Source organism: Paramormyrops kingsleyae, chromosome 25 (genome assembly GCF_048594095.1).
Source record: "Paramormyrops kingsleyae isolate MSU_618 chromosome 25, PKINGS_0.4, whole genome shotgun sequence".
Classification (NCBI taxonomy): domain Eukaryota; kingdom Metazoa; phylum Chordata; class Actinopteri; order Osteoglossiformes; family Mormyridae; genus Paramormyrops; species Paramormyrops kingsleyae.
The window spans coordinates 15199527-15271452 of NC_132821.1; the positions used below are offsets into that span (position 1 = coordinate 15199527).

The 71926-nt window shown below is 43.1% G+C and overlaps 3 protein-coding genes, 2 long non-coding RNA genes and 1 pseudogene across 7 annotated transcripts; 4 read left to right on the plus strand and 2 right to left on the minus strand.

Moving 5' to 3' along the window:
* Positions 1 to 4293: 4293 nt before the first annotated feature.
* LOC140583092 (uncharacterized) lies at positions 4294 to 9490 on the plus strand. 2 transcript variants are annotated; one of them, XM_072707715.1, is made up of 7 exons: positions 4294 to 5494; positions 7425 to 7498; positions 8178 to 8399; positions 8499 to 8678; positions 8786 to 8933; positions 9027 to 9184; positions 9343 to 9490. In XM_072707715.1, the coding sequence occupies exons 2-7, from the start codon at positions 7485 to 7487 to the stop codon at positions 9488 to 9490; spliced, it is 870 nt and encodes a 289-aa protein (XP_072563816.1). In that variant the 5' UTR covers positions 4294 to 5494; positions 7425 to 7484. The 2 variants fall into 2 exon arrangements, with proteins under 2 accessions (XP_072563816.1, XP_072563815.1); XM_072707714.1 differs by having other exon boundaries at positions 4294 to 5422.
* A 25-nt stretch (positions 9491 to 9515) lies between these two features.
* LOC140583091 (uncharacterized) lies at positions 9516 to 11974 on the plus strand. The gene is made up of 7 exons (XM_072707713.1): positions 9516 to 9637; positions 9716 to 9932; positions 10016 to 10135; positions 10217 to 10377; positions 10469 to 10672; positions 10798 to 11045; positions 11141 to 11974. Exons 1-7 carry the CDS (start codon positions 9612 to 9614, stop codon positions 11737 to 11739), a joined length of 1575 nt encoding a protein of 524 aa, XP_072563814.1. The 5' UTR covers positions 9516 to 9611; the 3' UTR covers positions 11740 to 11974.
* A 12094-nt stretch (positions 11975 to 24068) lies between these two features.
* Positions 24069 to 24301, plus strand: LOC140583239 (U2 spliceosomal RNA; annotated as a pseudogene).
* A 6538-nt stretch (positions 24302 to 30839) lies between these two features.
* Positions 30840 to 32052, minus strand: LOC140583021 (uncharacterized). Its single transcript, XR_011985808.1, has 2 exons — positions 31043 to 32052; positions 30840 to 30975 (listed from the first exon to the last, which is right to left on the minus strand). It is a non-coding gene; the product is annotated as an uncharacterized lncRNA (long non-coding RNA).
* Positions 32053 to 48356: 16304 nt separating this feature from the next.
* Positions 48357 to 50142, plus strand: LOC140582797 (uncharacterized). Of its 2 annotated transcripts, XM_072707155.1 has the most exons (4): positions 48357 to 48511; positions 49090 to 49231; positions 49532 to 49651; positions 49847 to 50142. In XM_072707155.1, exons 2-4 carry the CDS (start codon positions 49091 to 49093, stop codon positions 50093 to 50095), a joined length of 510 nt encoding a protein of 169 aa, XP_072563256.1. In that variant the 5' UTR covers positions 48357 to 48511; position 49090; the 3' UTR covers positions 50096 to 50142. The 2 variants fall into 2 exon arrangements, with proteins under 2 accessions (XP_072563256.1, XP_072563255.1); XM_072707154.1 differs by having other exon boundaries at positions 49090 to 49651.
* An 8128-nt stretch (positions 50143 to 58270) lies between these two features.
* Positions 58271 to 61603, minus strand: LOC140582874 (uncharacterized). The gene is made up of 4 exons (XR_011985667.1): positions 61227 to 61603; positions 60528 to 61118; positions 59080 to 59162; positions 58271 to 58382 (listed from the first exon to the last, which is right to left on the minus strand). It is a non-coding gene; the product is annotated as an uncharacterized lncRNA (long non-coding RNA).
* Positions 61604 to 71926: the final 10323 nt, after the last annotated feature.

The following is a 71926-nucleotide window of genomic DNA, read 5'->3' on the forward strand; positions in this document are numbered from 1 at the left end:
GAAAGGTCTGTTTTCCCACCGCAACCTTCACCTGTGGATCGGTTGACAGTCCCTGGACTCCAGGAGGTCCTCCCCTGCCGCGTATACTGGCCGGGACAGGTGCTGGGCAATGTCTTGCCCAGTGTCCTTCTGCCCGGCACCTGAAACAGACACCTGACGGTGGTCCTCTTTGCGGTGAGCCCCTTCCCCAGCCCCGGCCCCTGTATCCCCGGCGCCAACCGCCTCGGCCCCTTCCCCATTGCTGGCCCCACCTCCCCTGTTGGTAGGTGGGTGGCCCATTCCAAGGGCTGGGCGGGTATATGGGTGGTCCCCCTGGGGACACCCCCGGCACCATCTGCTTTCCCTGCTCTTTCCTTTTAGCTTCATTAGCCTTTTGCCTCGCTTCGCCCACCTGCAGCTTCAGTAATTGTGTCTGTAGTTCCTTAAGGTTGCTCTTTTCCTTTTCTGCTTCCTCTTGTGCCCTCTGCAGATGGTGTACTACATGCCGGTCCCACACATGGGAGTCTGCTCCCGGGAATTCCGGGTTGCCCAGTATAGCTGACCTAACTGCCTCTGGGACCACCTCCATTACTGCCCGCCTAAACCACTCCTGCTGCACCCCTTCCTGCCCCGGGTGGCACCCGGTTCGACGGGTCCAATCCTCTTTACATTTATCCAAATATTCTCTAGGGTGAACCTTAGGATCCAACGTAAACTTTGGGACGGCTGCTCCACTAGGGGCGGGGAACATCTCCCGCATGGCGTCACCCAAGCGCATCACCACCATCGTCAGACACATATTGTCTGCATATGTAATAGTCCCTGCTCTGTCTTCTACGCCCTGTAGGGAATGTTTAGTCAAGCAGCGGGCTGCCACCGCCCGGAAATCTCCCAGTGCAAGCGTCATGCCCTGAGTGAGTTGGTCTAACTTCTCCATCCACTGGGGGGGGGGGGGGGGGGGGGGCATTTTATCTGCCAAGGCCTGCACATCTCCTGTAGAGAAAGGTTTATACCTTTCCCTTCCATTGCCTGCTCCCCTCAATAGGGGGAGCTGCTTGCCTCTGGAGCGCAGGCCGTATCTATTTCTAGACGGGCCTGGCAGTCCCTCTATGTACTCCTCGCTGAGTCCGTCTATCTGTAGGGCCACTTCTGTCTCCTCCTCCTCCAGTAACCCTAACAACTGGCCCAGCACCTCTACTTTCTTCTGCGTCCGGCCGCTGAGGCCTAGCTCTCTCCCTGGTGTGACGGGTTTAGCACATCCACCTCCCCCTAGGTTTTCTGCCTGTTCCCTCAATACTCTGTTGCTAAATGCTGGCTGCTCTTCTGCCCTTGTATTTTCACGGACATCTGACCTGTCTCTTTTCACTTGACTAGAGCACTCAGATCCTATGTCTGAGTCCCTGTCTGACTCCTCCTCTGCCTTCCCAGACCGGACACAGTCTGAGACTTCCTGAGTATCCTGTGTTCGAATGTGGAGGGTTCCTCCTGTAACATTGATCATGGGGCACATATGGGCCGGGGGCGCTGTTGAGAGCGCCACCCTACCCTTATACACTGAGGGACGATCCCCATGTTTTACTTGTTTTTCTTTTACGGGAGGGAGTGACTTACCCTCCCCTTTTTCCTCACTATGGAGGTGGTCTGTCCCTTGCCAAAATATGGCTAATCTCACCCACACTCTCCTTTCCTTCTCATGCCTCTCTTCCTCTTTTTTCCACTTCCCTTTCTGCACTATACTGGCTGTCGCCCTCTGCCTTGCTGCTTCGTCCCTTTGGCTAGCATGCTCTCTCTCCTTTTTCCACAGTAATTCTCCCAGTGAGCGCTTATCCTCTACTCGACACCCGGCGCTTCGAACCGCCCCACACATACGCTCCCCGGCATCAGCTACCTCCTTCTCTTTATCTCCTTCACCACTTGCCTCTTCTATAGCTTCCTTCACCACCTGGATCTGCTTTACTAGTGGCTTCCACACTGTATTTTCCGGGGGCGCCCATCCCCCATCAACACCACCAATACATAAATCAACAACTTCTAAAATAATAAGACTATATTCAGAGCAGCTCACTGTTGTGTCCCCCCTGAACAAGGCACGTCACACAAGCCCAATCCCAGTCAAACAGGCCCGCTCCCAGCCGAAACCCCCCCGATCCCCAGCAATGTCAACTTGGAAGGGGGTGTTCTGTACGCACAATTGAGACAACCCAGGTGGGAGTCAGCTTATCGGCCGCACTACCGGTGTTCTGACTCGACCAAGGCCAGCAAAATAGCCTTCAGGCGTCACCCACCCTCCCGAGAGTCCAAGCTAGGGGTGTTCTTAGAACTCACCCTAGGCGAGGTCCTGCTCGGCAGTTGTAATGAACGCCTGAGGTACCCGTCGGCCCTGCCCGTACTGAGTCAGCGGGTGTGGCCGGGCTGGCACGCTTTTGGGCATCCAATTGCTGAGAACTCCCCTTCGGTTCTGACAAACTGTAAGACCGCAAGCAGTGACAGCAGAGCCACGGGCAGCTCGACCAACAGAGAGCGAGCGGCGAGCACCCTGAACAGGAAGAACCCACAACCCTGCTCACCCACAACTCAGCACAACAACACACAAATAGCTTTGAGACTCCTCATCTCGAGACTCCAACCTGTTTTAGAGAGGGGGACCTTATTCCCTCTGGCCAATCTAGCATTCGGGGGTCTTGAATTCCTCGGGATTCTGACCCAGTTATTCTACCGCTCGTCAGCAAATAGTGGGGTTGCCACACCAAAGACAATGCGGGGGTCTCGTACCCTCCGCTCCCTAAGGTCCTATTTCCCTGCCTGCTCCTTAAAATTCTATTTCCCTGCGGGGGTCCCGTGCCCTCTGCTCCTTAAGGTTCTATTTCTCTGCGCACGATACCTGGACACAATGCATACACAATACATAGACATACCCAATATATTATATAAACACAGTGCGTGCAACCTCTCCTCCGTCTTAATTTACCGACGGGCCCCTGGACACTTCAAATTGCTCAATTTGACATATCCAATGTGCAGATTTTGATATAACAGGCTCTGCATACCTCTTCTAGTCGGCGCCTCGCAGTTCTCTGTGTCCAAGTAGGCCGCGTCACCCCTTAGCCGAATCCTGCGAATCTCCTGGGGATCCCGGACGAGCCCCCAAATTGTTGGAGCACGGCGTCTCCACCGACTTCGTGGATGAGAAGAGATTCACAGCTGACACGGGGAGAAGTTGCAAATCACCGGTTTATTGTCTTGACTGATTATGATCAGGGAGCGGCCGTCTGACATACATTCAGCATGTACAGGAGGAGGCTCTGCCATATGTATCAGCTGTATCCCTTTTAAAGCCCTTTGGGCATCCCCCCCCCCTTCTCGGTACCTTCCGTGTACGTGACAACCACATGTGTGATTCCAGCCGGCTCGTACTGTAGTTGTCCTTCTGGAAGGCTAAAAGATAAGTAGGGGCCGCTGATATTCTCTGTCGCCCTCCCTATCTGTTCCGAATAGGTAGCCTTGCCTTGCCGGCGCGCCAGTCAGTTCTCGTTTTGATTAATTACAGCATTATAGAATCATTCCCTTTATTTTATTAATTATTCCCTCAATATACAATTAGTATTAAGCTTGTCCTAACTTAAATTATAAAGTTATTAAACTTATATTAGACATATTATATATATGATGTTATTTATCAAAGACATTGAGCACTAAACAATGGAGATGACAATTGGAAATTCAACTAAAAGTAAGTGATAAGCAGAAGAAAACAAGGGACAGGGAACAGGCCACACAGGCAACTTAGCTGTAGTTGTGAGCAAATTACAATGATGCAAATATTTTTAATCCAACTATTTAGTTACAAATTCCTCAGCCTGGGAGTCATCAGCATTTGAATCAAGCAGGTCAGTTATTCAAGACGTTAACATCAGCTTCTGACATGAGGGGACAAATACCTGGATTGGGCTTGCCAGCCTAGGGCTATTGTTTCCTTGATTGCTGTTTTGCACTTCTCTGCGATGCACATGCAGGGCTACCCATCCCCCAACAATCTGCCAACGCAACAATTAGGCTGAGATCACGTAAACATCAGGTCACGTAAACAGAGTGACTCAAATAAATGTATTAAAGAACCAGTAATGCCGAGCAATATACCAAAATATTCGGAACATTATACATTGAGCCTATCCTGCTAATATTAGTAGTCACTGTATGTCATGTCTGTGTCACAACAGTACGGATTAGAACAATATGTGGTACCATCAGTAATGCGATCTGGGCCCTTTAAGGCTGGCTCGCTCCAATTAGTGAGCGAGTGCTTTCAGGCAGAAATTTCAGGGTCAAAACGGCGAAATCGAAATTGGATCATACTGGCAATATTGCTCAGAATCGCTGTAGCTGTCCGATGGGTATGCGGGGCGTTGCAGTTGCTTACCGCGACCGACAAATAAGAAAGCAAACATTCTTTATTATCATCCTATGTATTTTAAATTACGATCTTCCACATTAATCAAGGGAGTGTAAAACGTAAATTATTACAGCTCCAATAGCTTATATTAAAGTCACCCAAGAGTCACAACATGGTTATGAAATGGCAAAGACAGACAGAAATTAATTGTATATGAGCAAGCAACATAAGGGATCTGTTGTTTGGGTAAATTATATTGTAGTATACTATATATATGTGGTGTGGTGGCGAATTCGTGCAGAAATTTCAGGGTAAATACGGCGAAATCGAAATTGGATCATACTGCCAATATTGTGTAGCGGATATAAAGATCCGTAGTTTTTATTTTAAAGTTTCCCTGCTAGTCTCTGGGCTCGCTGGATCATGCGGTCATGCCTTAGCCTATCTAATGAGTAGCGTTGCTGGGCGGGTCTCTGGTGGTGAGGGGAGCGGTAAAATAAGGTCGGTTGGGCGAAGTGGAAGCACAGTCGCGTGAAGTTTTTTTTTTTTTTTTTTACTTTTTACAAGGAATCGCGGCTAGTATAGTTGGAGCCCGGCTTCGTTTTGGCAGGACGAAAGTCTGTTGTTTTTTTTGTTTGTGTTGGAGTTGGGGATTATTGGGGCTGCGCCACCCCAAGCGGAGAGCGTGGCGGGCAGCCTGGTGTGCATACGCCGGACGCCATCTCGGTCTGCAGCGGAAGACAGAGACGCGGAGGGGCTGTTTGAGTGGTGTCGACGACAGCGGGTATGACGAGTGGCATCTTCGGGAGTCTAAGTCGTGTCCTGGCATCCGGTGGAACTGAAGGAGCTGGGGAATATCGTGGAGGAGGGCACCCGGATTAGCGGTGCTGAAGTGGAGGCAGCGCGCGCCGGTTTTGAGATCCAGGGCCCCGGAGCTGTGTTACACGGGCGTATACGCGGGCGATTTCGACCTTGGATGCAGCGCGAGTGAGTGACCCTGCCATACAGAGGCCTCCCCCTACAACTCATCTCGACCCATTCCGTCGTTGACTGGTAAACCTGCTCCTTTTCTTCACTCTCCTCAATCGGGTGAAGGTCTCGGCAAAGTTGCAGATCTGGACAATTGTATGCATAAGTGTGTGTTGGATGTAATTAAGCGCAGTCGAAGTGTTTGTTTAATGTCATATACGCGCTGTATTTTGAATAGGTGAATGACGATTGGTATTGTGCTATGCTTTGCTGTGTAACCCTGAGATGTTTTCTTTCCTTTTTTCCCGTTTTGAGTTAAATCTGTCTTTTTCTGTTATTGATGACAACGGGACAAATTGGTGAATTGCTTAAAAAAAAAGGGGATGTTTGAATTATTCAATTTCCTCTGCGTCATCGGGGCCTAATGGTGCGTTCGTTTTTCTCTCGGAACTCGGAAATTCCGAGTTGAGTGACATCACGTCCGACAATCTCCCGTTCGAGCTACCCACATCTCGGAACAAACATGGCTGCCTCCATGAACACGTTGCTGTGTGTTGTTGCTTTATATTTTAGCAGATTTGGAGTTTTACAAATGAAGAAAATGGAGAAATTTAGATTTTTCCGAGAGACAAACAAGAAACACGAACTAGTCAAACCACATTAAAAGCTTTATAAAATATTTTAGTACATTCATAGCGATATTCTTTTTTCGAACAGTAAATAAACTACAAACAAACCAAGTCGCCATGTTGAAATTACGTCACAAGGGCAACTCGGGCAACAAAATCTTATGGTGCGTTCGTTTTTCTCTCGGAACTCGGAAATTCCGAGTTGAGTGACATCACGTCCGACAATCTCCCGTTCGAGCTACCCACATCTCGGAACAAACATGGCTGCCTCCATGAACACGTTGCTGTGTGTTGTTGCTTTATATTTTAGCAGATTTGGAGTTTTCCAAATGGAAAAAATGGAGAAATGGAGATTTTTCCGAGAGACAAACAAGAAACACGAACTAGTCAAACCACATTAAAAGCTTTATAAAATATTTTAGTACATTCATAGCGATATTCTTTTTTCGAACGGTAAAGAAACTACAAACAAACCAAGTCGCCATGTTGAAATTACGTCACAGGAGCAACTCGGACCACAAAATCTTCTCCGACTTTAACGTCATAAAAGGGGCGTGTTTCCGACGGGAAGTGATGTTTTTCGTGACGTATCGTGACGTTTTCATCCGAGTTCCGACTTGGAGAGAAATAATCGAACGCACCATTATCCGACTTCAACGTCATAAAAGGGGCGTGTTTCCGACGGGAAGTGATGTTTTTCGTGACGTTTCGTGACGTTTTCATCCGAGTTCCGACTTGGAGAGAAATAATCGAACGCACCATAATTCAGCTCTGTGGCCTGAAGTATTTTCTTTCATGCCGTCCGTTTTATAGCTTGCTGTTTAAGGTTGGAGGACAGCGGAAAGAGAAGCGACCTTTCCGTTTACAATAAATCACTCGTTTGTGTTTAGGGTGGTTTATGCGTTCAAACATTGTGTAACTACCCGGGGGTAGGGGCGTCGCACCCGACGTGCTAGGTTTTGGGAGTGCAGGGTTGTCGGCAGATTATATCGGTACCCGGCCGAAAACGTATATACTTCAGGGTGCCACCGTGTCCATTTTTGTCCCCTGAACCTGCCTTCCAACACCCTCCCGCAGCAGGACGGGTAAAACATATTTGCACACGCAAATACTGGGACTAAAAGAACTCGGGGTGAGGGACTCAGATCCTCTCATTACTTAGTCTCGCTGGGTAGAATAACCGCCAGTTTTCCCCTACCAAGGCGGGGCGAAATTTCTCCGCTACAATTGCTCAGAATCGCTGTAGCTTTCCGATGGTATCACTTTATTTAGAAATATAAATTCAGTTCTTATCCTTTTTAAAAGTTACATTTTTTTCAAATTGTCTTTCAAAGTGTCCCTCAGAATGACACTGGGGCTGGGGTGGGCGGGGCTACGAGGGGGGGAGGGGGACGCGGTCAGAATGGTATATTAAGAGGAGACCTCCGCATGTACAGTTACTCTACCTCTGCTTCCAGCGAGACAAGAGCTCCAGATTCTGCTCAAGGTTTCATCTTTTGTCGAACAACTCGTCAAGAATGGCTTCCAAGGCGTAAGTTGTGATAAATTTATTATTGCATTTGAATGTGTAGAAACTGTGGATAACTTGTTCATCCTTGTATGTAGTTTACTGACACTGTGCTTAAGTCTCTTAAACTGACTACTATTGTTAAAACTTAAATTGCATCCACTACAAAAGTAAAACAATATTTCGAAGCAACTTTTTTTAATTACTAAAAACTCGTCTTTTTCGAAAGACATTTTGTTAAGGTACTTTATCGATTCTCCTGTTTTATCTCTTTATTTTTTGCTCTGTAGCACTTTTGAGATTGCTGAAATATAAAGTGCAATACAAATAAAATGTATTTTATACTAATTATCTTTAAATTAGTAGTAAGGAGTATTAAAGTGTAGAATACCATTTTTTTTTATTTGCAGTGTTCACAAAGGGCTTATATTTCTTGATATAAATGTAACTAATTAGTAAACATGTTTCAGTAGTTGTGATCATGTAGTTTACTAATTACTTTTCTCAGTCTGGGACCCATCAGGATGACAATAGATATGCAAATGTTATTTATCCAAACCACTGAGGAATGAACAATGTTGATGATGATGACTGGAATGGGTCCTGAAAATCATGAATTAAATCTAATATTAAGTAACACTTCCTTGACTGTTACATAAAACTGTTAATTGTTTTTTTTTGTTGTTTTTTTTTACATCCGCAGTACTTCCAACAGGCATTTCCTGCTCTGCCCCGTGTGCAAGAAGACACAGGCAAGCCTCTCGGTGCATCTGACTAGGGTGTGCATGAAGAGATCTTCGAAAGAAGCCATCCAAGAAGTAGTGGAGAAGGCAAAGCAGGATGCGCTTGAAGTTCTGCAGTGGGGCAGGGTGTTCAGCTACAGGCACCTGCGAGACATTATGGATGATGCTAATCCTATGAGCAGGTTGGTGGGAAAACTCTTCAGTCTTTTTTACACATCTCGCTTCGTTTCTTCAGTATGACATTTACTAACAGTTTTTTTATTTACTTATTTATCTGAAAGGATGATCCAGGAGCTGGAGCGTCGCCACATGGTGGTGCCTGACACCCCCTCCCCAGCAGTAGCGGCGCAGACCAGCAGTGTTCCTGTGATGGCTGGTACAACCGTGCAGCGACCGGAGAGCTCGGCGACTGAGCAGTCGGAGGACGCGGTCAGTGTCAGCAACGGCGAGATCTTTCAAGTGTGAGTATGAGTGTCTCGGATTTGCAGCTTCATTGATACCTTTTGCTTTTGCTTGTGAGCCAATTGAAGGTGCAATTTTAAGACGAAATATGTTTTCCACATGGCAGTACCCGGGAGGTGCAGTGGCCACAGACCTCCAGGCACATGATGCAGGAGAAGGGACTGTACCGGAAACATTCTCTGGACCATCCCCTCCTGAAGGGCTTCGCCGCATACTTGGAGAAGGATCTCCTGAATGAGAATTTCAAGCAGACGGTGAGGTCTCCCATAAAAGTTCATTCTATTATTTTTTGGAGCTTTATATCTACGCAATATATTCATTAAGTAATGCCGATTTTTATTTTCCAGGTGGAAAACGTCAGCAGGTTCATGTTTTTTGTGAACCCTGAAGAGCCATCCCTTGAATTTCTGAGGGAGAGGGAGAAGACGAAGCTCTTCTTTCGGGAGCTGACTGAGGCTGGTCTCTCCAGGCAGACTCAGGTCAACTACATGAAGAGCCTGAAGAGGTTGGTAGCATGTAGATTTTTAACAGTATATTGTAGGTTTGTGTTGTATTGTCGTATCTGTTTTCTTCAAGGAAGTTCAGTCTTCCCACTATTGTCATGGTGGCATGTACAAGTTTATGTACATATGGATACTTACATACATGTCCTTCCTCTGACAGATTCCTCAAGTACCACACCGTGGCCACCGACCTCCGGCGTGACAACATTGCCTTGTGGAATGAGGCAATGTTCTTCGTGGAGTACCTGGGCTCACTCCAGCAGAGCTCTGCAAAGTTGGTGAGTAAGGAGATGACGCAAAGGAGGTAAGTTCAACTGTCAACACCCGTTAAATTCCATATTATGATTTGATTATACATCTCCTCTACTGTGTTTAACACACTCATAATGTTTTTTTTTTATCTCCCTCACTGCTCCTGGAGTGCACTGCATGGAGAAGCAGAGCCATTTTACATTGTGAGCACATTTTATTAAAATGTGTACTGTATTGATTAGGATTGACAGTAATTGAATTTTCTTCTCCCACCCACATAGTCATGTCATTCTCACGGGGATGAGCCCAGAGAAGAGTCCAGAGGACTGCTGGGCCGTGCTGAGGGCTGCCAAGAACGACTTCTTGGCAGTCCTTGGCAAGGTGTATCCGGAGGAGATGCCCCTGGAGTGTGCAGAGTGCTGCCTTGTCCTCTACTACCTGGAGGCCACGGTGATTCTGAATCATCTCCAGCCACCAGGCGTGGTGGAGCACATGACCGTAAGTGTTGTATTCTTTTTGTCTTCACTTTTCCTTTTTGCCGATACTCTTATTTATCAGTGGGACATCATTGTATTGTGTAGGTCCAGGAGTGGATGACCAGGAGCACGTCCGAGGCCGACCATACGGTGATTGTGGTGAAGGAACACAAGACGTCGGCGCAGCAAGCGGCCACGTTTGCATTGTCCTCTGAGGAGGAGACGGTAAGTATATCAAGTTTGATAAGATTTATTTCATGGTTTATTTCAAGAGCAGCGATTTAATCTGTTTTCCTCTGCCAACAGTGGTTCGACATCTACTTCACCCAGGTACGGCCACAGCTCCTGAGCTCCAAGAGGAGCCGGACGACACTGGATGACCTGGGAGGAGACAAACGGTTCTTCGTCTCCACCGCAGGCAGGCCGGCGTTCAACGCTTCGAATGACCTCAACCGGCTGCACCAAAAGTGAGCTGATCGTCATGATTAATTCCCCCTATAATATGTTCTACATACGTGTTGTGTGAGACGTATTAATAAATGTATTTTTGTATTTTAGATACAAGCTGGATCCAGTCACCTACCAGACGGCCCGGCGCATCTTTGAGACGGCCACCAAGGACTTGACGGACCAAGAGAAGTCCTTGGTGGCCGATTACCTCACTCATTCCACTGCGACGGCTGACGAGCACTACCGGATGAAGCAGTCGCGGAATGTGGTGCTGGCCAGTAAGCTGCTGAAGAAGCTGGCAGGTGACTCAAGGTAGGCATGTTTTCTGTTTGTCAACACACTTACCAACATCAAGACACACAACCAAAGCCCTCACCACTGAACACTAACCTTAAACGTTTGTGGGTTTTTTTTTTTTTTTTTAATTTTTATCTCAGCGCTGACTCTGCAGAGGAAGGACCCAGCTGTTCTGCCCGTGGTGCCGCACGGGATGCTGCCCTGGCATCCAACCAACAGATGGATGTCCAGGCAGCATTCGATCAGCTCCTTCGGACCCACCCCGTGACCCTGGATGGCGACATCCCAGACAAGACAGCACGCTCGCAGACGTCAGGCCGGTTTCAGCGGCAGCTCTATGATCGCTGGCTGAAGGCCCAGATGAGGATGCGCGTACGGCATGTCTTGTGTGAGTATTGTTTGTGGCACTGACATTTTTTACTGTGAAACGGTCCTATCTACATAGGCTTCTTAACTAACAACAATTTACTTTGTTCTTGACAGCACACTTTGGCAGACGGCAGCCCACCGAGTCCCGGGTCGACGCTTGGATCAGGAACCAAGGCTGGAAAAGTAACGTTCCCAGCGCGGCCAGCGTTCTGAAGGACTGGAGACCAGTGGGTTCGGTGGACACTGCCGTGGACTCTAGCCACATCCAGGAGCTCATCCACAACCAGAAGTGGAAGGGACTTGTGGTGATGGACATTGCGGGGAAGGGGAAGGGAGTCTGCGCCACCCGGCAGTTCCAGGCTGGTGAGGTGGTGTGTGACTACCACGGGCCGGTAGTCACAGCCACTGAGGGCCAGCGGATTCACTCATCGACGAAGGAAGAAGAATCTGGCTACATGTTCTTCTTCCGGAACAGCCATAAGTCTGAGTGTGCCTGTCACCCGGGCATACAGCCTTTTGGCCGGCTGATTAATCATTCCCATAAGAAGGCCAACCTCCGGCCAAGACTGTACAGCCCAGCCGTCGGGGGACAGGACGTTATTTTGCTTTTGGCCCTGAACAGGATTAATGTTGGGGAGGAACTGTTGTTCGATTATGGGGTGCAGAGGAAATCGTTCAGGGGAGAGGGACTGAGAACCATTGAGAACATGTAGTTAATTTTTGGCAAGATCATCATTTTGATTGTTGCTACTCTTCCCAAAAGTGATGTGGGTAGATTATTCCACCGTGCAAGGTTGGGCAGATTATTCATTCATCAAATTTAAAGCTCTTAATTTCTAATCAATTGGCCCAAGTACATCCTGATTGCACTGTACTATTTTCTTGTATGCACTTTTTATGTGAAATAACTCTTTAAATGTGAAATAAAGTCACACTTTTCTAGTATAATTATTTTGGGGGTTTTTTTGACAATGTATAAAGTTTAAGACCTTGTCGTTGCTGAGGGGTAACAGACTTCGGAAGGGCCTGACAGTCTGTACGGATGCCTGGAATGAGGTCTGTTTGAACCGCATCATAACAATTGGAGTTGCACTTCGAGTTAATTTGATTTGAACATTCAAAGCAGCTCAGATTTGCAGCTTCCCAGCGAGAGACAAGACGTGATCGAGATGTCTGCCCTGAACGCCAGTGTGCCTCTGGAGAATCGACTGGCTCCTGCCAAATGGGGCAGTCAGTGTCCGGATCGCTCCGGAAGACATCCCCGGTTCAGTTAGCCATGGTAAGGACGGCAAAGTGATGCCCAGAATAGCTCAGCACTCGAAGAATGAAAGTCAGAATAGGGTTGGCTGGTCTTGTTGAATCTTGCAGTCTGTGATAACTATCTTATTTTGGAACTACATGTCTTAGGATACTAGATAATAAAATGGTTGACTTTTAAGCAAACGGTGATTTGTTACCATGAAGCAGTAAAAATACGGGGCTCTTTTCGGCATGTCTGCTGTATTGTATAATGAAATCAGTAAAATCTGTCGCTGTGATGTGTGAATGGATAAAGTTTTAACTTCTTTTTTTTGACTGGCTATATTTACCATAATATAAGCTGCACAGAAATGGTCCTCATATTGTTTTAAAGGTATTGTCCAGCTCTATAGGTTGAACAAATAATATGCCATCCCCATACGAATAATTACCATGGGTTATTAAAGTATTAAAAATTCAATAACAAAACACCTGTATTTCAAAATTGATCAATTTTTTAAATAAATCTAGCAAATAATGTCATGAACATCTCCAGAAAATTTGGTCTTTGGTTTTTACGTTGTTGCTGAGACATCATTACTTAATTATGTGAAATGTCTATCAAAACCACAGTTCCTTACAATGCTGTTAGCAGTAGCAGAATAGCAGTTAGTGATCAAGGCATGGTACAGGGTTATTATTTTTCAAGACAACTTCAACTATTGCCAGAACTAGCTGTGGAAATATAATTTAAATTAAAACATTTCAAATTACTATCAAAATTGAATAAAAAGACAATATTGCCAAAGTAACTGGGAAAAAAGAGAATTAATGGCACAGTCAGAATAGTTTATTTTCCTCTTAAGTTTACACCTTTGACTAGACACTGGCCTACTAAAAAGGGCCTTCATTTGTCAAAAAGCCTGAACAAAACAAAAATAAATAAACTAGATTGGCTTTTATGCTACTAGGGCAAGGAAAGCATTTCAACATTGGTGTAATAATGCATAAGATACATCAGTTTCCAGTGTGGTTTTTCGCTGCTGTTCTGCATATCAGGAAATCTGTGCACTAACTGGTGTGTTAACAGTCAAGTTCCCCTGTTGAAACGCAGGCGGCCCGATTCAAGACCAGCGCATAAGTCTCCCAAGCTTGCGTTTCCTGTATCCAATAAGATGGCAGAATTTTTCTCAATGTGCAATACTGACTGCCAAGTGTGATTTCTGTGATGTGTGTGATGTAGTTTTGTTGTAGAGTGACATAAGGATTCACTTTAATTAAATGTGCTGTCCCCTGTCTTTTTAACCCCAAAGGACGAACCAGCACCAGTGGTGGAGGCCATCGGAGGAAATGCCGCACTGGGCCGCCGGCACCCAGCTCCATCACCGTGTCTGCCGCCACTTCGTCTACTCCCTCCCCGGTGGCAACCAGCAGGGGTCAGCAGGGCTCAGGACGCCGTAGAAATACGGCGGGAGGCCGGTCAGGACGTAGAAATTGGTGTAAAAAACAAAAGGGGCCATTTACAAAAAATGTACAGAATCTAGTACGCTTCAGTAACTGCAAATTGGGAAACCCGTTTGACTCAACCCAAGTGGGTGGGAAGATCCCGTGTGAGGATCTCACCCAGAGTGACAACGAGGTTGCAACCATCCTGTGTCGCACTCCATCTATGTCAGAGCCTGAGCCTTGCTCACCGGCCGCCTCCTCCACTTCATTCTTAGTTCTGTCACCCATCCCATCCTCTTTTGTCTCCTCTCCATCTCCATCTTTTTTTACAGACTCTCCTCCTCCGTCACCACACGTAGTCTCACATGTAAGCCCAGCCCCACATCCATCTTCAGCTCCGGCCATGGTTCATCCCACCCCTCCGTATCAGGTTCCAGCGCACCCCTCATCTCAGCTGGTTACGGGTCCGACACCCCCATTTATGTCCCCTTCTGTTGTTTTTGAAAAAATGGAAAGATTCAATAAGTTGCATAACTATTATCTTAGCAACTACCCTAAAATGACCTATGAGGCCAAGTGCTTAACTTACCATTGGTGTATTCAGTTTTGGAGTGAGTTTTTAAATGCAATTTCCATCTGCAAGCAGGGGAGGGACCAAAACCTAGAGGCTCACTACACGTATGTTGACAATTGGGTTGATGAAGCTGAGGTGATATTTCCTAATGATGCGCTGGACCAGCTGAGTGCCATCCCCGGGGTCCTGGAGTTGGCTGTGGAGATGGGCTATCTGTGTGATGTAAATAGTTTTTTATTGAACCTGTAAATAATTAGGTGAGAGATCTCACAAGTACTTAGGATAAGATAAGATTAAGATAGTTTAACCTTAACTTATCCTAAGTTTGTATGACATAAGATTAGAATAAGATCAGACTAATATAGTGTAAGTTAAGATAAGGTTAAGATAAGATTTTGTATAACATATGGTAACATAGAATAAGATAAGACTAATATAGTGTAAGTTAAGATAAGGTTAAGATAAGATTGTATAACGTAAGATAACATAGAATTAGATAAGACTAAGATAGGGTAAGATAAGGTTAAGATAAGATTGTATAACGTAAGGTAACATAGAATAATATAAGACTAAGATATAAATAAATGTGGATTATTTTGCATTTGGTTTGTGTCTGTGTGGTTATTTAAAACATTGTGAAGTTTGAAACAAAATTTGATTAGCTTAAATAATGATTGGTTAAACTCATGCACATGTAGAGAATTGTAGTGGACTTGCCATTGAATTAAAGGTTTCTTCAGTTCTCAAGTGCAATGCAAAAAACATAGAGGGGCAATTCATTAAATGATGCAAGCACAGGGACATGATTTTGGTGTTAAACCCAAATTGCATGACCATTCTGCCGCAAATACAGGCCTTTAAGGTTAAAGGTGCCATCCAACTCTACTTTGAAAACTTGTGAAACTGATAAAGTACATGTTTCTTTGTTTTCTGCACATGCGTCCACCAAACGGAAGGGGCCTGAGAGTGGCATTAAGAGTCTGCAGCTGTATATTATTATTATTATTATATATATAAAATTATATTTATATTATAATATTATATTATATAAGCTAATTTCCTAGATCCTTAAATTTGCAAGCATAGTGGTGACATAGTTTCATGGACAAAGAGCAAGTCCTAAATGACCAACAGCAAGCAGTTATGAAACAGGAAAAAGAGAGAAAGAGTCCGACGGAGTCACCACTACATCCAGTACCAGGGGGGTCAGCCACGTTTCCGTGAAACGTGATATATTGCAGTTTCTTGCATCACGCTGGAACCCCAACCTTGTTCTTAGGTCACCTAGTTCAGACTGGACATTTGCGAGCGGGACTCTGGGCAGGCGATGTGCTCGTTTCCTCAGTCTGTTTCGGACGCCGGCGTGTGTCCCACAGTGCTTCTTTGTTCGGCGCCGCGGGGTCATGCGGCCGTGTCCTTTGTTTGGTTTGTTTTACACAAACGTAAAAGCATGGACTATACCCCTAAAGGGAGGCCTTATTGAAATAATATGGATCATTTAAGGCCTGCATTCAAATATTACATTAAAATGACTAAATTAAAATTATTAAGTTTACCCATCTTTATCACTCTGCCTTAAACAAAGGAGACGCCTGAATCTCCTCGGTATACAGAGTACACTTTAGATGGGCAGTAAGTGCATTTCCCTGCCACTCCAAGGAAGCCGGTGTGGATGTGCAGGCTAGCTGTTTGGTCCCTGTTTCAGGTTCATGCGGCAGAATCTGCAAAGGCGCCCTGCTTGTCGTGAGTCTGGCCTTTTCCTCTTTTTCTCCATCTTCTTCTCCACCCGTTTCTTGGCAGCCTCCAGCTCCTTCTGGAAGAATTCTGTCTCTGCAAATTCATCTAAGGCCATTTTGGGGTTAGAGAGCCCCTCAGCAAAAAATGTTACGTTTGTAAACAAAAATCAGGTAACACTACTTAAGGCCATTGCTTTAGCAATTTATAAACACATTCATAACTAATAATAATGAATCCGTAAAGTATTAGAAACATGGCTATAATTATTTATCAAAAGGCAGAACACATTATACCCATGTGTATTATGCATTATGAATGATTTATGAAGCTCTCATCTGGAATGCACTATAGATACCCTCATAATGCATTATGATGGTCGGAATAATACAGCTTTCTACTGCATTACAAAGGTATCTATAGTGCATTATAGATGAGAGCTTCATAAGGCAGTCATAGTGCATAATAAACATGGCAATGTGTTATGCCCTTTTAGAAATATAGCCGTGTTTATAATGCTTCATGAATGCATTATAATGCATGGTCAATGTGTTTAAAAATGACTAAAACAAAAAAAGATGTTACCAAAAATCATTTATGGTTCTGCCTGTGATGCTATCAACACTCAAGCTTTTCTGGTCAGTGCAATTTATAATTGTTCAGACAGATAATAGTCTACCATGTGAGCGATGCTCAGGTCACTGATCAACACAAGTTTGTCAGAAACGGACTGACAAGATTTTTTAACGTTATGACAAAACTATACACACAAATATGTAAAACGATCATGTCCATTCATTATCCCATGTGCCATTTTACTACAAGCCATGGACACATAGGCTATGCGGCAAACCTAGCTTCAGCCTCTTACCAAGTGAGCGATGCTAGCTAATTGGTGACACAAAATTACTATCAGTACCGTGGCGACAAGATTTTATCATACAACAACATAAAAACCACACACATTATCAAATAACGGTCATGACAATTCATTATTTAGTGCATAATTACAGGGAACGTATGAGAGACAAAAGTCTGTCAGTTCTCTCTCGTCAAACAAGTGAAATGGATGCTAGTGATAATGTTACTATAAGCGAGCTGTTATGAAAACACCTGGCGGTATAACTGTAAATTTATCCTGTAGTTCTACATTTATCTCAAACATGTCATTCTGACACTGATATGTCTTCAAGCCATCATTAGTGGCTCCCTCATCTGGCCTCAGTAGTGGTTGCATCCCAGAGCCACCAGCAGCCTGCTGGTCTTGGTGGCACCCCAGTGTTTGCTTGTAGAGGAGATGCTCAGTGGCAGTGATGGTGGGAGTCCCAGATGAGACAAGATGAGCACAGAGCTGTCCAGCCCATTGTTGCCAATGGTCACATTCTACCAGAATGCCCTGACACTAACATCCAAACATCCCACGGACCCCAGCTATCCACTGTAGGGAAACTGAATAAGAAGCCTTTACCTTGGGCAGAAAATGCTTTGTTTGTGTAGTACGTCTTAGTGACAGAGTAGCAATTTCAGAGGCCATTAAGTTGAAAAATATGCAGTGAAATATCTAATGATATCTGAACATTCAAACACAGCATACAATTCAGTTTGAAATTAAACTGTTCTTTTAAATAGAATTGTTTAAATTTGCAGAGCCGACGGCCGTGTGACCATGAAATGAAATGAAATGCCGACAACATTCCTGGAGCCTTCAATTTAGCATACACAGTGCCCTCTACAGGATTCTGTCGAAACCGCATCCCCTTCAGCCTCGTTCACAAAACGTGCGAGTTGTTTTCAGCATACGTTTTTCTTTATAAATCCCAAAATCCTCTTAGATACGTACCTATGAATGTTTGGCATCTTTTTTGGTCACATGAAGCCTTTAGAAATGAATTCCCGATTAATGCCTCTACATGGCTAGTGGTGTAATTGTATCATTAGAAACACATGAAAACATCTTAATTGCGTTAAGGTATGTAACGGTATAGTCACATGACAAAAGATAACTTCGTGACTTAGCAAATTGCATGGTAGTTATATTACTTTAGTGTTGCTGCTGTGACAGTGCCAGACAATACAACTGTCTAATTGTACCTATCAGCGTACCTATAATATCACCCATTCATTGCGCCAGGGTAAGGTCGGATGGCGTTACATCATAAACAGGAAATTAGGGGAACATGCTGCCTTTATCCATTAATATTTTCACGCAAGACAAAGGTAACGAGTCCGTTGAAATTTCAGTACCTTGCGTTTTTTAATTTGAAATGGTAATTAGTTACATTACTCCTTGCAGACAAAAGTAGTGTAATTACAGTAACGCGTTACTACCAACATTGCTAGGTAGTTTGGGATTCAATAGATTTATAAAGAACACACAATGAATAGAGGAAAAGGAGAATATAGCTTAAAGCAGGGCATGATGAAAGGGGGGGGGGGGGGGGTTGATTCTAGAAAATGCAGTTAACTGAAACGAGAACTGACTGGCGCCGGCAGGGCAGGGGGACCTAATCGGAACAGATAGAGGAAGCGACAGAAAACGTCAGCGGCCCCTACTTATCGTTTAGCCTTCCAGAAGGACAAGTACTAACCGACTAACTAGAGCAAATGTCAAACATGTGGTTGTCACGTAGACGGAAGGTACCGAGAGAGGGGGGAGATGCCCAAAGGGCTTTAAAAGGGAAACAGCTGATACATATGGCAGAGCCTCCTCTTGTACATGCCGAATGTATGTCAGATGGTCGCTCCCGGATTGCAATCTGTCAGAGAATAAACTGGTGACCTGCAACTTCTCCACGTGTCAGCTGTGAATCTCTTGACCCGGTGGAGACGGTGTACTCCAACACTCCCCAGCCACTCTGAAGCACTGTGCAGATCAACAGTAACCTGTCTTCACAGATATTTTCAACCAGTCACTGGATCTTTGTGTCTTAAATCATCCACAATAACACCTATTCCAAAGAAACCCAGAGTCTCTTGCCTCAGTGACTACAGACTGGTGGCTCTCACATCGGTGGTAATGAAGGCTTTTGAGAGACTTGTGCTGTCATACCTTAAAACCGTCTGTGTGTTGTCCAACTGATGGAGACGTTTTCTTAATTTGTTGTGGGTTTTTTTTATGTTTGCATGTGTTTTCTGAAGTTGCAGCGCGTTGAGCTCTCTGGGCCACCGTAGAAGAGAGACGATTTACAGCACGCAATTCATGTAGCTGATAAGACTTTAAACCAGGGGTATTCAACTAAAATTTAAAGCGGTCCAGTTAGAGAAAATTTCTTGAAGCGAAGGTCCAGAAGATCATAATATCTAACTATTTAGTGTGATATATATTTAAGTAGCCTTAAAAAAAATAGGTTTAGATTTATTTTCATGCCCTGCTCGTGCCTATCCTCCTGTGTGCCACGCCCCCCTCGCTGCCTCATGTGGAATCCACGTGTCATCAGCTGTTTCTAGTTGTGTTTCATTAGTTCTGTGTATTTAAGTCCGTGTCTGTGTGCCTTTAGGAGTGTGGTCATTAACGTTATGTAGTGGTTGTATGTACCTGACCGTGGTTTCCTAATTACACCTTGTGTTCATTCGACTCCTGTTTCCCCGTTCCATGCCTCATGATATTTATAATGGAATAATATAGATTTGTTGCGTTAGTCTGAAAGCGTGAGTGTCATGCCAGCTGCTTGAGATTTGGCAGCCCTGAAAACATACAATTTTTGTTTCACCTGAGTTGATTTATATAACAAATAATATTACTTTCAGTTTATACAGTTGTTTAAAAAGCGGAAACTTCAACGAACATGAAGTCACCAATAAACTACGTCTATTTATCCAACATGTTATATAATAGGCCTATACACTGTGTTTGAAAACTTTTCAGCTTTACGATTTCAGGACCGATCAGCCACTCTGTTAGGAACATTACGCTTTTTAGTTGCAGGTGTTAGCTTTGCTGCTGCTATTAACACTAATGGCATATTAGCGCAAACAAAGGGCTGCATACGCAGAACTACGTCTTGCTTGGCGATCAAAGGCGTTTGACTTTCATTGGCGTGGGAAACGGCGGTTCTAGTACCAACTCACTACCGAAAAGACTACAAAAGCTGCGTCGGTTAAAATAGAAGCACCCCATCAGGTTCAAAATAATAACTTTCTGTTTTGGCTATCGGTCTGGGTCCGTATGGGACAGCTTCTGGGTCCGGACCCGGACCGCGGTCCGCCTGTTAGTGATCTCTGCTTTAAACTATCTAATAATAACAAATTTACATTTTTTGATTCTTTCCTGAGCCCAGTGTGGTGAGCATATTTTATTGTAGTTACAATTCGCTTGTGGTTTATGTTAAGGTTGATTGAGATCGCGGTGGATAATTAACGTCTTCTCGCCAAATGTGATGCAGTTGTTATTTAACTATGTTTATAGGCTTATTTGGTTTCTATTGAAAAGGCGAAAGTGTTCTAAAGATGTCTGATAGTGTGTTCGAGATATTGAAGCTAAAGCCTAATGTTTAAGAGTTAATATAGAAGGTGTGTGATTTCCCGAATTTATAACATGATACAGCTTTCTAAGTGAAATTTAAGTTGTCTATTTTGTTACAGTTTGACCACATATACAATACGCAGATACCAAATGCTCCTGCAGAGATGTAGAAAAGGTGACATTAGTACAAAGTCTGTAATTTGTGAGTTCTGCACAAAGGAATTAAAAGGAAAGAAACAACAACTATTCTAATGTTATCTTTGTCGGTAACAGTGTCCTTGCCTTTGGAAGCTAAGAGCGTCGTATTTTCAGGGAGAGCCCTGTAATATTTAGTTTAATAAATTGTTTTTATTGATAAACCTTCATACTGATAATCCTCTTATAGTGGTCCTGAAAGAAAACATGACTGAAGATATTATCCATTTTAGTACAGACACATTTCACGATTCAGTAACCTGACTTTTCCAATAGATGGCAGTGTAGTACTTCGACTAAGACGTGCTATGGAAACGGAAAGCTGGTTTTCCATTTTAAACGTTTGTCTGACTGAAATTACCACATGTTGTACATATGTAATCGTACTATACATCTAACCTTCAGCGTTGTATTACCTACCTTAATTATCTGCAGCAATAAAATATGTACGCGTAATTGGACAGCTGCAAGTTAAGCAATCTGTCTGATTTTACGTTAAAGTAGGCATGGACGGACGGTAAGATGAATGCAGGAGAGACCTGTGAATAAGCTGAAAGTATAAATAGAATATGATAAAATAATAAATATTTTTAAACATTTAACTGGATAACGACAGCTTCACAGTACTTATATAACCCTGCACAATTTCGAATATCATCACAGCTCCCTGAAAATTAACAGCTATCATTATAGTACAAATAAGCAGTTATCCAGACATCCCGAGTCTCCCGGAAGTTCCGGGAGTCTCCCACATATTGACCGCGACTCCCTGATACCCGCAAATTGAATAAAATATCCCGGAAAGAAGAGCAAGTAAACAAGAGCATGCATACCAGACAGTAGCGTGTGCATCGCGCACTTGAGACGCGCGCGTACGACGGAATGAGCGTGAGAGAGAGAAAGAGAGAACGTGCATATGTGTGGATCCCTGCGTGTGTGCCTGTAGCCCGTGCTAGACAGACAGCATCCTGATTGGTTTACTTAGCAAAATAAGCCAATCAGATTTCAATGCGGGCGGGCTTTTATTTAACTTCTCGAGGACCGAAGTTATCGGTTCAGTGGAGCATCATGACAGAGGGAGAGTGCCCCAAAAAACGGAAATATAAAACGTATTTCACTTCAGACTACACAAAAGTGTATCCTTGTTTAATAAGGATGAAAATAATGACAGTGTTGCGTGCTGTACTGTTAGCAACAGTGATTTCAGCATTGCTCATGACGGTTTAAACGACTGTAAAATGCATGTTGAGTTGAGTTTAACAAGTGTCATTTCATGTGCTGTATTATTCAGGTCTACACTAGTTAGACACTTGGTTAGTTGCCAATGCTGTCATGAAAGACTCCTTGAAGACTTTTGTAAAGTAGCAATGGAATATAATTAAGGAATTTGCATAAATGGTAAAATAATCTACTTATATTATTGTCAAAATAATACATAATATTGACCTTCGTAATTTAGTGCGCTGACTAGAGGAAATTAATGAAGAAATTAAACTGTGAAATCAAGTTTGTTGAAGTTACATCTCACTCCATGTCGGGCGGTTGGGGGCACCTCCATGAATTGAGTTTTTGCAGGTTGGGATGTCTGAATTATTCTACCTTAGGGAAGGGAGGGGGTCCTGGCTATGAAAGTTGGGGGGCGGCGGCAGACGATCTCAGAGGCAAGCTGCTGTCCACCCAAAAATGCAGGCCCCTCATGTAAGCTCACATCCACCCAAATGTTCCAACCCCAGAGGCAAGCTGCTTTCAACTCAAACCCCTGACCCCAGAGGTAAGCTCGCTCCCACCCAAACACCCTGATCACAGAAGTAAGCTGACATTCACCCAAACCCCCAGCCCCCAGAAGGAAGCACCCATCTACCTAAACGACCTACCCCCAGAGGTAAGTTGACATCCATCCAACTGCCTTGATCCTAGGCGAAAGCTGCCCCGGTTCGTCTAGGTGGTGACACTCCATCCTACAGGGTTGACGTGATGCACTTTCCTGAAGCACACAGAGGACACTTCGGGTTTTAGGTAAGTGTGCTTTGTTTTTCTGTGTGTGTGTTTTATTTGGTATGGATTTTATTTAATGGCACGTAAAGATTTTATTGAGCACTGTTTTGGTTGATCACTGTAGCACTTATTCATCAATATTAACATTATTAACATTTATTAGCATTTTATTTGATCTGTTGTGCTGTTTATTGTGCGATTGACCTATTTTATTCCCAAGCTTACTGATTTTATGTGTTTTGGGAAGGTGTAAATGCCGTTTTAGCCCAACCCTTGTGCAGAGCTTGGAAGTCTGTGGATGTGTTCTTTTTTAACCCTCTGGAGTCTAGGGGTAGGGGACACACTTTCACTAACTGGGGCAAGCTCACACATTTCATTCAATATCATAAACTTAATTCCTGGCAAATAAATTATTTCTTATATATTTGGTTTGGCAACAAACTCATCTTAATCTTAGTGTACTTTGTAAATATGTCAGATTTATGTGAAGTTTGTAATTTGACATTCAAAGTATAGACATTGCAAAATGCAGTTTGGAACACTTGCAGAAACATTATAAAAGTACATAGTAAGCAACGCTGGCAGTCTGTCTTGATCCCAGATATCTGATCACCAAAGTCTTGGCTACATGAAGATGACTAAATGGTGTAGTTGCAATATTCATTTGGATAAATGAATAAGAAAAACCTAACTCATGTAACTATTTCTGGCTCCTTTCATTGAATATTTAGCAACTTTCATGTGTATGAATGAGCCATTGTCACTTGGCCACGTCCCTACCCCCCTTTTATGGTGCTGATGGAGATGTATCTGGATCGCGTTTCACCGTTGTGCTGTTAATCAAATTACCATGCGAATGCGATCTGAATACACGCTAATGCGGCTATTTAGAATGTGAATAGCGATCTTCGGGTGACAGCGGTACTACATGCCCCCGAAGCAGGTAAAACAAAGTAAGGTGACATGGTTTAATTTTTTGCCGATTTAACCTAATTTTTAAAAGTTTAATACTTCCGACAATGGACGTTTTGAAAAGAAGACAGATTACGGATTTAGTCAGCATTTTTTTCATGTTTCTATAATAAGATTTCAGCGAGTTATGAACTGAAATACACGAGAAAGATACACGGCATTGCCGACGATGCCGTCGACTCCAGAGGGTTAAAGGTCTTAACTTTTTAATAGCATGCATATAAGGTGACATTTTAATTGTTTTATTGACCATATAATTGTAATTAGGTTTAAATGGTGTATAATTGTATTTGCTGGTCTTATTGCCCTTTTCCTGTTTTATGGGTAATAGTTCTGCAGGTAGTTCTATTTGTTTAATATTATCTTTGAAAGTCTGATTGTACTGTGTTGGCATGATTTGCATAGTGTGGGAATGTTTCAGCCTTATAGATTGTGATTATGTGTAAATGTTAGTAGTACAAGCATAATATTTATTATTCATGTATTTGAGCTGATTTACATTTTGTTTTGGTATGAAAAGGTTATTTTGATACGTCCCCCATGGAGGGCACCACATATTAAACGGATTTTTGGAACAGGGAGCCGGAAGTGGGGCTTGCCCCGTCTGCTCCAGGCATCGACCCGGTATTGCAGTGCTTCCGGGAACGGTGCACCTCTACTGCCCCCTGTTGTTGAAAGGCAGAACTGACTGACTGAATGGGTGACTAATAGACTGAGTGCCTCTGGATGGCCAACTAATTAGCCGCATGTGGTGTGAGGGAGGGGCCCTGTCCGTGCGCGGCCCCCATTTCCCGCCGTTTTTCTTTTTTCTTTTTTCTTTTTTTTTTAAAGTAAGGTGACACGCTGTCGCTTGTGCGGTGGGCAGCTGTGCTGAGGTAAGGCATGACGTCATCTTTGCCTTTTGAATTTTCCCTCATGTTTGTTTAAACGACTGCTGTTTTTTGAGAGGACAGGAGGACAGGGAGGACGCCGGTGGCTGTGACGTCCCTGGGCATTCTACTCCGAGCGGGGGCGTCACGGAGGCCCGGCTAACGGCAACCCGCTAAGCGGCGGCCCCATGTCGACTCCGGTCTCTCTTCGGTCTTCAGGACCAGTACACGTTTCTTCTCCTTTCCGGATTGGAAAAGACAAAGGGCAAAAGTGGAATAGTTGACGAAATGGCGTCGGATGGCGTAGCTTCTAGCGGTGGGGCGTAAAGACCTTGCATTCCAGAGCATCCCTGCGCATATGAGAGTCTGCTCCGTACATCTCCGTTCAGGTAAGTCAGGTTCCGGTGTGATCACTAGACTCCATTCTTGTGTTTGTCCCTAAAGAGAACAGCCAGGATAGGAAATGCTGGAAACCCATCCCGACCGGAGTCCATCCCTTCCCGGTGGCACAGTAGCCCGAAAGTGTTTGTGAGTGTGGTTTATGTCAGATTAGGAGAGCTGAAATGAACCTTTTGTTGGATGATAGTCGGCGACCAAAACAAGAGCTAGATCACAGAAAAGTGTTTCAAAAGCGACAGCGTCAAAGTGAAATGCAACACTGGATGGAAGTTTTCTAGTCCTGATGAAGGATGTAGAATCGGAATCCATATATGTTTCCATACAAGGAATTTGCCTTGGTGGTGCTTTTACATGACATTACAAAGAACATACATCATTTAGCAAAGACATATGCAGAAAGGTAATAGACAATAGACTGGCAATTGGGTAATATGATAATAATATGATAATTAAGTTTATTAATGGCAGTAATGATGGTATTATGATATTTATATATGTGTGTGTACATAGTAATCATTGTAGTATGAATATAAACTATATAAATGGTATAATAATTTAAAGGGCTCTTGAATAGTGTCGTTATTAAGTAGCAGCCAAGTCAACTATATGTGCAAGAGTGCAAAATATATAAAGAGTTCGCAGTATGTGTGCATAATGTGCAAGAGTGCAGAATATAATCATAGAGGAAGTTTATCAGTTGTTCACTGGTTATGCTGGTGGATATTTCACTGCAGCTGACGATTAATTGAACGTCCATTCAGAGACTGGTTTGGTTAATGAGAGAGACTGCCTGAGGGGAGAAGCTCTTGGCGTGTCTTGTGGTCTTGGTTCTGATTGCCATGAGTCTTCTCCTGGAGGGTAAGGCTTGAAAGATGTGGTGAGCAGGGTGAGATGGGTCCTCAAAGATTTTGTACGCCCGTTTCCTGGTTCTGGTGATGTACAGTGTCTGGAGGGTAGGCAGCTTACTGCCGATTATTCGCTCTGCTGAGTGGATGATGTGTTGCAGTCTGGCTTGGTCTCGTTCACTGACTCAATGATTGTAGCGTAAAACTGGGCCATCGTGGTTATAACATGTTATTTTGGATCAGGCACGGACAGTTGTGAGAGTTCAGTCCGCATTAGCTCCGATAGAATAGTATTAAATGCAAAGCTAAAGTCCACAAACAGAATCCTAACATATGTCTCAGGGCACTCCAAGTGTCGGAGCAAGAAATGGAGTCCAGTGTTAACTGCATTGTCCACAGGTCTGTTGGTTCTGTAGGCAGACTGTAGCCTGGGGTCAAGAGATGGGTCTGTGATGGTTTCATGTGACCGAAAAAGATGCCAAACATTCATAGGCACATTTGTAAGAGGATTTTGGGATTTATAAAGAAAAACGTATATGCTGAAAACAACTCGCACGTTTCGTGAACGAGGCTGAAGGGGATGCGGTTTCGACAGAATCCTGTAGAGGGCACTGTGTATGCTAAATTGAAGGCTCCAGGAATGTTGTCGGCATTTCATTTCATTTCATGGTCACACGGCCGTCGGCTCTGAAATGAAACTGTTCTTTTAAATAGAATTGTTTAAATTTGCAAACTGAATTGTATGCTGTGTTTGAATGTTCAGATATCATTAGATATTTCACTGCATATTTTTCAACTTAATGGCCTCTGAAATTGCTACTCTGTCACTAAGACGTACTACACAAACAAAGCATTTTCTGCCCAAGGTAAAGGCTTCTTATTCAGTTTCCCTACAGTGGATAGCTGGGGTCCGTGGGATGTTTGGATGTTAGTGTCAGGGCATTCTGGTAGAATGTGACCATTGGCAACAATGGGCTGGACAGCTCTGTGCTCATCTTGTCTCATCTGGGACTCCCACCATCACTGCCACTGAGCATCTCCTCTACAAGCAAACACTGGGGTGCCACCAAGACCAGCAGGCTGCTGGTGGCTCTGGGATGCAACCACTACTGAGGCCAGATGAGGGAGCCACTAATGATGGCTTGAAGACATATCAGTGTCAGAATGACATGTTTGAGATAAATGTAGAACTACAGGATAAATTTACAGTTATACCGCCAGGTGTTTTCATAACAGCTCACTTATAGTAACATTATCACTAGCATCCATTTCACTTGTTTGACGAGAGAGAACTGACAGACTTTAGTCTCTCATACGTTCCCTGTAATTATGCACTAAATAATGAATTGTCATGACCGTTATTTGATGATGTGTGTAGTTTTTATGTTGTTGTATGATAAAATCTTGTCGTCACGGTACTGACAGTAATTTTGTGTCACCAATTAGCTAGCATCGCTCACTTGGTAAGAGGCTGAAGCTAGGTTTGCCGCATAGCCTACAGTGGGTACGGAAAGTATTCAGACCCCCTTCAATTTTTCACTCTTTGTTATATTGCAGCCATTTTCTAAAATCATTTAAAATATTTTTTTCCCTCATTAATGTACTCACAGCACCCCATATTGACAGACAAAAAAAAGAATTTTTGAAATTGTTGCAGATTTATTAAAAAAGAAAAACTGAAATATCACATGGTCCAAAGTATTCAGACCCTTTGCTGTGACACTCATATATTTAACTCAGGTGCTTTCCATTTCTTCTGATCATCCTTCATTCATTCATTTGAGTCCAGCTGTGTTTGATTATACTGATTGGACTTGATTAGGAAAGCCACACACTCGTCTATATAAGACCTTACACCTGTCAGAGCAAATGAGAATCATGAGGTCAAAGGAACTGCCTGAAGAGCTCAGAGACAGAATTGTGGCAAGGCACAGATCTGGCCATGGTCACAAAAAAAATTCTGCTGTACTTATGGTTCCCAAGAGCACAGTGGCCTCCATAATCCTTAAATGGAAGACGTTTGGGACGACCAGAACCTTTCCTAGAGCTGGCCATCTGGTCAAGCTGAACTACCGGGGGAAAAGAGCCTTGGTGAGAGAGGTAAAGAAGAACCCAAAGATCACTTTGGCTGAGCTCCAGAGATGCAGTCAGGAGATGGGAGAAGGTTGCAGAAAGTCAACCATCACTGCAGCCCTCCACCAGTCAGGGCTTTATGGCAGAGTGGCCTGTCGGAAGCCTCTCCTCAGTGCAAGACACATGACGGCCCGCATGGAGTTTGCTGAAAGACACCTGGAGGACTCTGAGATTCTCTGGTCTGATGAGACCAAGATAGAACTTTTTGGCCTTAATTCTAAGCAGTATGTGTGGAGACAATCAGGCAGTGCTCATCACTTGTCCAATACAGTCCCCACAGTGAAGCATGGTGGTGGCAGCATCATGCTGTGGGGGTGTTTTTCAGCTGCAGGGACAGGACGACTGGTTGCAATCGAGGGAAAGATGAATGCGGCCAAGTACAGGTATATCCTGGACAAAAACCTTCTCCAGAGTGCTAAGGACCTCAGACTGGGCCGAAGGTTTACCTTCCAACAAGACAATGACCGTAAGCACACAGCTAAAATAACGAAGGAGTGGCTTCACAACAACTCTGACTGTTCTTGAATGGCCCAGCCAGAGCCCTGACTTAAACCCAATTGAGCATCTCTGGAAAGACCTAAAAATGGCTGTCCACCAACGTTTACCATGCAACCTGACAGAACTGGAGAGGATCTGCAAGGAGGAATGGCAGAGGATCCCCAAATCCAGGTGTGAAAAACTTGTTGCATCTTTCCCAAGAAGACTCATGGCTGTATTAGCTCAAAAGGGTGCTTCTTCTAAATACTGAGCAAAGGGTCTGAATACTTAGGACCATGTAATATTTCAGTTTTTCTTTTTTAATAAATCTGCAACAATTTCAAAATTCTTTTTTTTGTCTATCAATATGGGGTGCTGTGTGTACATTAATGAGGAAAAAAAAATATTTTAAATGATTTTAGCAAATGGCTGCAATATAACAAAGAGTGAAAAACTGAAGGGGGTCTGAATACTTTCCGTACCCACTGTATGTGTCCATGGCTTGTACTAAAATGACACACGGGATAATGAATAGACATGATCGTTTTTCATATTTGTGTGTATAGTTTTTTGTCATAACGTTAAAAAATCTTGTCAGTCTGTTTCTGACAAACTTGTGTTGATCAGTGACCTGAGCATCGCTCACATGGTAGACTATTATCTGTCTGAACAATTATAAATTGCACTGACCAGAAAAGCTTGAGTGTTGATAGCATCACAGGCAGAACCATAAATGATTTTTGGTAACATCTTTTTTTGTTTTAGTCATTTTTAAACACATTGACCATGCATTATAATGCATTCATGAAGCATTATAAACACGGCTATATTTCTAAAAGGGCATAACACATTGCCATGTTTATTATGCACTATGACTGCCTGATGAAGCTCTCATCTATAATGCACTATAGATACCTTTGTAATGCAGTAGAAAGCTGTATTATTCCGACCATCATAATGCATTATGAGGGTATCTATAGTGCATTCCAGATGAGAGCTTCATAAATCATTCATAATGCATAATACACATGGGTATAATGTGTTATGCCTTTTGATAAATAATTATAGCCATGTTTCTAATACTTTACGGATTCATTATTATTAGTTATGAATGTGTTTATAAATTGCTAAAGCAATGGCCTTAAGTAGTGTTACCTGATTTTTGTTTACAAACTTAACATTTTTTGCTGAGGGGCTCTCTAACCACAAAATGGCCTTAGATGAATTTGCAGAGACAGAATTCTTCCAGAAGCAGCTGGAGGCTGCCAAGAAACGGGTGGAGAAGAAGATGGAGAAAAGGAGGAAAAGGCCAGACTCACTACAAGCAGGGCGCCTTTGCAGATTCTGCCGCATGAACCTGAAACAGGGACCAAACAGCCAGTCTGCACATCCACACCGGCTTCCCTGGAGTGGCAGGGAAATGCACTTACTGCCCATCTAAAGTGTACTCTGTATACCGAGGAGATGGACCGGAATGAGTTTCAGGCGTCTCCTTTGTTTAAGGCAGAGTGATAAAGATGGGTAAACTTAATAATTTTAATTTAGTCATTTTAATGTAATATTTGAATGCAGGCCTTAAATGATCCATATTATTTCAATAAGGCCTCCCTTTAGGGGTATAGTCCATGCTTTTACGTTTGTGTAAAACAAACCAAACAAAGGACACGGCCGCATGACCCCGCGGCGCCGAACAAAGAAGCACTGTGGGACACACGCCGGCGTCCGAAACAGACTGAGGAAACGAGCACATCGCCTGCCCAGAGTCCCGCTCGCAAACGTCCAGTCTAAAGTAGGTGACCTAAGAGTGAGGTTGGGGTTCCAGCGTGATGCAAGAAACTGCAATATATCACGTTTCACGGAAACGTGGCTGACCCCCCTGGTACTGGATCTAGTGGTGACTCCGTCGGACTCTTTCTCTCTTTTTCCTCTTTCATAACTGCTTGCTGTTGGTCATTTAGGGCTTGCTCTTTGTCCATGAAACTATGTCACCACTATGCTTGCAAATTTAAGGATCTAGGAAATTAGCTTATATAATATAATATTATAATATAAATATAATTTTATATATATAATAATAATAATATACAGCTGCAGACTCTTAATGCCACTCTCAGGCCCCTTCCGTTTGGTGGACGCATGTGCAGAAAACAAAGAAACATGTACTTTATCAGTTTCACAAGTTTTCAAAGTAGAGTTGGATGGCACCTTTAACCTTAAAGGCCTGTATTTGCGGCAGAATGGTCATGCAATTTGGGTTTAACACCAAAATCATGTCCCTGTGCTTGCATCATTTAATGAATTGCCCCTCTATGTTTTTTGCATTGCACTTGAGAACTGAAGAAACCTTTAATTCAATGGCAAGTCCACTACAATTCTCTACATGTGCATGAGTTTAACCAATCATTATTTAAGCTAATCAAATTTTGTTTCAAACTTCACAATGTTTTAAATAACCACACAGACACAAACCAAATGCAAAATAATCCACATTTATTTATATCTTAGTCTTATATTATTCTATGTTACCTTACGTTATACAATCTTATCTTAACCTTATCTTACTCCTATCTTATTCTATGTTATCTTACGTTATACAATCTTATCTTAACCTCATCTTACCCTATCTTAGTCTTATCTAATTCTATGTTATCTTACGTTATACAATCTTATCTTAACCTTATCTTAACTTACACTATATTAGTCTTATCTTATTCTATGTTACCATATGTTATACAAAATCTTATCTTAACCTTATCTTAACTTACACTATATTAGTCTTATCTTATTCTATGTTACCTTATGTTATACAAAATCTTATCTTAACCTTATCTTAACTTACTCTATATTAGTCTTATCTTATTCTATGTTACCTTATGTTATACAAAATCTTATCTTAACCTATATTAGTCTGATCTTATTCTAATCTTATGTCATACAAACTTAGGATAAGTTAAGGTTAAACTATCTTAATCTTATCTTATCCTAAGTACTTGTGAGATCTCTCACCTAATTATTTACAGGTTCTATAAAAAACTATTTACATCACACAGATAGCCCATCTCCACAGCCAACTCCAGGACCCCGGGGATGGCACTCAGCTGGTCCAGCGCATCATTAGGAAATATCACCTCAGCTTCATCAACCCAATTGTCAACATACGTGTAGTGAGCCTCTAGGTTTTGGTCCCTCCCCTGCTTGCAGATGGAAATTGCATTTAAAAACTCACTCCAAAACTGAATACACCAATGGTAAGTTAAGCACTTGGCCTCATAGGTCATTTTAGGGTAGTTGCTAAGATAATAGTTATGCAACTTATTGAATCTTTCCATTTTTTCAAAAACAACAGAAGGGGACATAAATGGGGGTGTCGGACCCGTAACCAGCTGAGATGAGGGGTGCGCTGGAACCTGATACGGAGGGGTGGGATGAACCATGGCCGGAGTTGAAGATGGATGTGGGGCTGGGCTTACATGTGAGACTACGTGTGGTGACGGAGGAGGAGAGTCTGTAAAAAAAGATGGAGATGGAGAGGAGACAAAAGAGGATGGGATGGGTGACGGAACTAAGAATGAAGTGGAGGAGAAGGCCGGTGAGCAGGGCTCAGGCTCAGGCTCTGACATAGATGGAGTGCGACACAGGATGGTTGCAACCTCGTCGTCACTCTGGGTGAGATCCTCACACGGGATCTTCTCACCCACTTGGGCTGAGTCAAACGGGTTTCCCAATTTGCAGTTACTGAAGCGTACTAGATTCTGTAAATTTTTTGTAAATGGCCCCTTTTGTTTTTTACGCCAATTTCTACGTCCTGACCGGCCTCCCGCCGTATTTCTACGGCGTCCTGAGCCCTGCTGACCCCTGCTGGTTGCCACCGGGGAGGGAGTAGACGAAGTGGCGGCAGACACGGTGATGGAGCTGGGTGCCGGCGGCCCAGTGCGGCATTTCCTCCGATGGCCTCCACCACTGGTGCTGGTTCGTCCTTTGGGGTTAAAAAGACAGGGGACAGCACATTTAATTCAAGTGAATCCTTATGTCACTCTACAACAAAACTACATCACATACATCACAGATATCACACTTGGCAGTCAGTATTGCACATTGAGAAAAATTCTGCCATCTTATTGGATACAGGAAACGCAAGCTTGGGAGACTTATGCGCTGGTCTTGAATCGGGCCGCCTGCGTTTCAACAGGGGAACTTGACTTATAAAAACACACCAGTTAGTGCACAGATTCCCTGATATGCAGAACAACAGCGAAAAAACACACTGGAAACTGATGTATCTTATGCATTATTACACCAATGTTGAAATGCTTTCCTCGCCCTAGTAGCATAAAAGCCAATCTAGTTTATTTATTTTTGTTTTGTTCAGGCTTTTTGACAAATGAAGGCCCTTTTTAGTAGGCCAGTGTCTAGTCAAAGGTGTAAACCTAAGAGGAAAATAAACTATTCTGACTGTGTCATTAATTCTCTTTTTTCCCCAGTTACTTTGGCAATATTGTCTTTTTATTCAATTTTGATAGTAATTTGAAATGTTTTAATTTAAATTATATTTCCACAGCTAGTTCTGGCAATAGTTGAAGTTGTCATGAAAAATAATAACCCTGTACCATGCCTTGATCACTAACTGCTATTCTGCTACTGCTAACAGCATTGTAAGGAACTGTGGTTTTGATAGACATTTCACATAATTAAGTAATGATGTCTCAGCAACAACGTAAAAACCAAAGACCAAATTATCTGGAGATGTTCATGACATTATTTGCTAGATTTATTTAAAAAATTGATCAATTTTGAAATACAGGTGTTTTGTTATTGAATTTTTAATACTTTAATAACCCATGGTAATTATTCGTATGGGGATGGCATATTATTTGTTCAACCTATAGAGCTGGACAATAGCTTTAAAACAATATGAGGACCATTTCTGTGCAGCTTATATTATGGTAAATATAGCCAGTCAAAAAAAAAGAAGTTAAAACTTCATCCATCCACACATCACAGCGACAGATTTTACTGATTTCATTATACAATACAGCAGACATGCCGAAAAGAGCCCCGTATTTTTACTGCTTCATGGTAACAAATCACCGTTTGCCTAAAAGTCAACCATTTTATTATCTAGTATCCTAAGACATGTAGTTCCAAAATAAGATAGTTATCACAGACTGCAAGATTCAACAAGACCAGCCAACCCTATTCTGACTTTCATTCTTCGAGTGCTGAGCTATTCTGGGCATCACTTTGCCGTCCTTACCATGGCTAACTGAACCGGGGATGTCTTCCGGAGCAATCCGGACACTGACTGCCCCATTTGGCAGGAGCCAGTCGATTCTCCAGAGGCACACAGTGGCGTTCAGGGCAGACATCTCGATCACGTCTTGTCTCTCGCTGGGAAGCTGCAAATATGAGCTGCTTTGAATGTTCAAATCAAATTAACTCGAAGTGCAACTACAATTGTTATGATGCGGTTGCTATGGTACTGTGGCCAATTAGTGTCAGCGCGCTGCAAAGTCGTCAAACACTTTAACCAAATGACAACACACACGATGTACATTAACAAAAGCGCGGAAAAATAATAGAAGCACCGCAAATTTAGAAGACACGTTTAAAAAGAGAAAAGCGCTGCAGATCCGCTCACAACACAGTTGCTAAGTTTCCGGGTGACAAAGAAACCAATTGTGGCTGGGCTGTATATCGAATATGTTTACGCAATACAAATATATTATCAAAACAAGATGTAGAATGACACAATACAGGTCGTGTCTGTATAATAGATTTATATATATATATATCTAAATAAAATTTGATCGTTTGTTAAAATTATTAGGTCGCTATTACAGTATTTGAATACAATTTCTTCCTGGTAGCAAGTAACGCGAGAGCTGCGGTCGTGACCTTCCACAGACTCCCAGAATTCATAGCGACAATTAAGCGACCCATTCAGTTAGTGGAAGATTTGATGGAGGGGAATGAGCGGGAGACGTTCTTATCTTACTTGTGGTTTTGATTTACAACTGAATATTTAGCACAGTTGGAAATTTTGGTGTAGTGCTAATATTCCTAAGAATCTAGGGATATGTCGATACACTTATTGCGATGTTGTGTTTTTCGTACAGGTATCGGTTTTAATTAATAGTTTTCATGGAAAGGTTCCCGCGGTGGTTTATTTTCTGCTCTGTCTGACCCCCGGACAGTTAGGCAGCAGGGCTGTAATTAATCTTCAGCCATTTCACTCTTCCACTGTAGCAACGTCAACTGAAGAATTATGAACAATGATGGAGGCACATTCGCAGCTGTTCCGAGCTTTCCAATGTTTCTCTGACTATGTTTTACTGGTTTCTTTGCTTCCAGTACAAGGAATTTTATTCATCTTTGTTCTTCTTTACGGTTGGTGAATATTTCTTTTATTTCATATTGTATTTTACTTGTGGTTTTATCCTTAACATGCTTGCTCCAAAGACATCTTATTGTATTTGCACAGTGACAGTAAGGCTGTCTTATCTTGCGAGAGGAAGTAGCATAAGGCTGCACTGCTAACCTTAGCATTAGCAAACCTAGCTACCTAGCAATGTTGGTAGTAACGCGTTACTGTAATTCCACTACTTTTGTCTGTAAGGAGTAATGTAACTAATTACCATTTCAAATTAAAAAACGCAAGGTACTGAAATTTCAACGGACTCGTTACCTTTGTCTTGCGTGAAAATATTAATGGATAAAGGCAGCATGTTCCCCTAATTTCCTGTTTATGATGTAACGCCATCCGACCTTACCCTGGCGCAATGAATGGGTGATATTATAGGTACGCTGATAGGTACAATTAGACAGTTGTATTGTCTGGCACTGTCACAGCAGCAACACTAAAGTAATATAACTACCATGCAATTTGCTAAGTCACGAAGTTATCTTTTGTCATGTGACTATACCGTTACATACCTTAACGCAATTAAGATGTTTTCATGTGTTTCTAATGATACAATTACACCACTAGCCATGTACAGGCATTAATCGGGAATTCATTTCTAAAGGCTTCATGTGACCGAAAAAGATGCCAAACATTCATAGGTACGTATCTAAGAGGATTTTGGGATTTATAAAGAAAAACGTATGCTGAAAACAACTCGCACGTTTTGTGAACGAGGCTGAAGGGGATGCGGTTTCGACAGAATCCTGTAGAGGGCACTGTGTATGCTAAATTGAAGGCTCCAGGAATGTTGTCGGCATTTCATTTCATTTCATGGTCACACGGCCGTCGGCTCTAAAATTAAACTGTTCTTTTAAATAGAATTGTTTAAATTTGCAAACTGAATTGTATGCTGTGTTTGAATGTTCAGATATCATTAGATATTTCACTGCATATTTTTCAACTTAATGGCCTCTGAAATTGCTACTCTGTCACTAAGACGTACTACACAAACAAAGCATTTTCTGCCCAAGGTAAAGGCTTCTTATTCAGTTTCCCTACAGTGGATAGCTGGGGTCCGTGGGATGTTTGGATGTTAGTGTCAGGGCATTCTGGTAGAATGTGACCATTGGCAACAATGGGCTGGACAGCTCTGTGCTCATCTTGTCTTATCTGGGACTCCCACCATCACTGCCACTGAGCATCTCCTCTACAAGCAAACACTGGGGTGCCACCAAGACCAGCAGGCTGCTGGTGGTTCTGGGATGCAACCACTACTGAGGCCAGATGAGGGAGCCACTAATGATGGCTTGAAGACATATCAGTGTCAGAATGACATGTTTGAGATAAATGTAGAACTACAGGATAAATTTACAGTTATACCGCCAGGTGTTTTCATAACAGCTCGCTTATAGTAACATTATCACTCGCATCCATTTCACTTGTTTGACGAGAGAGAACTGACAGACTTTTGTCTCTCATACGTTCCCTGTAATTATGCACTAAATAATGAATTGTCATGACCGTTATTTGATAATGTGTGTGGTTTTTATGTTGTTGTATGATAAAATCTTGTCGCCACGGTACTGATAGTAATTTTGTGTCACCAATTAGCTAGCATCGCTCACTTGGTAAGAGGCTGAAGCTAGGTTTGCCGCATAGCCTATGTGTCCATGGCTTGTAGTAAAATGGCACATGGGATAATGAATGGACATGATCGTTTTACATATTTGTGTGTATAGTTTTTTGTCATAACGTTAAAAAATCTTGTCAGTCCGTTTCTGACAAACTTGTGTTGATCAGTGACCTGAGCATCGCTCACATGGTAGACTATTATCTGTCTGAACAATTATAAATTGCACTGACCAGAAAAGCTTGAGTGTTGATAGCATCACAGGCAGAACCATAAATGATTTTTGGTAACATCTTTTTTTGTTTTAGTCATTTTTAAACACATTGACCATGCATTATAATGCATTCATGAAGCATTATAAACACGGCTATATTTCTAAAAGGGCATAACACATTGCCATGTTTATTATGCACTATGACTGCCTGATGAAGCTCTCATCTATAATGCACTATAGATACCTTTGTAATGCAGTAGAAAGCTGTATTATTCCGACCATCATAATGCATTATGAGGGTATCTATAGTGCATTCCAGATGAGAGCTTCATAAATCATTCATAATGCATAATACACATGGGTATAATGTGTTATGCCTTTTGATAAATAATTATAGCCATGTTTCTAATACTTTACGGATTCATTATTATTAGTTATGAATGTGTTTATAAATTGCTAAAGCAATGGCCTTAAGTAGTGTTACCTGATTTTTGTTTACAAACGTAACATTTTTTGCTGAGGGGCTCTCTAACCCCAAAATGGCCTTAGATGAATTTGCAGAGACAGAATTCTTCCAGAAGGAGCTGGAGGCTGCCAAGAAAAGGGTGGAGAAGAAGATGGAGAAAAAGAGGAAAAGGCCAGACTCACGACAAGCAGGGCGCCTTTGCAGATTCTGCCGCATGAACCTGAAACAGGGACCAAACAGCTAGCCTGCACATCCACACCGGCTTCCCTGGAGTGGCAGGGAAATGCACTTACTGCCCATCTAAAGTGTACTCTGTATACCGAGGAGATTCAGGCGTCTCCTTTGTTTAAGGCAGAGTGATAAAGATGGGTAAACTTAATAATTTTAATTTAGTCATTTTAATGTAATATTTGAATGCAGGCCTTAAATGATCCATATTATTTCAATAAGGCCTCCCTTTAGGGGTATAGTCCATGCTTTTACGTTTGTGTAAAACAAACCAAACAAAGGACGCGGCCGCATGACCCCGCGGCGCCGAACAAAGAAGCACTGTGGGACACACGCCGGCGTCCGAAACAGACTGAGGAAACGAGCACATCGCCCGCCCCTGCCCAGAGTCCCGCTCGCAAACGTCCAGTCTAAAGTAGGTGACCTAAGAGCGAGGTTGGGGTTCCAGCGTGATGCAAGAAACTGCAATATATCACGTTTCACGGAAACGTGGCTGACCCCCCTGGTACTGGATCTAGTGGTGACTCCGTCGGACTCTTTCTCTCTTTTTCCTCTTTCATAACTGCTTGCTGTTGGTCATTTAGGACTTGCTCTTTGTCCATGAAACTATGTCACCACTAAGCTTGCAAATTTAAGGATCTAGGAAATTAGCTTATATAATATTATAATATAATTTTATATATATAATAATAATAATATACAGCTGCAGACTCTTAATGCCACTCTCAGGCCCCTTCCGTTTGGTGGACGCATGTGCAGAAAACAAAGAAACATGTACTTTATCAGTTTCACAAGTTTTCAAAGTAGAGTTGGATGGCACCTTTAACCTTAAAGGCCTGTATTTGCGGCAGAATGGTCATGCAATTTGGGTTTAACACCAAAATCATGTCCCTGTGCTTGCATCATTTAATGAATTGCCCCTCTATGTTTTTTGCATTGCACTTGAGAACTGAAGAAACCTTTAATTCAATGGCAAGTCCACTACAATTCTCTACATGTACATGAGTTTAACCAATCATTATTTAAGCTAATCAAATTTTGTTTCAAACTTCACAATGTTTTAAATAACCACACAGACACAAACCAAATGCAAAATAATCCACATTTATTTATATCTTAGTCTTATATTATTCTATGTTACCTTACGTTATACAATCTTATCTTAACCTTATCTTAACTTACACTATATTAGTCTTATCTTATTCTATGTTACCATATGTTATACAAAATCTTATCTTAACCTTATCTTAACTTACTCTATATTAGTCTTATCTTATTCTATGTTACCTTATGTTATACGAAATCTTATCTTAACGTATATTAGTCTGATCTTATTCTAATCTTATGTCATACTGTTAGAGTGGAAAATGTATTACTTTTATCATATTAAGTATGTGTGTTAGCATTATGTAATATATATGTATCAGCCCCTGCGTCTAGTGACAGGGCAGAACAAAGTGGTCCCTAGACGCCGAAGGATGAGAGAACAGGAACTATAACTCTGGGTGGGGAATAGGCTTGTCAACATGGCCAAGGAGGCCTACCCTGGGTTGTGTAGCGTTTCCTGATAAACCTTTGTCTGTAAAGGTACTAGCAGTATTAACAGTTTAAACTACGCCCCATGTAAGCCCCTCCCGCCAAGTATAAATAAAGAAGCCAAGGGACTGCCCGGTGTGACACTGAACTGAGGCGCAGATACTGTCTGTTGCATCTAAGTGAGTGGGCACCCTTGCGCAAGTAAAAGATAAGAAGTGTGCTGTCTCTTTAAGTCCTGAGTCCCAGAAGTGCATGTGTAGAGTGGCAAGCGACAGCGCTTCCTCCACATAGGTGAGGGTGAGAGGGGGTCAAAGCTACGGCGCTTTCCTCCAGCTCCCCAACATAAAACTTGGTCCTTCGAGCCGGATCCGAGAGGAGACCAGAGGACGCCGACCAGTCCGCCGACGAACAACACCGAAAACTGTCGACAGTCTCACTCACAGAGAGTGAGTGAAAGACCTGTGACGTGAATTCGTCTACAGGCCGGTGGTTAGGACCGTTCCCGACGGCTGGGGCGACGTCTGATGGGCCTCCGGACAAGAACTAGAAGCACTTCGCGAAAGGATCAGGTGAGAAGCACGACGCTGCAGCGTGAATGAGAACAGACGTGTATTAAGAGACTAGTAGAAGGTCTGCACGTCTGGCCTGGGTGCAACAACATACTGGTGACCAAGGGAGAAAGGACGGGTTTCACCCCTGAAAACTGATACCGCTGTCTCCATAGGAGACAGTAGAAGGCCGTGTCAGTGTCCTCCTGAGGTCTCATGCCAGGGACTTGCACCTAGGGGTTGTTGTTTTTTGTAGAAAAATGGGACAGAGTCAGAGCAAAGTAGAATTGGCGGGAGATGAGAAATTTATGGAAGCATACAAAGTAGGAGCAGGAGTTGTGAGTAATCGGAAATGGCAGAAAAGATATAAATTTCCTGGAAATCTGAATACAGGGGACATTCTAAAACTGCAGACCGAGTTAAAATTAGATATACTGGCCAGTTGCCGTTCAGAGAAAGATAAAGCACAGAAGAAGGGAGAATACATGCTGTCTGAAGCTTGGTTAGAGCAAAGCAAACTCCGAGATAAAGCGAGGAAGGAGAAACAGAAAAACAAAAAAGGGAAATTACAGGCAGCATTGGTTAAAATAGATGAGACATCGCCCACTGCTCCCCCGCATGTGCCTGTGGCTGCGCCACTAGGGCCACAGCCACCACCTTATCATAATCAAAAGGAGCCTGCACCTTTGCAAGCGGCTCAGGGAGTGGAGGGAGAGAGACCAAGGTTACATGAAACCAGGGCGACAGATCCACAACTGAAAAAACGCATAAACCCTGAAAGTCGGAGAGTTCAGTGGCATGCCATAGAATTAGATGAGGAAGATGAGTTCCTCGCCCCGATGGTGGAAGTGGCTAATCCAAGAATAGCCCTGGATGATGATGGCTTAGCCCCACCAGCCACCATATTAGTTTACCGCCCATGGACAGCAGAAGATAGAGCAGCCGCCCTGAAAGGCATCCCTGCCGTAGAGGACGGTGTGCCTGAGTTCTGGACAGCTATGACGGAACTACAGACCAGCTTTCACCTTAATGGGAGAGAATTATTCCGCTGTTTTAGACAAGTCCTAAGTCACAAATGGGGACGGGTAGCTGGTGATTTTACGGGTCAGGGAGCAAGAAACCAGCCCCTAGCACATGACTCCATGGAATTACAGCAGGCTCTAGACCAGTTGAGAGGAAGGTTAGAGGCCACATTCACAAGACGAGCTGATTATGGGAAAATAGCGCAGTGTAAGCAGAAAGAAGGAGAGGAGCCAGAGGACTTCCTGGACAGATTACGGCCTATGTTCAGGACGAACTCAGGAATTCCTCATGCGGAAGATGAGAACGGGGTATATCAGCAACAATTAAAAAGAGCCTTCCTAACTGGGTTGCGACCAGAATTGAAGCGATACATTGATAAACACTGGGTGCACCAGAATACAGGAACTGTGCAACAAGCAATAGAATATGCACAACACGCTCAAAAAGCCCAGAAGACAAAACCAGAAACTGTTTTCTTAGATCAAAGCGATCAGTTAGTGGCCTATACGCAGATCCAAGGAAGGGGTAGAGGAGGTTTCAGGGGTAGAAACAGAGGAAGAGGTAGAGGGGGATTGGGAAGAGGTCAACCAGGAGTAATAGACTGCTGGAATTGTGGGAAGATAGGACACATGGCAAGGGATTGCAGACTAAAGCAAAATAGGGGCCCCACAACCAATCCCGATAGAAGGTCCACCTCCGGTGAGCCACCCCAGTGACTCCCAGTCACGGGGGACTCTATTTCAAACACTGAAACAGAGGAATGTGCCCCCGTGACCCTAAGATGCTGTAAAGTTGAAACAGTGCGAATAGAGGGAGAAGAGGAAGTAGACCTGCTAGCAGTGCAACAACTGTTAGTGTCAAAACAATGGTGTGAATTACCAAGCAGACAATTGTCTATAAACGGGGAAACTTATGAGTGTTTGTGCGACACTGGAGCCTGCAGGACGGTGCTGACAGCAGCACCTCCTAAAACTACCTTTTCAACGGCTACAGTGAATATGAAAACAGCAGGAGGCCAAACAGATAGCCATAAACTTACCAACCCCCTGCTGATAACAGATGTCGAGACCAGAAAGGAGTGCGAAGCACAAGTACTCATAAGCCCTGCTTGCCCCGTAAATCTGGTAGGGAGAGATGTAATGCAAGCATTAGGAATAGGCGTGGTGCCAACCCCAAATGGAATGAAGGCCATAATAGAGGAGGATGTTTGTGTGCTACAAGGACATAACACCCCAACCTATTATTGGTCCTTAGACTTAGGAGACACGAACCAAACTAGAGAAATGTTGAGAAAAACAAGACAACAGCAGAAAGCATCACAAACGCAATATATGCTGAGTGATGCACTGCACGTTACAATGAGATACAAAACGGTACCAGGGCCAGACCCAGCATATGACGCCTTGTTCCATGCACAGACCGACAATTGCATTACGGTCCCGTATCTGTATGTGGACACAGTAAATGGGCTAGCGGCAGCATCCGTCACCCTAACGAATAGGCAATGGAGATTGTTTCTAGAAGACACACCACACATTTCTCTTTCAAAAGGGAAAAAGCATAGATGGAAAGATTTGGGACAGTTTGTGAGCTGCGCATCACACCCAAAACTTAGATATACGACGCAGCCAGGGACAGAGTGGAGCTATAACGAAACACAAAACATATGGAGATTCCCTTTGGGATGGCGAGTGCCTGTGACCCCTGTCACACACATGGAGGACCCAGCCTGATTGATAGCTACGGTTGAGAGCCCAGAGCTGTCAGTAATACCTAAAGGGCTGTGGTCTTCCTCCCCCACTGATGTAGGGCTAGTAAAAGACTTCCCACCATATAAGGTACAAATACGAACACAACAAGAACCGATAGTGAGACAATATCCATTGAAACCCGAAGCTGAAGCCGGAATAGCACCGGTGATACAGGACATGTTGAGGTCAGGAATCTTGAGAGAGGCACCTGAGGCTACTTGCAACACCCCCATATTCCCAGTGCAGAAAGGTCAAACGGGAAAGTGGAGGATGGTGCAAGATTTAAGGCCAATAAATAACATAGTTCAGCATGCAGCGCCAGATGTGCCCAATCCACATTTACTGCTTAACTCCCTCACGGGAGATAAGAAGTGGTTCTCAGTGATAGATTTGAGTAATGCCTTTTTCTCAGTGCCACTACATGAGGACTCGCAACATTTATTCGGGTTCACCTACAAAGGGAAGAAATATACTTACACTAGATTACCGCAAGGTTTTTCTGAAAGCCCACATGTGTACACAATGGCCCTCCGCTTCTCTATGCAAACGTGCCCAGTGCTGGAACACAGCCAAGTATTGTTGTACGTGGATGATATCCTAGTCGCAGCCGATACTAAGGAACATTGCCGGCAGACGACCTTGGCTGTGCTCCAACATTTGTACAAGACAGGACATAAGGCCTCGAAAGAAAAGCTACAATATTGCCAGAAGAAGGTCATATATTTAGGTCATTATCTTACGGGGGAAGGGAAGGCGCTCCTAGAAACTCGTAAGCAAGCGATTAGAGAGGCGCCTAAACCAAGGAAAAAACAGATGATGTCCTTCCTGGGACTGTGCAATTACTGTAGGGAATGGTTACCAGACTATGCAACCTTAGCACAGCCTTTGCAGGAGTTAATATATGGGAAGGAGATGACACTAAAAGACCAAATACAATGGACCGCCAAGGGAGAAGCAGCATTTGAGAAACTGAAACACATGCTGCAGACAGATGTAGTCTTGGCCTTACCAAATTATGAATTGCCTTTCATGCTATGCGTAGATGCACAAGAAGGGTATATGAAAGCTGTTTTAACACAACCGTTTGGAACCAAACACAGACCATTAGCGTTCTACTCTAAAAGACTAGACGCTGTGGCAGCAGGGTTTCCAGGCTGTCTGCAAGCATGTGCAGCAGCAGCGGAAGCAGTGAAAATATCAGCAGAGCTAGTGTTATGCCACCCCCTGACCCTGAAAGTACCACATGCCGTATCGCTGATATTGCTCCAGACACCACTACCCTTCTTAACGCACGCTAGACACCTGACCCTGGTCTCACTTCTGCTTTCACAGCCCAATATAACCTTGCAGAGGTGTGGACCATTAAACCCCAGCACCCTCCTGCCGTCTCAGGCAGAGGGAGACGCGCATTCATGTAAAACCATAATAGAAGAACAAACAAAACCCCGAGCAGACATCTCTCAAACGCCCATACCCCAGACTACAGTCCTGTTCGTGGACGGGTCTGCATCTAAAGATCAGTATGGCAAAAACAGAGTAGGGTATGCGGTAGTAACCCAAGACAAAGTAATAGAAGCAAAGGCATTGCCGCCGACCTGTTCAGCACAAGCTGCAGAACTGTATGCCGTCATCCGAGCCTGTGAAATACATGAGGGGAAAGAAATTACAATATACACAGACAGTCAGTACGTTTTCTCAGCAGTGCATCATCATGCCGCTGTGTGGAAAACGAGAGGATTCAAGACGTCCCAAGGGACCACATTAACTCATTCGGCATTACTACTAAGACTGTTAGAAGTCGTGCAGAAACCAAAACTACTAGCACTCTGCAAATGCAAAGCGCATCAGGCCAATGAAACTGAGGAAGCGAAAGGGAATGCTTTCGCTGATCAAACGGCTAAGGAAGCAGCCCAAAGCGCACCGCTCGAAGAGAGCGATGGGCTCTTCCTCATAGAAACTGATGTACTACGAGACGCGCAGCAGAATGCACCAAAGGCAGAAAAACAGAGATGGACTAACAGGGGGGCACAGGAAAAAGATAATGTGTATGAAGTGGACGGGAAGCCAGTCCTTCCACCGAGTCTGTATAAAACAGCAGCTTTAGTGAGCCATGGGAAAACCCATGTCTCAACAGGAGGGATGGTACATATAATACAACAACACTTTTACACAATAAATTTTTCTGATTTTGCAAAAAACTATTGCAGAGCGTGCATGATTTGTTGTAAACATAACGCACAAGGGAACATGAGACCCAAGCGAGGCCAGTTCCCCATGCCGGAGCAGCCGTTTCAAGCAATACACATGGATTTCATAGAATTGATGTGGTCACAAGGTGCAAAATACTGTTTGGTAATAATAGACACCTTTTCAAAGTGGGTAGAAATATACCCAGCAAAACACTGTGATGCAATCACAGTAGCTAAATGCTTAGTGGGACAATTCTTTCCGACATATGGAATCCCCGAAATAATACGATCAGACAACGGCTCACATTTTGTAAATAAAGTACTAGACTTATGCTCACAAGCACTAGGATTCACACTAAAAAATCATTGCGCATACCACCCCCAGAGTGCAGGTCTAGTGGAGCGAACTAATGGAACAATAAAAAATAGGCTAAAGAAAACCATGGAAGAAACAGGCAGACCATGGCCAGAATGTTTGTCACTAGTGAAACTATGGATGCGTATCACGCCTGCGGTCAGTGGACTGACCCCCTTTGAAATAGTATACGGGAGACCGTTTCCGTTGATAGGGGAAACCACTGACGTAGGGAAGGCGGGACATGAGCAAACGCTTGCGGATTGGATGAGCAGACTGCTCGCTAAACAAAGCGCTCAACATCCTAGTAATTTGCCAGAAGCATCTGTGTCTGTGTTGCAGGATTCTGTGAAACCTGGAGATTGGATACTGATAAAAGTCCTGCAACGAAAGGATTGGACTACGCCCCGGTGGGACGGACCATATCAAGTACTCCTGACAACACCCACTGCACTGAAGATTGCGGAAAGACCGTCGTGGATTCACAAAAGTCACTGTAAGCTCATAAAGCCCTTGCCAGACGCCTCACTCGCGGAGTAGCAGTGGAAGTCCGCTACAAAGGCACGAAATACAATAGGTTTTCGTTGTCTCAACCCGGTGAAGAAACCAACTGAACTGCACTCCTTTAGGATGGCTCTGACAGGGTGTTCTTGGTGGGCTAAAGGTCTGATTACAGGTCTTTTCGTTATACTAATTATACTGATATTACAATTTGGAGATGAGAATGTGGATGTAGGGAAAAGTGGACCCCGGATGGGATTCACCTCACCCGTATAAACGGAGATGCACAACATCCGTTCCTACAGAATTACTGGTACAGATATGTACATGACGCTGTGAAACAAAAGAATCTGTCTAACTGTTATGTTTGCTCTGTCATGCCACACCACAGTGAAGGCCCAACCTTAACCGGGAAACCTATGAACAGATCCCAGGCTAAATGTGCTTCCTCATTCGGAGGCGTCGGATACCAGCACATAGGTATTAAAATAAATGACACAAACCCATATGCCCCAGGGATCGACAATAACACTTGTGATCGACTATTTTGGATTGACTTTAAGGTCACCAAGTCCAATAGTTCATTCCCGTTCCCGGTCCTTATGAATAAAGACCCGAGAACATTCAACCATACTATGTGCTATGACCAAATGAATGGCACAAACCCCCTAGGTAACACCACAAACTGTGATCAAATTGCTGTTTCAGGTGAAGGAGCACCAGTCAACATGTCAGGCCCCAGCAATGGGTCCTATTGGGTGCAAGGCGTAGCCTGGTTGTGTGGTAGCCGTGCTTATTTTGTGTTACCACCCGGCTGGTACGGAGTTTGTGCACCCATTTATGTTTCAGATCACACCTATGTAATAAGTACCGAGGACACAACTAAACGACGTAAACGCAGCACGGAAGAAACCGTGAAACAACATGATAGCGTGTGGGGAACAGATGTCCCCGACGATCAAAAGCTGTGGTCCGAAGGGAAGAAAGTAATACTTGCCTTGTTTCCACAAGTAGGAGTAGGAAAACTACTGCTCCGCGTAGAAACTCTGACCTACAGATTAGGTTTGTTCATGAATGCTTCCATAATAATAGAGCAGCAACAAAATAAAGAATTGGATATAACCCGGCAGATGGTGATTCAGAATAGAATGGCACTAGATCTCCTCACTGCGGCGCAGGGAGGGGTGTGTGTACTACTGAATCAAACCTGCTGTACTTATATTCCTGATAATGTACATTCTTCCAACATGACGAATGCCTTGCAAAAGCTGAAAGATCTACGGACGGTGATGACCGAAGAAAAGAGCCAGCAAGGGTTCTCTTGGTTGTCCTGGATCACCACCGGAGCATGGTGGACCATTCTGATGAAAATATGTGCACCATTTCTGTTGTTTTTTTATACTATTTTTCTGCTGCTGTATCACTGTGATTCCATGTCTGAAAATGCTGATTAATTCTGCTCTACATTCCGCGTTTCGAGCTCAAGAAAATATGTTGTTGTCCCTTACCCAAAATATGGAGACGGACGAAGAGAAGGATGGAGAGCCCGGAGAGGTGTAACTCACAATGACGGACGGTCCAAAAACCTAAAGGGCGTGGACCACTCCTGAAGCTCGAGGAGACCCTCAGTGTGATTCTGCCTTCTTACAATTAACATGATAAACAGGAGGGACTGTTAGAGTGGAAAATGTATTACTTTTATCATATTAAGTATGTGTGTTAGCATTATGTAATATATATGTATCAGCCCCTGCGTCTAGAGACAGGGCAGAACGAAGTGGTCCCTAGACGCCGAAGGATGAGAGAACAGGAACTATAACTCTGGGTGGGGAATAGGCTTGTCAACGTGGCCAAGGAGGCCTACCCTGGGTTGTGTAGCGGTTCCTGATAAACCTTTGTCTGTAAGGGCACTAACAGCATTAACAGTTTAAACTACGCCCCATGTAAGCCCCTCCCGCCAAGTATAAATAAAGAAGCCAAGGGACTGCCCGGTGTGACACTGAACTGAGGCGCAGATACTGTCTGTTGCATCTAAGTGAGTGGGCACCCTTGCGCAAGTAAAAGATAAGAAGTGTGCTGTCTCTTTAAGTCCTGAGTCCGAGAAGTGCATGTGTGGAGTTGTAAGCGACAGCGCTTCCTCCACATAGGTGACGGTGAGAGGGGGTCAAAGCTACGGCGCTTTCCTCCAGCTCCCCAACATATAACGAACCGAATCAGGCTTAATCAAGATAGGTGATCTATCACTTTAACGATCCCCAAAATTAACCTCCTGGACCGGACAAATACAAATTAACGAATGATTAAACATTATATGCGTCTCTTTTTGTATGTTTTCTAAATAAGACCGCGTGCCCATACCCAACTGTAATAGCGATTAAAGCGATCTATTCTTTTAGTATTTATGTTAAAGCAAGACATTTATTTTATTACTGTTGTGGGATTAATCTTGGGAAACACTTAAATTTAATAAGCACAAAAACATATGACATAAACACGACTGTATTTTGTGTTTTACGGCTTTTTTGGAGGTCACCGACTCCGCTGTTTTGAGAATTACTGACTGTCTCGTTCGAATTCGTGATTCCCCCCGCTCCCTCGCGTACCCCCTACAGCCTCTTGCGTACCCCAGAGGGTACGCGTACCCTAGTTTGGGAACCGCTGCACTAGAGCTTTCATTGATCATTTCATTGTTTTTCATAAAATTAATATTTTAATATATATAAAATATTTCTCATATCTGGATTGCATACGATAATTAGGGTATATATACAAACGTATGACATGTGAAAGAAGCGCTAAAATCTCATAAATCGGTGAAGTTTACACATTAGTTGTAGTCAAACCATTAAGTCTTCGCAATGCTGCCATAATCACTGAGCGGAGTTTCGAATTGGTCCTGCCCATCCATGTACCCATATAAGGCTACTGCGTGACATCTCGCTCCGCCCACATCTCGCCCCGCCCCATCCCGCAGGCTGCAGCGAACACCTTCTCGAATCACTCAGCTGTCCCAGACACGTAATACGCATACGTTCTATGGGACGTCAAACGCCTCGCTGTATGATTGGCCGAAATCCTCGCCCCCCCGCACCCCCACCGGCTATATAAAGGTAAGCGCAGCGTGCACGGTGTAGATCCTCCGATAAAGAGTCGAGTCGCACTTGTTTATTTCTCTAGTTTCCGCCAAGAAACAGGGTTATTCTTTTATAAAACCAAGTGCAGACGTTTTTTTCAACCGAAGGTCACCTAATCTTCGCTGGTGTGATTTTCAGGCGACTGACTGAGATACGGAATCAAAAAGGTGAGCTTTATTTTAACACGGTAATTTAATTAGATAATTGTACTTACGATTTATTGTCTAATAGATATGTGAGTATTATAGGATAGTCCGACATAAGCTAGTCAACAAAAGTGCTGTCTGTTAAATAAAGGAGGCTGTTTTTCTTTAAATGTCTGCGGCGCTATTTAGAGACTAATACAATGTTAGTATTGTAATGTATTGGTTTTTCGTTTGCCAGTCATATATGATGCACTGAAACCGACTTTCGCCACTGGTGTGTGGATGGGTGAATGTGAGGCATGTATTGTAAAGCGCTTCGAGTACTCGTAGGAGTAGGAAAGCGCTATATAAATGCAGTCCATTTACTTTATGGGCGGCGTAATACTATGGAAGATCGTAATATTGCGAGATGTTCGATTTGCGACGGTTTTTAACAAATCCGTAGGTTCCTATATATGCGAAGTTTTTTTTTTTTTTGTACCAAATGTTCTTATGCTCAGTTTGGTTAAAATTTAATTACTGCAGCTTGGTCTAGTGGTGGAGTACTATTATCCTGTTTCGGACGTTTATTGGTTACCGTGGTTTTTTTTCTTCCCCAGAATGTGTGTGGATATCGTCAATATCAGTGAGTGGCCGACGCAGATGTCCCAGGCGATTAAGAAGGCCTTCCGCCGCCTAAGGGCGGCGCTGTCAAAAATCAAGCGTCGCTGTATAGCAGCCGTGAAGGCTCTGCGGCCTGAGGTGTGCCCCCTGCCGATCGTTACTCTGGGGAAAGATGAGAGTGCGAGTTCCCCAGATGAGCAGGATGTTGACCTGTCGGAGTGGCTGGAATGGGACTCCTCTGAAGTCTCTTCTCATGAGGCCGATGAAGCTGTTCCTGGGAAATCCAGTGTGTCCTCGGAGGGGCCAGGCTGTGACAGTGATTCGAGCTGGTCTGATGACGACGGTGATGACAACTCTGAGAATGCTCAGCTCTGGGAATCCTTCCGCAGTGATGACCCATACAATCCGCTGAGTTTCTCCTCTGTGGTGACATCTCAGGCCACTTGCCCACCAGAGGGCTGCACTGCAAAGGCTGGAGGGACGCAGGTGGAACATCTCTGTGATGAGGAACAGCGGCGCCCTCTGCAGGAGGAGATGCCCACTACAGGTCACAAAAAGGTATAATTTGGATGATATCACTGTGCCTCTGTGTTCCAGTCCCACAGGGAGACGCATTCTTTTTGGGTTTCACAACATCTTCAGTAATGCGTTAATACAAATGCAGTGAACAGCTAATGTATGTGGTTGGTTATGTGTTGCGCTCTTTGTGTAACACTCCAGGTTTCGTTTAACGCCTCCCCTTTGTTATTGCAGGTGACCTTCAGTGAGAAGGTGGAAGTGCGCCCTCTTGTGGCCTGGGCGTTTGCCAGCCGGGTTGCCCGTGATGGATCCTGCTGGTTGCAGATGGCCAGAGACAGAGACCGGTTCCGGAGGAGGGTGGAGGCAGCCAGTGATGTCATTGGGCCTGTCCTGCTCCCCCAGCACAGAGCAGCAGTTTGGGAGAGGCTTGGGAGGGGCTCCTCCACCTCCTCCAGACACCAATACCGGGAGGACTCTGAGTAGGAGAAGTACTTTTGTATACTGATTCTATAAACTTTTTTATATGACTATTTTCAAAAGAGTTGCTGATTTTGTAATACTGCTGCAGCATTCTCCACATGCTAATCACTGCCCCACATCGAATTGGCACTTTGCTCTGCCACATATCACTTTACTACCCCCTTTTGAATGTTGCATCGTAGTGCTGGGCGATAAAACGATCTCGATTTTATATCGATTAAAAAAAACGAGGACGATCATGATGATAAACGGACTATAAAACTCGATCAACCAAGTTTGCTCCATTTTAGAGAATGCGCCGAGACAGACAACTCGATGGCCTATCAAGCAGAGCGTTTACTGAACGCTAGCACAACAGCCAATCACCGACCCCATTGTAATTTTGCCCATCCTCCCTTAAAGAAGCAATGGGTGCGTTTGAGTTGTTGAGCCTTAGGTCTGTCTGCAGCTGACGTGACGTGGAGCACGATCTGCCGTCGGCTGCAGGGGTGGAGTATAAACCGACTGCAGCCAAGTCGGACAACTGCTACTCCTTGTGTGCGAGACCTGACTGCAATGGCAGCACTGCCAGAAGGGTGTAGATCTATACAAATATCACCTGCATGCACATTACTACTTTTACAATAACCAACTCCTGATACAAACTGTTAGCAGTGCATAAAACTATTGTGTACAGTGGCTCTGTGTAAAAAGAGCTGCCAGGAAAAAGATCAAATACACGTATTCCAAGGATTCAAATTTTTTATGTACAGAGTACAATGCAATTCTTACTTGAATGCCTTCACAGACTGGACGATTAAACAAATAAAGCAGTGCAACATTACAGTAACTAACAAATAAACCACTAACATGTACTGTTAGAGCATTTATGTAACTTATTTAAACTTTATTTTACCAGGTAAATGAACTGAAAACCAGTTCTCACTGCTTTACGTTCTTTTCGGGAGAAATAGCAGATAACGCATTGGAACTTCCTGGGATACAAACGTCATACGCGTGACTAAAATCTTTAGCCAATAAGGGCAAAGTTGTGTCGTCACGGAGGCGGTTCCAGTTTGTGCTGCACGTCTTGCTCTCGCAAGGATTTTGTACCATGTGACATGGTGACGAGTGCTGACGTTTTGCAGCGCTGGACAAAAAAAATCTAACCATGCTTTGGCATTTTTTTGAATAAGTGTTTTTGTTTGGTTTAGATACTTTTCTACCTCAGAATTTTAAAAGGTTAAGAGACCAAGAATAGAGGAAGATACTTGTTGCAGTCAGTTCTGTCCTGCTTTATTTTATGTTTGCCCTTTAACATATTTGCAATATTATACAGTTTTGCACATTGTTACATTATTATACGGTTTTGTTCATTTCAGCTATGTTCCTTTGAATACTTGAAAATGAATAACCTTTTATAATTTTAAGGGAATTTTGTATGTAAACAGTAAAATTTGTTGGAAAAATAAGTATTTGTTTACTAATATTGTTTCAATCTATTCATTCTATTTGTCAGAATAGGGTTAATTTTATTATTTTGATTATTACATTATTACATGGAACAGCATTGTGAAACTATAATATTGATAATTATCGATATCGGTCAATACAGGAATAAATATTGTGATAATTTTTTTTGCCATATCGCCCAGCTCTACACGGAGGTATTTTTGACTCACTATCAAACACGATGTAAATTTCCCTGTAGTAATTAATACATTAATAGACACAAAAAACCCAGAGGCACACCAACGAAAACACAACGCAATGCTAGTACCAACTAGCAAGAACTAGCTAACCAGCTAAAAATTCGCAATTAACTTCTAAATTATCGAAACTCAGTTACATCGATAAGTACATAAATTACCACGAAACATACACTCACCTAAAGGATTATTAGGAACACCATACTAATACGGTGTTTGACCCCCTTTCGCCTTCAGAACTGCCTTAATTCTACGTGGCATTGATTCAACAAGGTGCTGAAAGCATTCTTTAGAACTGTTGGCCCATATTGATAGGATAGCATCTTGCAGTTGATGGAGATTTGTGGGATGCACATCCAGGGCACGAAGCTCCCGTTCCACCACATCCCAAAGATGCTCTATTGGGTTGAGATCTGGTGACTGTGGGGGCCATTTTAGTACAGTGAACTCATTGTCATGTTCAAGAAGCCAATTTGAAATGATTCGAGTTTTGTGACATGGTGCATTATCCTGCTGGAAGTAGCCATCAGAGGATGGGTACATGGTGGTCATAAAGGGATGGACATGGTCAGAAACAATGCTCAGGTAGGCCGTGGCATTTAAATGATGCCCAACTGGCACTAAGGGGCCTAAAGTGTGCCAAGAAAACATCCCCCACACCATTACACCATCACCACCAGCCTGCACAGTGGTAACAAGGCATGATGGATCCATGTTCTCATTCTGTTTACGCCAAATTCTGACTCTACCATTTGAATGTCTCAACAGAAATTGAGACTCATCAGACCAGGCAACATTTTTCCAGTCTTCAACTGTCCAATTTTGGTGAGCTCGTGCAAATTGTAGCCTCTTTTTCCTATTTGTAGTGGAGATGAGTGGTACCCGGTGGGGTCTTCTGCTGTTGTAGCCCATCCGCCTCAAGGTTGTGCGTGTTGTGGCTTCACAAATGCTTTGCTGCATACCTCGGTTGTAACGAGTGGTTATTTCAGTCAAAGTTGCTCTTCTATCAGCTTGAATCAGTCGGCCCATTCTCCTCTGACCTCTAGCATCAACAAGACATTTTCGCCCACAGGACTGCCGCATACTGGATGTTTTTCCTTTTGCACACCGTTCTTTGTAAACCCTAGAAATGGTTGTGCGTGAAAATCCCATTAAATGAGTTGATTGTGAAATACTCAGACCGGCCCGTCTGGCACCAACAACCATGCCACGCTCAAAATTGCTTAAATCACCTTTCCCATTCTGACATTCAGTTTGGAGTTCAGGAGATTGTCTTGACCAGGACCACACCCCTAAATGCATTGAAGCAACTGCCATGTGATTGGTTGATTAGATAATTGCATTAATGAGAAATTGAACAGTTGTTCCTAATAATCCTTTAGGTGAGTGTAGTCTTATAAGAAATACTATACCGTTTTCATCAAGAAATATCTCTATCCAGCAAATTAAATACTGTCATGTATTATCTGTAAAAACAAAAAACACCGAAAAGGCATGTGATGTTTTAAAATATATGGCTTGTTTACCTCAAGAGCTTCGTAAAAAGACATGAAAACAACAGCGAAACCGTGTTCAAATCAGCGCGCGACAGGGGAAATATAGGAAAACTGAATTGCCCGGAACACCTGATCTTTTTTTCCATTACAAATTCTGTTTTATAATCTTTGATCGGTTTAGGACAAGTGATCAAATTCTGGGTGTGCAAAAATCAGCTTTAGGGTACTTTCATGGACTTCGAACAAACTCACATATTTGCATGAGTGAATGGGGCTTCAACAGTTGAAATTAAATAAAATTTTACAGAAACATGGCATTTGATTTCTCCCTTGTTTGTTATAAATTGGGGCCTAATTTGCACATGTGTACCAATTTTGGTATGGAAAAAAAAAACTTATGAAACGTATGAACAGCCCTTATCAGGTGCTAAATGCTAATGAGGAGACCGCTGCGAGTGGGTTGATCTGTATAATAGAGCAATGGTGCCATCTGGTGATCCAAAAAAGTTTTGCAGGTACGTTAGCAATGGCGTTTAAAAATGAAACCAAGACCTACCTCATTTATTAATCTTGTGATTAATTCAATTACAAGAATTTTAAAAACACGGGTCGGAAACGTCACATTGATTTTTTGGCAGATAAAACATGCCATTTTTCATTTTTAATTACAAACTTAGATCTCATCTGCACACCCGTGCACAATTTTGCTCATGAAAGAAGACAAATTAGGGTATGAACGGCGCTTTTCAAGTGTTAAAAATGCAGGTAAGCAGACAGCAATCTGTATAATGGAGCGATAGTGCCATCTGGTGACCAAAAAAACTTTGCAGGCATTCAAGCGATGGCATTTTAAAGTGAAATCAAGACCCCAGATCTTCTATTCATGCGCGATTTTATAAAACTTATTTAAAACACGGGTAGAAAATCGCCCGCCCGTTTACAAACGTTTGGATGAATAAATGCATTTTAAGTAGGCACACGCGACAACCGGATACCCAGCACAAGAAGTATGTACACTAACTAATACAAAGTAAACAGAGGCTACATCCAAGAGGTACACAGGGGTATATACACGCGCTCGCGAGATATGCCGAGACATGCAGATACCGCCGGTGTTCTGAATTTTTTTCCTACCAGCATAAATATTTGCTCCCCTTTAAAGGTGTGTCAGGGACCGAGATGGAAGGCACGAGGAACACAGGCGGATTAGGAAAAAATCCTTTTTTTTTAATTCACAAAAAGAAAGCAATTTAACAAAGAATAAACTTGGGCCCACAAAAAAAAGTCAACTAATCAATAACTAAATAACCTAAACCAAACATACTGACCTCCTATAGACAAGACACCATGAGGGCTATATATACACTGGTTGGCCAAACCACAAGACACAAAAGGGGTAAAACCAATAACAAATACCACAAATACACCCATACAAAAGTCAGATAATGTTTCAATCAAAACAAACAAAATCAAATCAAATTAAGTGAATCCGAAAAAATATACCTAAACAATAAAAAGAAACTAAATGCAAACTATTCCACTCCCACGGCAAACAGCCAGTTGGAGTTGTCCAACTTCCTGCATTTAGCCCAGCTTCCATGTTGGCCACCTCTTTTGCCTGGAGCAGCAAGGAATCCTCCCCTGCACTCCACACACGGTAAATCAAAAGAAACAAATTAAACTCAATAAATACTCAACACATTATTCCAGTTAACCAAATGTGTGCGCCTCATCTAGTAAACTGGTTAAATGTGCCAAATAAAGAAATACATAAATTAAATGTTAATTGCTAATATATTGCAACTTAAACTAAACAAACTCAAACATAGAATAACAAATGACCATAAATGATACTTCCCTTAAAATGGGGGCAGCCATCACAGGGTGGTACAGTAGGATATTATTATAGACATAAACACTCCATAAATATCTGCTCCCCTCTCTGTTAAGGGTGGTAGGACATTATTATAGACATAAACACTCCATAAATATCTGCTCCCCTCTCTGTTAAGGGTGGTAGGATATTATTATAGACGTAAACACTCCATAAATATCTGCTCCCCTCTCTGTTAAGGGTGGTAAGACATTATTATAGACATAAACACTCCATAAATATCTGCTCCCCTCTCTGTTAAGGGTGGTAGGATATTATTATAGACATAAACACTCCATAAATATCTGCTCCCCTCTCTGTTAAGGGTGGTAGGATATTATTATAGACGTAAACACTCCATAAATATCTGCTCCCCTCTCTGTTAAGGGTGGTAGGATATTATTATAGACATAAACACTCCATAAATATCTGCTCTCCTCTCTGTTAAGGGTGGTAGGACATTATTATAGACGTAAACACTCCATAAATATCTGCTCCCCTCTCTGTTAAGGGTGGTAAGACATTATTATAGACATAAACACTCCATAAATATCTGCTCCCCTCTCTGTTAAGGGTGGTAAGACATTATTATAGACATAAACACTCCATAAATATCTGCTCCCCTCTTTGTTAAGGGTGGTAGGACATTATTATAGACGTAAACACTCCATAAATATCTGCTCCCCTCTATGTTAAGGGTGGTAGGACATTATTAAAGATACAGAAATATAGATATAGTTATCTTTCATATTGTCATAGTTAATCTTTAAATGTCCACGTTCTTCCCTTTAGTGAATGTATCTCTGGGTATCCTAACCCATCCCAACCCATTTCATATTTAAAACATTTGGGAATATGAATATTTCATATAAGATGACCACAGTGTAGAGCCCTATTATTCAAATCACGGTCCTCGAGGTCCAAGCACTGTTGGTTCTCCAGCCTTCCTTTACCTGTGAGCCAGATGTGAAGCCTCTGACCAATCAGAATCAGTAATTATTAAACTACCTGGGAGAACTGAAAACAAGGCCTGGATTTGGAATCAAGGTCCAGATTTGAAGAGCCCTGGTGTAGAGTATAGATATTGATTTTTTTGTCCAATCACAATGTCCCCACTAGTTTCATTAGTTATACAGCACCTGAAAACAGAGGAAATTTTATAATGTTACACAAAGCTGACCCTGACACATACTTGTAAAAGAGAAAATATAAAACTCTTATAACCCATGACTCTTCAAAAAACTGATATTTTCAGAAATGGTAACAGAAAGGATAATATATTCATGCGTGTTCCAATATAATGTGTCTTGGGATAAAATGTAGTCTTTGCATAGAGAAGTCACGACATGACTTTCAGCACAAAAAAATTAAGTAAATTCTGTTTTTATTGATTCATACATTTTGTTTTCATTACGTTTCACAGGGCCCAAGTGCAGTATTAGATTGTTAATGCAAACATTATGCTCGGATCATTAGAAATACTGTTCACTTTTTCGTGAGTAAAAACGTGTACATGAAATCTTATTTATCTATTTTTAGTAACAGATAATAGGAATGCGATTTTATGTAACATGTTTCAGAATGAAAGATGAATAGTTACCACAGAGACTTAAATTGTTATGCAAACTATGGATACTGCAAGCCCTGAGTTAATTTCGCACACAGCCAAGTTTTAAAGCAGCGTGAAAATCACGCGGATGCTTTGCAGGCAAGAGTGTATTCAAACTGCACTCTGACACACATGCACATGGTAAGTCAAAAATGTATGACACTCAAACACGCACACACATATATATATATTTCTAAAATTGCGATAAAACTAACCTTGTTTCTTCTTCGAAAAGCAGAGACTCGAAAGCAGCAGATATTTATGGGTGTGTTAAGTAGCGAACGAGCATGTGCAGTTAACTCGGGTAGGACATTTTCATGGGTAGGAAAGAATTTCAGAACACCGGCGCCATTTCTGTTACCCTTTTCGTGAATCTGCCATCTTGGAGGCTGTGTACGGCAATCTTTTGTTTATTTTTTTTTTCCTATGTGATTTGGGTGCAGTGGAAGGAAATGGGGTATTGAATTTATTTAATTTTTTTTGTAATTGACAACTTTTGTACGGCACTGTACTACTATACAGGTTGGGGTTTTTTTCCGTTGGAAACCTTCGGCCTCAGCGCTGCAGAGCCTAACTGCGATGGCGAGCTCTACTTCAGACATTGAGCTAAGTTTTTCCTTCATCAGGTCACCAACGGTGACTCTGAAATTAATCAGTGTACCTCTATTACTTTTTTTTGTTTGTTTTTTTTGTTACTTGTCCAATTGACATTTGTACATCTGTCCCTGTATTTTTTTTGTTGTTGAAAATTGGTATCGTACGGAAGTCATTAGCTGTAATTATATGGTTTTGGGAATTTCTGTTTTATTTAAAGAAGAAATATAATTTAAAAGGGGAGTAAACTCATTGTGCCCGTTGGCAAAATACTGTTACTACAATTGTTTTTTTTTCTGTATATGCATTTAGGTGGGTATATTTATGTTTTTTTTCTCCCCTTTTCGCCTCAGTAAAAGTGAGGTGTAAATAATCTCTTAAATCTGTGGTCGGGTCTGCTCCTTTGTCACTGCTCCCACCGAACCTAGCACACTGGTCCCTGTACACCTACCACTCGCCATAGTGAGTGGAACTGGGGTTACATAGGGCAAGTTTTAGAAAAGACTAATTACCATACTGTATTAGCATCTTCCGCTTACCTGGTTTAATGTAACCCTAACCTTCCATCACCCTGCTGCGGCTAGAAATTCTGTCCATTAAGGTTATGAACCCTGGCAAAGTCCAACCCTCACCGGGAACAGGTCCGATTACTGCAAAAGCCCAGTCACCAGGCGCTCACCTACGGGCCCATTCCCCTGGCTTGGCTCCAGGGCAGGGCCCCAGTGACCTCCTGAGGTCTTCTGGACCACTCTTCGTCTGGCCCTTCACCTAGGACCAATTTGCCTCGGAAGACCCCTACCAGGGGCAAATTTTCCCCTGAAACATATGAGCACTCAAAGGTGGCAGCTCAAGAAGAAGAGTAGCTATAAATGTGAAACTCCTACCTGATGCCCTGAGATAATTGAAGAGAAGCTCCAAGTGATCCTGAATGAAGCTGTATGTGCAGACATAACGCTGAACTTGGAGGAGGCCAGGAATCATCATCAAAAATGTCTCAGTGTTGATGACAAAGCCGATGACTGACAGGTACCTTAAAAAAAAATGTTTTATTAATATGATAATGGAAAGACAAGACACCTTGAGAGCGTCTAGCATATTTTATTTATATGACTTTTCAACAAATATCCATGAGATGTGACAACACGTAATGACAGGGATGGTAACAGTAATACATCTTTTTCTCCAGTAATGTCCCTGACTGGCAAATGACTACAAAGCTACTGGTTGCAAAATTACTGGGTGCTTCTTCAGAATGTCAAGATTAAGGTCCTTGAAATCAATGATTTACCTCGAGGATGCTAAAGCAACTAGGAACAATATAGAAACTGAACTGGGAAAGTTTGACAAGAACATGCCATACAAACCAATTGACACCTGTATGAACGGAAGAACACTGAACACAAGAAAATTCCAACAGAAACAAAACTGCAGACATCAAAAGGCTTTGCACACAAAAGCATCATATGCACATACATACCATTTTTCACAGCATCATATGAAAATACCATTTTTCACAGCATCATATGCACATACATACAATTTTTGACATTTGTATGACCTGAAAAACATTGACAGAAGTCAACAGAAACAAAACTGCAGATAGCAAGAATATCAGAACAAGAGAACAGAGCATCTTATGAACTCGATGCACAACAAGATAATAGAGCATAATCTGAACTTGTGATTTCATGAACTTTTCATGGAAACCATTCACTATTTTAAAAGACCTTTTTGTTTGATGAAGGGGTGTGCCATCTTTCATCACCAAACTGCCTCTCAAGAAGAACTCTACCCAGGGGAGCTTTGAAACCTGTGGCACAGGGATTGCAACTGTTCAGGATGTCAAAGAGCCTGTCAATTATCTAAGAAAACAAATGACTATTAACCAAAACCATCTTAAATATCACCATAACAGGGTGTCTGTAGGTATGAAAGAGATCAAATTAATATCTAATTTCAATATATACAACGAATAAACATTTAAGTCCTAAGCTTTGCTTGGATTTCCACCTACAGGTAAGTATGAAAGGTAAGTATAAACAGAGTTGGGTTTCATGAAGAATATGCAATGTTATATAACAATGTTTTCATGTTGTATTACCTCAATGAATTCAACTGTTTCTTCACAGTGTTTATAGTGTGAATATCAAGGTCCCTCAATGTGTATAGAGCTACTGCTACAGAGTCCATCTTTTGTTTGGACATTTTTGAGATCAACAATGTATGACCAGTTGATTTCTCCAGTAGTGCTGCTTATTGGACTGTAAGCCTGCAACATGTTGCATGCCAGCTTCAGCATGTGACAAGCATCCACCAACACAAAAACCCTGTCACCAGTCACTGGATGTTCAAAGAAGGTTTGTAATGGCTCATGAGGGTTTCCTTTTAACTTGCCCCTTTGTGCTTGCACATGTTCATGTTGCAGGCATGCCCATCCATTGTCATGCAGACCACTCTTATGCTACATGCATGCAGGGACGGATTATGGGTTGTGTGGGCCCCTGGGCAAAACGTTTGCGAGGGCCCCCCCCCCCCACCACCAGCACCACCACCACCACCACCACAATTCAAGGGCCCTTGGCAGCCAAACGCCCTCCCTCCATGTTTCCATCAGAGGCCCTGTAGGGTCAGGGGCCCTTGTAGGCAGAGGATCAAAGAATGTAGGCCCTCTAAAATAGACAAACGAAAATACATTGTTGATAAGCGTTGCAAATTGTTTTGGGCTAGGGGCCCCACGGGCCTCCTGCACCCCAAGGGCCCCTGGGCAGCGGCCCCGCTGGCCCGGTCCGTAATCCGTCCCTGCGTGCATGCAGTTCCTCCAAAGCATGGACAACCAGGACCTTCTGTGTGTCTGGTGACAGCGACTTTGTGAGGTAGTAGGCAATTGGAGCTTTCCAATGACCCTGTAAGCCAGGGGTGTCCAATCTTATCCGCAAAGGGCCGGGGTGTATGCAGGTTTTTTGGATAACCTGTAGGTCAGCTGTTCAAACCCAGGTGTGAGGACTCTTCAGTCAATCAGTCCTCTAATTAGTAATCTAATTAGGGAGTTGCAGCGAAAACCCGCATACACACCGGCCCTTTGCGGATAAGATTGGACACCCCTGCTGTAAGCCAACCGCCATGAAAACAAGCATGTTTGTGGCTACATCAGTCTCATCCCTGCCATCCCCCATACCAACAAATCCAGACATTTTTCGCCTATGGGGGTTGTACTGAATCTGTTTTATGATGGCCATGGCATCCAACATGAGTGCCACACAACCATATTTAGGTGGGTCTTGTGTAAGTCATCTCTGCAACATGTCCAACATCATCGTATTGAGTCCAGGCTTGGCATCCACTGATTACATCCACATTTGCAAAAAGAAAACAAATAGCATATTTCAGCATTTTAACCCTGGCATCCCTATTTCAGGCACTTTTTCTATCTCTCATTTTTTTCTGAAATTGTTCGCATTTTCTAAGACTTTCAAAAGTAGTGAAAATAGCAGATCAACAAGCTCACAGCGTATACATCAGTTCGCTGTTTGTCGTACAACATAGTATGTAGGGCTGAAGTGGTTTAGTAGTTGGACCAGTATGTTTAAAAAACGTTTAATCACATAACATGAACAATACCTTTGCAAGGTATGTGGATGTGGGAGGGGAAGATGCAGAGACTCCCTCAGGCAGCTGTATGCTTTTGGACCATGGAGGTCGAGTGTAAGGGCAGACACTCTCTGGTCCTTTGTGTATTCATGGCCCCCAAAGAGGTCTATCTGAAGATCTGAAATTCAATTAATTGAAACAATACCTACAGTATATGAATTTTTAAAAAGAGTGTTAACATAACATATACATGAAGTTCCAAGTTGTACTCATCAATTTATTTTACCCGGGTAGAAATCAAGCCTCTCTTTCTACTTGTTGTTTATGAGGTTCTTTTTATTCAGATCTTCGCAAAGACTCTTCACCGTTATCTTTGCCCTCTATTCTCGGGCCTTACCATTCCGCTTCTCCCCCTCCAGACTTTCCACTCTAGCCAAAGCGTCACCGAGTCCAGCCTTTAGACGAGTGGGAGAATCGGCCAATGCATAGGAGTGGTCCTAGTAGAAAGGAGGATGGAAAGGGTGTGTGTGTGCATCAGGGATGAATTGTCAATAATGGGACGTTTCAAAGTGTGCACATCTGTAGATGTGAGTATGTTTAAAAAAGGGCCACGATGCTCACAGCTGTATGGAACATACCAAATACAAATACTTACAACACTGGGCTAAGGTTCACTTTCAGGGAAATGCTGAGAAAGGTCCACTGTTAAGCTCTCTTCAGCTTTCCTTGAAGCTTTAATGGTCCTGCTTGCTACTGGCTAAAATGGCAGAAACCTAATACTTAAAAACAACTTGGCTGTCGACTTTGGTCCAACATTTCTGACATTGTGGTGACAACGACTGGAGAGTTTACTATGTTATTTAATATTAAATTATAACATAGCTAGTTACTTAATTTTATGGATAATTTCGGAAACTGAATGACCCACGATTGGATACACGTTGTAGCTGTATAAACTAAATAACTTTCAAATTTAGAATAAACTAGAACATTTCCTAAAGTTCATTTGATCTTCTAGCTGGCCTGTGTGAATAGATTGGCTTGAAAAATGTCACAAAGCTGATATCGGGCTCAAACAAAGCTGATTTACACAGATAAAGTATATGAGACTGGAGTGTTTCCACAGTGTATTAGTATGTTTTACTTAAGTGTAATAATCTGAATAATGCTTTGATCATTTAAAATAACCCATTAGATGTTTTTGTTATTGTCCATCTTTTCCCTAACCAGATCAGACCCTTGTTCTGCAGGATTAAACTTAGCGTCCCAGTCCTGGACCGCTTCTTTAACCAGCAGGACTCCAGGCCTGATTTTCGGCTAATAAGGGAGTCTCTGGCAGTGCTGCTCAGAGTACCTCACTGGTTTGCACCAGAATACCTTAGTGATCTGCTGACCACATACAATCCCCCACACTTGCTTCGTTCTCAAGGTGCAGGATATCTGTTAGTACCCAGGGTAGAAAGAGCTACGGCAGGCTGCAGAGCTTTCTCCTATAGAGCTCCTCAGCTGTGGGACGGTCTTCCACCAGATGTGCGGGTTTCAGACTCACTCTCAATATTCAAGTCTAGAATAAAAACACACCTATTTAGTTTAGCTTTTAGGGACACTAGTTCTAGCTCTAGCTAACTTCTCACTCCAAGTTTAACCTATAGTGTGAGGTGTTGAGCTGGGTGGGGATCGGTGCCATTGGCTTTGGATAAACTGAATTGACAGTGCTGTCACGCTAGCTTCACAATCGCTTGTGGGATTGGAGTGCTGACATTTCAGGGACTCCCCATGCCTGCATTCCCACCTGCCTCTCCCTCCTACTTATGCTGCCATAGCCATATCTGCCGATCTACCTTTTAGCACTGCCTATAGTCTCCCCTACTTTGACTAATTGCATTTATTTCCCCTACTTCTCCTGGGGGGTGCTGCCTGGAGCCCTCAATCTATCAAGATGTCCAGCACACCCTGCTACATGTGACGTCGCCTCTAACAATGACGTCCGTGCATCCAGCTCGCCGTTCTGCCTGTGTCATCTTCCTTGTATGACCCGCTCCCTGCCTTCTGGCTGCCTGGCGATTGGAGGGAGCGTTGGCACCGGCTTGCCATCTCCCCCCTGCTCCCTGTTCGTGTCTCAGATTTAACTGTATTTGACTCTCCCTGCCGGCCCCTGGAGGATGGGCTCCCCCTTTGAGTCTGGTCCCTCCCAAGGTTTTTTCCTTCTAGGGAGTTTTTCCTTGCCACTGTCGCCTATGGCTTACTCACTGGGGGCTTTGGGTGGGGATGCTGTAAAGCGCTTTGAGACAATGTAATGTTGTGATAATGCGCTATACAAAAATAAATTATTTGTTGTTGGGGATTCAAACCTGCAATCGTTCAATTACAAGGGTGCTTCCCTAACCATTAAGCCACCACTGCCCACAAGATTGTCCCATATATTGCCTGTCTTGATGTCATGGGTTCCATACAGGATGAGGGTTAAACTGCATTCATAAGCATAAGATGTTTAAACTGACAGATTATTGTTTTTATACCTCCAAGCCATGGTGGCCGAATTCTTGGCCCCGGTGAAGAGGTGGTCATTCTCACCTCTCATTTTAATGAATTGAGCTGACTGCTCTTTGGTCCCTAAAACAAAATTACTTAATACCACCAAACAAAAGCAGCTTTAGTAACAAAATTAGCAGCTTAATTAGCAGTGGTGGTGGGGCCCTCATACCCGAACTGCACCCCCTAATTTTTTTTTTTTAATTTTATTTTAGCAAGACAAAACCATACACACACTGGCTGGAATACAACACAAAGGAAAGCAAAAAATATACATACAATGACAAACAGAGTATTATATCACAGATCAAAATCGACAATAACCGGGGAGAATACATAAATTATCTATACACCACTAGTAACACATTCCAAACCACAAGATGTCACAGGTAGAAGCATTTATGAAATTAAGGTATGGAGTCCATATGCGAATGAAAGCATCAGTTGTCAAATGAATAATACAGGTCAAGAGTTCCAGAGGGATAATCTCCCTAATAATTGAATGCCAGCCTTTGATGGATGGAGGCTTATCACTGATCCATGACATCAGCAAATTCTTCCTGGCAGCAAAAGACAACAAACTAAAAAGTCGTCTTTCAAATTTATTTGGAATGAGCTTACAAGGAAAGCCCAAGAGAAGTAACAAAGGATCCAGATCCAGGCCAAAGATGTTGTTCAATTGAGCCACAACTTTGGACCAATATGCCTGGATCCTATAACAGTTCCAAATGCAATGAATATAATCTCCTACATTAGACTTACACTTAGGACGGAGTGGCGAGTGACTTGCATTATATTTATGTCTTAATTGTGGCATGATATGTAGTCTATGTAAAATTCTAAGCTGAATGGCTCTTGCCCTATTACAAACCGAGAGCCTGTTAGCTTGAGACCAAACCGTCTCCCATTCCTCTACTGGAATATCCACCCCCAGGTCTCTTTCCCAAATCAGTCTTAGATATGAAGTGCTATCTGCACCATAGGAGCATAGAGCTTTATAGAAAAGGGAGATCAACCTGTGTGATGGGGAGTTCCAGAGGATTTCCTCAATAACAGAAAAAGAGTATTTAGAGATAAATGTGGTATTTTTGAATATATAGTTTCTAATTTGCAAAAATCTAAAAAAGTGGTCTAGGTAGATTATATTTAGAAACTAAATTATCAAAAGACATTAGAGATCCATCCTCAAACAAGTCACCCATCCTACAAATACCAAGAATAGGCCAAAGATTAAAACCTGAATCTGTGACACTTGGCAGGAACTCTGGATCATTCAAAATAGGCAGAAGAGGTGAGGTTATATCGCTCTTGCCTTCCATCCTTTGAATAGCACGCCATGCCTTGAGGGTATTGGGTACTAAAGGACTATTATACAGAGTTCTGCATAAATTTGAATTAGAAACAAATAATAAGTTTTGTAAGGGGCAGCTGCACTGTAAAGATTCTAGATCAAGCCACACTGATTTAGGGTCTTTAATAAGCCATTCATTAATAAATCTAAGATGGCAAGCCAACTGATATAATCTAATATTTGGGAGGTCCAAGCCACCCTTTGCATTAGAGAGCTGAAGTTTAGATAGTTTTAATTTGGGTTTCCTTTTGCTCCAAATAAATGAACTGAGCCACCCAGTTAACTCTTTTATAGCCTTATTAGACAATAAAATAGGAATCATTTGCAATGGATACAGTAAGCGGGGTAAGGCATTCATTTTTATCAGAGCCACCCTCCCCAGCCATGACAGAGGGAGAGCCATCCACCTATTCAAATCATCATGGATATTTCCTAACAATGGTGTGAAATTGACTTTATATAATTGCTTCAAAAGTAGGGGTCACATGAATACCCAAGTATACAAAACCATCCTCAGAGCATTTAAAGGGAAAAGACGGAGATTGATTGGTGGGCTTCTTATTACCTAAGAATAGGGCAACTGATTTTGAAAAAGATTATTCATTCATCAAATTTAAAGCTCTTAATTTCTAATCTATTGGCCCAAGTATATCCTGATTGCACTGTACTATTTTCTTGTATGCAGTTTTTATGTGAAATAACTCTTTAAATGTGAAATAAAGTGACACTTTTCTAGTAACATCCAGGTATAATTGTTTTGTTTTTGTTTTTTTGACAATGTATAAAGTTTAAGACCTTGTCGTTGCCCCAAGTATTACAGTATTTTAAGTGCGACCCACAGGTCACTTAATCAAGCGGTTAACATCAACATCTGAGATGAGGGGTAACAGACTTCGGAAGGGCCTGACAGTCTGTACGGATGCCTGGAATGAGGTCTGTTTCAGGTCCTACCTCAGGCTATAAAGCCAAATTAAGCGTCAAATTAAAGCACAACATTTGTGGTCCACACAGAGACCAGACACATGTCTATAGCCCCAGCAGTTTTAGAGTAACCCTTCAAAATATTTGGAGCATTATAGACTGGGCCACTACCTATCTGATGCGTGGCACACTGACCTGTAATACACCGCAAATACACCAAAGCACGTGACGAACTGAAACACACAGCCCGTCTACTCAAATAATCACGCTTTTATTTTACAGTTTCCAAGGGAATTAGCAGGATAACCTTAGCAAAATCACAGAGGTCAAAGCAATGACCGACAATATAAAATGTACACAGGCAAATAAAGCTGACAACCTACAGTATTTGTGGAGCATAAAAACATGATGAATAATGGGACCATTTAAGGAAAAAAAACCTCAACTATTTTACCAGTGCGACCCACAGGTTACTTACTGAAGCGGTTAACATCAACATATGAGATGACGGGTAACAGACATCAGAAGGGCTAATAATGATATATATAGTTGATATACAATTAGTATTAAGCTTGTCCTAACTTAAATTAAATTAGAAAGTTATTAAACTTATATTAGACATATTATATATGATGTTATTTATCAAAGGCATTGAGCACTAAACAATGGAGATGACAATTGGAATTTCAACTAAAAGTAAGTGATAAGCAGAAGAAAACAGGGAACAGGCCACACAGGCAAGTTAGCTGTAGTTGTGAGCAAATTACAATGATGCAAATATTTTTAATCCAACTATTTAGTTACAAATTCCTCAGCCTGGGAGTCATCAGCATTTGAATCAAGCAGGTCAGTTACTAAAGCCGTTAACATCAGCTTCTGAGATGAGGGGACAAATACCTGGATTGGGCTTGCCAGCCTAGGGCTATTGTTTCCTTGATAGCTGTTTTGCACTTCTCTGCGATGCACATGCAGGGCCACCCATCCCCCAACAATCTGCCAACGTAACAATTAGGCTGAGATCACGTAAACATCCGGTCACGTTAACAGAGTGACTCAAATAAATGTATTAAAGAACCAGTAATGCCGAGCAATATACCAAAATATTCGGAACATTATACATTGAGCCTATCCTGCTACTATTAGTAGTCACTGTATGTCAAATGTCTGTGTCACAACAGTACGGATTAGAACAATATGTGGTACCATCAGTAATGCGATCTGGGCCCTTTAATGTGTCTGATCGTCCAGTGATGGTGAAGCGCAATGCAAAACTAGCCGATGTGTTCCCATGTGTTGCTCTGGAAGACATGGGTGATGATGATCTAGGGCATGTTGCGGGGCCGCTTGTAGTGCTCTCTCAAACGACTGCCTCGAATGCTCCACAAGGAAGTCGTCTTGCCGGTTCGGACGACCTTGATGAGAGACTCCGCCAAGCTGACTTAGGTGGAATTGATGTCAAGTCTTGTGATGTGTCGGGGACCTGTAAGTCCCAACTTGTTGATCTCATCACGCGCTATGAGGATATTTTCTCGCGCCACCACCTGGATTGTGGCAAGGCAAGGGGCTTTGTGCACAGAATCCATCTAGCTGACCACCGACCATTTCGTCTTCCATTTAGGAGAGTGCCGCCTAGTCAGTACCAAAAGCTGCGTCAGGTTCTGAGTGACATGGAGGAGAGGGAGATTATTAGGAAGTCAACTAGCGAGTATGCATCTCCTCTTGTATTAGTTTGGAAGAAGAATGGGGACCTCCGTGTCTGTACTGATTTTCGGTGGTTAAATAAGAGAACTTTGAAAGATGCGCACCCGCTACCTCATCAGGCCGACTGTTTAGCCGCGCTTGGTGGTAACACTCTGTTCAGTACTATGGACCTCACATCAGGCTTTTACAATATGCCTCTCCATGAGGATGATAGGAAATATTCGGCTTTTACAACACCTATGGGCCTATACGAATATAACCGTCTTCCTCAGGGGCTTTGTAACAGTCCTAGGAGCTTCATGAGGATGATGACAAGCATCTTTGGGGATCAGAACTTCATGAGCATGTTGTGCTACTTGGATGATCTGCTTGTCTATGCTCCGAATGAGAACATTACTCTTGAACGATTGGAAGTGGTGTTCAGCCGGCTGCGCCACCATAACCTCAAGTTGGCCCCAAAGAAGTGTCATTTTCTCAGAAGGGCTGTCAGGTTTTTAGGCCATGTGGTTACTGAGGAAGGAGTTGCCACGGATCCAGAAAAGGTTGAGAGCATCTCGAGGCTGACCAGTGCTGATCTTATGGAGCAGGATGGTGTGACGCCCTGTCCAAAAAGCATCAGATCTTTTCTTGGCTTGTTAAATTACTATCATCATTTTGTGCCAAACTTCTCCTCTGTGGCCAAACCACTGTTTGACTTGTTGTCTTGCAAAAAGGGGAAGCATAGGAGTGACAGGAAAGTGAAACATGAGTACAGGAAGCTAAGTCCATCTGACTGGACTCCTGTACATCAGTCTGCTTTTGATGAGCTAAAATTGTCCATGGCACAGTCTGTTATACTGGCTCATCCTGACTTCAGCCGTCCATTTATGCTAGCAACCGATGCCTCATTGGATGGCCTAGGAGCAGTGCTCTCTCAAGTTCAACGGGGTGACACACATGCCAGGCCGATAGCTTTCGCCAGCAAAACGCTCACTAGGTCACAGAAGAATTATCCAGCTCATCGGTTAGAATTTCTAGCTCTGAAGTGGGCTGTCTGTGAGAAATTCAGCCACTGGCTCAAGGGACACAAGTTTACTGTGTGGTCAGACAATAACCCTCTGACACATATTATGTCCAAACCGAAGCTGGACTGCTGTGAGCAGCGGTGGGTAGCCAAGCTGGCGAGCTATGACTTTGACATCAAGTATGTGCCGGGCTCTCAGAACATTGTGGCGGACGCCCTTAGCCGGATGCCATTTGTGAGGGCAGACATGGGCCGCAGGCTGTTGAATGAGCCTTTTAATAGTCTCCTTTGTGATGTTGGGGAGGTGTCTAATACCTCAGTTCGGAATGCCTTCAGGCTGCCATACGAATCCTCAGCTGCTATGGGAGGGGGACATGTACAGTTGCCACAGAACTCGGCCAGTATCTTGCATACAGATTTGGGGCATGTGGGGCGAGAGGAAGTCTCGGCTTTGCTTGAATCACTACAGGAGTGGGAAGCTGGAGTCGAATCTCGCGCTTCCGAGATGGTGCACCACTTACCTCAATTGGTCCAGACTGGTCATGACCCCTTACCTGCCTACTCGGTGACTGAGCTACGAGAGAGACAGCATGGTGACAAGATTCTGTCTAGGGTTTTACTGTATGTGGAGAGGCATCGCAGGCCTTCCAGACGGGACAGGATGAAGGAGTCTTTAGCTGTCCTGAGATACCTGAAGCAGTGGGATAAGTTGGTCGTTAGGAGTGGTATTTTGTACAGAGTATCTAGAGATTTGTTCTCCAAGTCTAAGAGATTTCAGTTTGTGGTCCCAAAATCACTTGTGCCTGAAGTCTTGGAAGGCATTCACGAACATTGTGGTCATCAAGGTCAGTCTAGAAGTCTGAACTTGGCGAGACAAAGATTTTTTTGGCCACAGTTAGATCAAGATGTGAGAGAGCATGTTCATCACTGTCAGCGTTGTATTGTTGCGAAAACTGCTGAGCCAATGGACAGAGCTCCCCTGGAGAGTGTGATAACCACCAGACCAATGGAACTTGTCTGCATTGATTTCTGGTCTGCCGAGGACTCGCGTAACAGGTCTGTTGATGTGCTAGTTATCACAGACCACTTCACTAGGTTGGCCCAGGCTTTTCCCTGCAGAGACCAGTCTGCTAAACAGGTCGCCAGGGTGTTGTGGGACAGGTACTTTTGTGTGTATGGCTTTCCAGAGAGGGTTCATTCTGACCAGGGGGCGAGCTTTGAAAGTCAGCTGATCTGTGAACTTCTCAGGGTCTCTGGAGTGAGGAAATCGCACACAACCCCCTATCACCCCATGGGGAATGGCAGTGTTGAACGCTTTAATAAGACCCTTGGGAGCATGGTGAGAACCTTGGCCCCCACTGCAAAAGGGGACTGGCCAAGACAACTTCAGACCCTTACTTTTGTGTACAATTGCACTGCCCACGAGACGACGGGCTATGCCCCTTTTTATTTGATGTTTGGGAGGATTCCCCGTCTTCCTGTGGATGTCATGTTCAGGAGTGTCCTAAATGATCCTGCAGTTGGGGACTATGACAAGTATGTTGCGGCCCTGACAACAGATCTGAAGGGAGCCATGGTGATAGCGCAGGAGCACGCTGTTAAGGAGCAAAGGCGACATGCTGTACTTTACAACAGGAGGGTCAGGGGACCGACTATTGCGGTGAATGACCCGGTGCTGTTGGCCAACAAAGCTGAGAGAGGGAAGAGGAAGGTTGCCGATCGCTGGGAGTCGACAATCTATACTATAGTAGACAGGAACCCTAATACGCACACGTATAGGATTCGTAACAGTGTCACTGGGCAGGAGAAAGTGGTCCATAGGAATTTGCTAATGTTGGCTAATTTCCTGCCAGTTGCAGAGCGGGATTCACCGCTTAGCCTCTCATCATCTTTATCTAGTTTTGGTGCTGATGGCTTGGTGGAACAGATGGACGCAGATGAGGTTTTGTCTAGAGTGGGCGTTGCACCAGTCATCTCTGATCAGAGTCCCCAGGAAGGGGCAGTCCAAGATGAGCGGGATGGGTTCCTTGTAGGCCAGGGAAGTGCCCAGGGTAGCATGTGCGGTGATGTCGATATGGCGTCTGAAAGCATTGATTTGCTCTCTCTTCGGCCGCAGGCTGACACTGAACAGAGGACTGTTGAATGGGTCTCTCAGCTATCGGATGGATGCTCCCTGCCTGCCGTTGACAGTGTGTCACCGTGTCATTCGTTGGGTAGCACGTTGGATATGGATAGTGGCACAGGGGCTGGCGCCCAGTCTGTATGGCCTGACTCCGTGACTGCCATTGAGACTACTTCGGTTACTCCAGTGCTGAGTTGTGGTGGTTCTGGGAAGGGCCGTGAACTGAATGACTCCCCTTCCTGTGACCACGTTTTCCCTCCGGAGGTATGCACTGGTCCCACAAGCGCACCTGTGCGTGTTCGTACTCGCCTTGGCCGTGTCATTAAACCAGTGAGTAGGCTACTATATACTATGTCCGGACAGGATGTTGTTACTGATGTCAAGTCTAATGTTCGGGGTGTTTACGAGTCATTGGTCAAGGTTTTTCATGCTTAAGGGATTGGTTACCCTATGTTGTTTTTTGGTCTCTCTCTTCTCTCGTTTTGCTTATATTTGCGGATATTCTTTCCGTTGCGATTTGTGCCCTTTAGTCTTAGATGCTGGAGCAAAGGTGTATGTGCATGGTTTGGTTACGTGTGATGCTTGGGTTTCGTGGGGTGTAGATGGCATCCTGCGGCCAGTGGTTGGTTGGGGAGTTTAGCGCTGCTCTCTTTCCTACCTCATCCTTATGGGATACTTATATAGTTGGCAGATTTGTGAGCATAGCATTTGCTTTTATTACCCTGTCGCATTGGCATTGTGGCTGCAACCGTTTGTACAATTTTGTCTGAATTCAGCAGGGGTGTATGTAACGGGAAGGGTTATGTAGTTGTGAATTCCGCCAAAATTTGTTCTTTTCTTTTATTGTATATATATATATATATATATATATATCTTTTTGTAACGATAAAAAGGGATCTAGCTTGAATGGTGCGCACTACTTTTTCTCTTAACATCGAGGAGGGATATGTTGGCCACCCAGTGCTGTGACCCGCACGCGTGCCATGCTTCGCCATATGCATGCGCTTACGCTGTGCGAGGTAGGACAGAAAATATAATCGCTGTAAAATTATTTTACTTTTAAATAAGATAGACGGTTTATAGATCACATAAGTGTGTGCATTATAAGGACACTAGACATTGCAGCGAAGTGTTATGATTTTGTGCAGTTTTATATGTTATTTCCCCATTGAAATTGTACTTAAATATTGAATTGACTTCGCGCCATGCTGCGTAGCATAGTCATTAGCATCAAAAAATACTAACATATGTCTGTAAACGTATCCTTTTATCTCTTTTATTTTTATTCAGAGCGATAGCGGTGGCCCAGACAGTCTCGATGTTTGTATACCTTTTCTTTTGTGCAGGTGCGTATTT

Coding starts and splice junctions, on each gene's coding strand:
- LOC140583091 (XM_072707713.1), top strand. CDS start 9,612: ATGGAGAAGCAGAGCCATTTTACATT. Junction 9,638..9,715: donor AAGCAGAGCCATTTTACATT/GTGAGCACATTT, acceptor CCACCCACATAG/TCATGTCATTCTCACGGGGA. Junction 10,378..10,468: donor CTCAACCGGCTGCACCAAAA/GTGAGCTGATCG, acceptor TTTGTATTTTAG/ATACAAGCTGGATCCAGTCA.
- LOC140583092 (XM_072707715.1), top strand. Junction 8,400..8,498: donor GATGCTAATCCTATGAGCAG/GTTGGTGGGAAA, acceptor TTTATCTGAAAG/GATGATCCAGGAGCTGGAGC. Junction 8,934..9,026: donor ATGAGAATTTCAAGCAGACG/GTGAGGTCTCCC, acceptor TTTATTTTCCAG/GTGGAAAACGTCAGCAGGTT.
- LOC140582797 (XM_072707154.1), top strand. CDS start 49,091: ATGTGTGTGGATATCGTCAATATCAGTGAGTGGCCGACGCAGATGTCC. Junction 49,652..49,846: donor CCACTACAGGTCACAAAAAG/GTATAATTTGGA, acceptor TTGTTATTGCAG/GTGACCTTCAGTGAGAAGGT.